Consider the following 64,625-nt stretch of genomic DNA (forward strand, 5'->3'; position numbering starts at 1 on the left):
GTAGTAGCAAAGTTTGGACAGCGCTGAGGATGGGGAGTTACATTAGTGCATCACTGCTCAACCAGTAACTTTTTGCCTCAGCGGATCCTAAGCTTGCTCTTCTCAGGGGATCTTACTGTAAAATTGCTGTGTTTGTCTGGATAATAATGGGTGATTTTCTCATTTTATACTGAGGTTCCATTTGTTACAATGTGAAGTAAATAACCTAACAACCAAACATGAAATAACTGTGCACTTTGACATTTCAGGATGCTGCTATTTCGACAGTGAGTATTCACATGGTTTTGTTTATGTTTTCTACATATTTTGCAATGGCAATATAGATTAAGATCTTTTAGATCAGGAGCACTTTCTGCCCTGCTATACATTCAGCAAGCAAGATGCAATACTCGCAAGTGCCCTGGATAAGCTGAGGCACCCCGTTATTTAATGCAAGAGAACTGTGGCCATTTTGGTTGATGTCATATTTAACGATTTTGCAGCACGATATCCCCTTTTAAAAAGTGCTTGGGGGGTGAGAATATCACACTACACCCCCAAATTCACATTTATGGGCACTGTGCCCCCCCAAATAACTTTTCTGTTTGGAGAGGAACCAAGGCGCAAGATCACACAAGTTCATGACAAACAAACTGACCTTTGTACTCTTGTGATAAAAAAACCAGGAAGATGGCATCCAGAAAGATTGTGTCCTAGATTTTGGCTTCAACATGTTGGAGGATATGGGGTCCTGGCTATCCCAAGATGAAAGAGATATAGTAGTAGATCTCTGAATGAGCTGAGGATGTTGGTACAACACTGCCTGAGCTAGATCCTAAGCTTGCACATGACAGTGGATCTTACTGTAAAATTGCTGTGTTTGTCTTGATAATAATGGGCAATTTTCCTGTTTTATATTGAGGTTCCATTTGTTGCTATGTGAAAGAAAAAAACAAGCAAGCAAGCTAGCTAGCAAGCAAACACTTTGTGCACTTTGACATTTCACGTCCTTTCTACTGTGCCAATGGTTTGTTTATATTTTGCTAATTATTTTTTGCATTGGCAAGATAGATTGAGAATCTCTTAGATGAGGAGTCCCCAAACACTCAAGCCTTGTTTGCACCTCATCAGACTTTAAAATCAATATGTATATTTAATACAGACAGGCAGCGGACTGACTGAATGAAGCGTGCTGACCACTGGTGATCCAGAATAAAAACAACCTTTGCCAAACTTTCTGAAATAAATGTTTTTCTTTACTTTCTTCTTTTTTAAGCAAAGGAAGTAACAATTTGCTTCTGCATTTTTAGCTGACTGCTGGAATCGGTGGAGCTCATGTAAGTATTTCTATTTAAGTGACAGCACAGATGGTAATGTATCTGAGCATTCAAACCATCTAAGTTTGTTGATATTGGCTGGCTTTTTGGAAGTGCAGAAAACCAGATGGGTAAACTGAAACCAAAGTTCCCTAGCTGGTGGCATGGTCTGTATAGCAGCAAAACTTGTTTGTGCAAGTGGAGCGGTGTCTCAAGCAATTCACTTGATATTCATCATGTGGGATATTTATCTTTCACGGAAATGGCTACAGCAAGTAACTTCCTACATTCATTCATCTCTATATAATTTAGTGGGGAGTGTAGCAAATCCCCTAATATTTTCACATGTAAGGTAAAGGTAAAGGTACCCCTGCCCGAACAGGCCAGTCTTGATAGACTCTAAGGTTATGCGCTCATCTCACTCTAAAGGCCGGGAGCCAGCGCTGTCCGCAGACACTTCCGGGTCATGTGGCCAGCATGACGAAGCTGCTCCGGCGAACCGGCACCAGAGCAGCACACGGAAACGCCGTTTACCTTCCCACTAGTAAGCGGTCCCTATTTATCTACTTGCACCCGGGGGTGCTTTCGAACTGCTAGGTTGGCAGGCGCTGGGACCGAGCAGTGGGAGCGCACCCCGCCGCAGGGATTCGAACCGCCGACCATGCGATCGGCAAGTCCTAGGCGCTGAGGTTTAACCCACAGCGCCACCCGCATCCCATAAATTTTCACATGTACCTGATAGCTAAGTGGCTTCTCTTGTCCTTCAAGGCATACTTTCTGTCTACTCACTAGTATGTATGCCGCTACGTCTGAAGCTACAGTTGTTTCCAGGTGACCTATTCATTGAACATCCCCCCCTGATTTGCTTGCAGAATGTTACAAAGTTCTCGTCTGTTGGTTGAGCAGTTATTCTCTTTTGTTTGTGGAGAGCTGGGGTTCAAGCGACTTCAGCAACAATATATTTAAAGCACTATCATACCAGTTTGAACAGTCATGAGAGCAATAGTTTCCAAAGTTCCCTGGGAAGAGAGGTTGATTGTTACAGCACTCTTGGAATTGTAGCTCTGTGAGGGAAATGGGGGTCTCCTAACAACTCTCAGCACCCTTAACATACGACAACGTTTCTTTGGGAAAAGCAGGGGTGCCCAAACTTTTTTCAAAGAGGGCCAGATTTGATGAACTGAACATGCGTTAGGGCTGCCCAAAGTTGTTGAGCTTTTTAAAGGATTTAACCCCAAAGCTGTTGAGTTTGTTTTCGGATTGAAGTTGCTGAGCTTTTTTTTAGGATTTTGCCTCAGGACATCTACTGCCACGGGGCCAAATTACACCCTCAGAACTGACTTGGACATGCCTGGTTTAAAGTGTTGTAATACTTCTAGACAGTGTATTGTACCAATTTAAACAGTCAAGGATTCTGGGAGCTGTAGGTTTGTTTTTTTTAAGGTGCTGAGAGTTGCAAGGAGACCCATATTCCCATCACAGAGCTGCAACTGGCAGAGTGGTTTAACAGTCAATCCCTCTTCCCAGGGAACTGTGGGAATTGTAGTTCTGTTAAGTGTATGTTGATTGGAAGTGTATTTGTTGCAGAAGAGCCCAATTTCACCTTTTCGCACATCTTGAATTTGATGGCATGCAATTGGATCACAGCTGCAAACCTGCAATAGTCTAGAAGCCCCTATGAAAAAGACAACATACATAGACATAACTTATGCCTTCTCTTATTTCACTAAGGTTAAACGGAAGAGAAGATCTGTAAGTATGAGGATTCTCAACTTAAGGCTGCTCTGTTCCTTCAGCAAAGTCATGTGGTAGAAGTAGGGATGGAGGAGAAATGTGTTCTGCTTGCATTTTAAAGCAAACTGATCTGATTTGCCAATCCTAGATTTATATGTGGATGACAGCACAGATGCCCCTCGGATTATGTTATTTTGTTGTGGTATAGTTTTGCAACAAAAATGGATATTTTATGGGGAAATGTATACAAAAATATTTAAGGGGGAATCTCAGTGAAAAGCAAATATTACATATAACAGGCACACACATGTGTACAGTTTAAATGTGATTGGTGCGTGTGTGTGTGTGTGTGTGTGTGTGTGTGTGTGTGTGTCTTTAATTCTACAAAAATGAGACAGAATTGTCTTGTGACAGAATGGATGAAAATCTGGCATTGAATCTAAAAAACCCGATACATCAGTTGCTAGTACTAGTGGCAAGCTCCTACCTACATGGAGGCAAGGTGATGGATTTTGTAAAGAAATATTTTTCCCATGTGAAATATTCTCTTGCCTGTAGAAAAAACTGGCCCATCAGTGGAGGACTTGTAGTCCTTATGATCTGGCTGAAAGTGTGCCTCAACTTGAGCCCAGTGTATCACAAAGCACCTACAAAAAAGCAAACATTAAGTCATGCTATTCTTTGATTCTTTAAAAACGACTGTATTAGTTAGGTAATTAAAGTATACGTAACAACAGGGTGCGGAATGTCCTTCCCATCTGCCAATCTTGACCCATTTTAAAAATTTCCTTCTTGGAATGTTCTTCTCCTCTCCTGAGTCATTTCCCCTGTGTTTTGTGTTTGATTAGATTGCAAGGCTGAAGTTGGATTCTTTAAAAATGACTGTATTAGTTAGGTAATTAAAGTATACGTAACAACAGGGTGCGGAATGTCCTTCCCATCTGCCAATCTTGACCCATTTTAAAAATTTCCTTCTTGGAATGTTCTTCTCCTCTCCTGAGTCATTTCCCCTGTGTTTTGTGTTTGATTAGATTGCAAGGCTGAAGTTGGATCGTGCCTCTTTAAATTCCTAGGGTGCTGATTATAACAATAGGTGCTGTAAGAGATATTATTCCAGCCTTTAGCAGACTGTTCCACATCCCATAATGCATTCTTCTGGTAGCCTCTCTTTCCTTTCAATGAAATACCTGTTTGGCATTCATTTAGTGAGTTGACTTCACTAGTGCACTAAGAAAGCAGACAAATAACTTGTGTCTTTTGCTTCTTTTATAAACAACAGTCTACCTGAGTAAAGATCTGTAAGTATTTCTGTGTACATAATCTACATATGGTTAATCTGTGCCATTAGCAAAATCATGCAGTAGAGTCATGGGGGGACCGAATTACTTCAGGGGACAGGATTACCTTTTCTGGGCGCCTCCCCTGTGTGAAATACATTCTTGTTTGTAGAGAAGCTATCATATCTGCTGACTAGAAAACTTACTCCACTCTGATAATAAGCTGGAGAGTTAAAGCTGCTCTTCCTGTGATACCAGTCAGGGGCTGGAACCCTGAGAAACGATGCAATTGCACAGAGCAGCAGACAGACGAGGAACAGCCCTAATTCATTTCCCTCTGAATATGTGCCTACTCTATTAAGGCAGGGATGGGAAACCTGTGCCCCACCAGATATTGCTGGATTGCAGTTCTGATCCTTCTTGATCCCTGTCCACGTTGGTTGAGGTTGATAGGAGTTGGTGTGGAGCGACCTTTGCAGGGCCACAGGTCCCCAATCCCTGTGTTAGAGGAAGTTGGCAATCCTGCATAGGTTTACTTGGGAGGAAGTCCCAAGAAGCTCAAGAGAACGTGCTCCCAGGTATGTTTGAATATGCAAGGGTAAAGCCATGTTTTATTTACTATAAAAGTGACTTTTGATATCTCATGAAATGGCATAGCAGGTCAAACCGTACACTTGAGATAGTTGATACTTTAGAAACTCATAAAATTAAGATGACTGTAGTCATAGTTGTGGAAGTGGACCCCGGGCAAAATTCAACCATTTCCGTCTAGTTTGATGGGAGAATTAAGCATGTGCCTTGTATTCAATGAGACCTAAATGTGCTTACCTTCAGCTCAATGCCACCTGGTGCAGGATTGGGAAACCTGTTGCCACCAAGATATTGTTGGATGGTAGCTCCCATCTTTCTTGACCATTAGCCTTGCTGGCAAAGCTGATGGAGATTGGGGTTTAAGAACATTGGCAGGTTCCATGCCCTGTGGAGTAAGGTCTTGGGGAATGTTTGGGTTGATTTATATTATTTACTGTCAGAAGCGAGATAGAAGCAAACCACACTGTGCATACTGGAGTTGACTTTTGATTGGCAAAAACCCAATAGGCACAGACCTGGAGGACTGTCATTCCTAATGATCACAGCAACTCATCTCCAGTACATCTTGCCCCCCCCCCCCATGAAGCAGTTGCTGATACTGAAGGCCCCTGCCCCCCACAGCTGCCTAAGTTCCCTCCTCTCCAGGGTTTTCGCCCAAGCAATCTGAGACTGTGCCTGCATGCCTGTCTTTGCTCCTCCCACTTCATGTCTCTACTGGTTCTGGGAGATGAATGGGGAGGAATCACAGCAAGAATGTGAGACCCCCATGCCTCTTCACCCGTCTTAATCATCTCTGCCTTTTGACCTATCTCCTCCCACCTTTCTTCGGCTTCTGCCTCTGATTTTGAACTGCTCTTTCCAAATGCTCTCCCAACTCACTGTTATTCCTTCAGCTTCAGAAACTGCATTTTCCTATTCTTCTCCCTCTGACCACACATCATTGTCCCACCACCACCCTCTGGGCTCTGAGCCCTCTTCCTTCAAGGGTTCCCCAGCAGGTTCTTACCACTATTCTTCTGCATCCAACCAATACATGACATTACTTTCTTCTTTCCAGTTGTATAATGGACTGGAACTACCTACGTTTCTGGGCCAGACTGATGAAGACTTCTTGCTCCTGCGCCTTCCACTCCAAAGCCAATCAAGTGAAGCCAGAAATCACTAATCATTCTAGTGCAATTTAGATAAATTCTGTAACTGATTTTCTCGCCTTTGAAATAGAGGGCTGTTATGAGGTAGAAAGATCACAGGACTCCACCTGTTCAGGAATCGGAGCACACAATGACTTCATCCCACCGTTTAATACTGCAACACTGGATTGAATAATGATGCTGCCTGAAGTGATTGTTGTATCATTGATTTGCACCACGATGGTGATAAGGGTCAGGATAATTTTTTCAGAGCAGTAAAAAAATTGGATAATTAAAGGATGCATGTTGCTCACTGAGACAAAATGACAGAAGGAACATTTGATCCAACCTAACCATCGGCTGCTAAATAGGATACCTGATCACAGGTGCCCCATTCAGTTTTTGTTGGGCCCTGAGTATTTCCTTTCTTCTTTTGGATAACATGCAACATGTAACATGGACAGATGCCCACAGAAGGCATATATGATACATGCAGGATCTCAGTTTGAAGTGGTGGTGTTCAGAATTCCAGTCATTCCATTCCCCTTCTTCAGCCTTTATCCCACCCCTGATTTAAAGGCCAGAATGGGTATTGAGCATTCTCAGTCATCAAGTTGATGTTTCTAGATCTCCCCAAGAACGCCCCCTCCAAGCTCCCCAATACCTCCCTCTGATACCTGGGTGGTGCTTGGCTACAAGGGCAATGACACTTATACACTGAGGACTGGAAACAGAGCCAAGAGTGATGGTCCCTTCTGTGTCTTGAGAACTTTAGACATTAATGAAGTTGCTAGCGTCAAATCTGAAACCGAAAATCGTGAGAAATGAGGGGGAGAAAGAATGTAATGTGACACATAGAACAACAACGAAAGGCCAGCCCTCCTATTGGATAGGTGGCTGCCTCGGGTGGCAGATTCAGTGTGCCACTAGAGGGCAGCATGTTGTCAGCTATCATATACAGGGGTGGCTGCCCACTAGTGGCACACTGAATCTGTGGTCTATTTCAAAAGCAAACCCACTATCACTAAAACTCTGTGACTGTCCTTGGTTTGTCAACTAAGTGTCCCATTGGATCAGACCAGATCCGTCAAGTCCAGCATCCTGTTCTCACAGTGGCCAATCAGATGCTTATGTGCAGGATATGACCAGGCACACCCTAATGTTTTAAAAGAACAGAAATCAAGGAAAGCCGAGAGAGAGAGAGAGAGAGAGAGAGAGAGAGAGAGAATAAAGAGGCTGAAATAGATCTGCAGCTTCTACCTGAATCTTTCTCTGGAAGCAATGAAGGAGTAACTGGCTCCAGCAGCAGCAACATGAAGGAGGGACTCACCTGTAAGCAGAAGCTGCAGATCCATACCAGCCTTTTCTCCTGCTTGTCTCCTTCAGCCTCTGCTCACCACCTTTGGTGGAGAGAGATCTGTGGGAGTGAGAGACTGTTTTTGTGGCACACAAGCAAGGAAGAGAATGCTCTGCCTCTGATTGCATTGGCACGGGTCTTATTCCCTGCAGGAAAAAATCTCTCTTGGCTTCTAGGCTACTTTTGTCATGGTTGTTTTGCTAGTTTCCATCCCCTTTTTACTTCTACCCTGGGTACACACTCTAATGAAATGTGCTGCACACACCTATGGTTCTTGGTGCATTCGTGGTGATTTAGTTTGCTCCCAGTGCTACCACATTATTGCAGGCCCCAGGGACTATAGGGCAGCAAAAGTGGAACAAGAATGAACTGGAATATTTGTGGCATACAGGCTCCATCCTTTGTGTTATGCATTCATGATGATTTGTGGCTGAGATGCTATTGAGGTGGCCATTGTCAATCCCACTTTCAGAGCTGTCTGATCCTGCACATGTTTGGAACATGCTGCTCACTTCCAATCAGTGCATATCCCATACCTCTCTGCTAAAACCCTGCAACTTAAAAATAAATAAATAAACAAATACCTGGATACAAATATACCAGAAATGTTTTGGTTTACATCCAGTTCTGAATTCTGCATGTCTCACCTGCAACGGGCTGAGTTGCAAGGCAGCATGCCCCATGCAACTTTCTTGCATACAGAAGAACCCAGCGTCAACCCGTTGCATTTCCAGGTAGAGCTGTGCAAGACCCCTGTCTGAAATTCTGGAGAGAAGCTACCAGTCAATGTCAACAATTGTGAGCTAAATAGGGCCAGTGGAGTGACTCAGTATAAAGTAGTTTCCTGTGTGCCATGACTATTCTATCCTGAAGAGAATCAAACTGTGGCTTACCTAAATCAGGAGACACATTTTTATATGATATTATTACATTTCCATTATTCTGCACACAAATCTTACTTGCAAACCACATGTAAAATATTATTATTATTATTATTATTATTATTATTATTATTATTATTCCCGTCCTATATTATTACACCCGCTCTATACCCATAGATCTCAGGGCAGTCCATAACATAAAATCACAATATTAAAAACACAAAATACATAATAAATATAGGAACAAAGATTACCCAATAATCTCCACTTGCACAAAACATTTAAAAGGGCATCGGATGTCAATCAGCCAAAGGCATGATTAAAAGGAAGTTTTTTACCTGGTGCATAAAAGTATATAACATACCCCGCAAGTGTCCCCATTTGCCAGGGACAGTCCTAGAATCACAGAACCCATCCCAGTTTCTGATTTGATTGTCTCACTTTTCTTTAAAAGGTAAAGGTAAAGGGACCCCTGACCATTAGGTCCAGTCGCGGACGACTCTGAGGTTTTGGTGCTCATCTCGCTTTAGTGGCCGAGGGAGTTGCTGTTAGTCCACAGACAGCTTCCGGGTCATGTGGCCAGCATGACTAATCCGCTTCTAGTGAACCAGAGCAGTGCACGGAAATGCCGTTTACCTTCCTGCTGGAGCAGTACCTATTTATCTACTTGCACTTTGACGTGCTTTCGAACTGCTAGGTTGGCAGGAGCTGGGACCGAGCAACGGGAGCTCACCCCATCGCAGAGATTCGAACCGCCAACCTTCACTGGATTAATGTTGGAGGGTATGGTATAATGAAGGTGCCAGCTGAACCTCGCTGGGGAGAACATTCCACAAATGGGGGAAAGGCCCATTCTCATGTTGCCACCCTCTTGTGGAGGAGCCACATGATGAAGGGCCTCAGAGGATGGTCTCAGGGTCCAGGTAGGTTCATATGGAGAGGCCCAGTGCAGTCTGATCAGGATTGGTGAAATAAGCTTAAACCATCTTGCCCCAGTGAGCAACCTGACCACTGAATTCTGCGCCAGCTGAAGTTTCCAAATCATTAGAGAGTGCATAGTACTCCCCACAAATCTTTCGGCAAACTTATAGCAAATCACCTAAATCGGTTTGCAGAGCTTATAGCAGCGATTATTCAGTCAGAATAAAAATTTCCAGTGCTTCAGTCTCCTGAGGAGGTGAAATGCCATTTCCAGTTGCAATGACCTCTCTGGAGGGAATTCTTTTAACTCATGGGACTTGCTATGACAAAGACCAATTCCAAGTGAATCCCTTTTAATATCTATACAATATATCAAATAATTGATTTCTGGGCATATTCCTAGACTGTATTGACCCTTCATAAGAGCAGCTTAAATGAAGCTGCCAGCCAAACCTCCCTGGGGAGAGCAGTCCACAAATGGGGAGCAACCACAGAAAAGTCCCATCCTGTCCCCAGGATACTTTGGTGGAAGATTCAGGGATCTCACTATTGGTGTCCACCTCTTCCCATCCATGACCCAGCTGCCAAGTGACCAAAACCAATGAACCAAATGATTCAGTTCCCACTGTGAGTCACTCCTACTTGGCACTACAGTATGAATTAGGCTCCAAAGGTCATGCCCACCACACAAAGAAGCTACGGTAGTCAGCTAAGTTCACACTGTTTACTTGACATTAGCTTGACAAGGGATTGCCCTGTCACAACAGGCTTAGGAACCTTAAAGAAGATTTGTACAGTTCTTGCCCATGGTCTCATTTCCCTTAGGCACTTCAGAAATTCTTAAGGGATAGTTAATCAAGGGGCCCTATTTACAACTGCTTACCCTGCTTCTTGCCTGCTTATTTCTAGTTTCCTGACACAGCACAGTTGTCTGCAGTTTTACCTCCACAAGCCTTTCCATCTCTGCAAGAGAATCCTCAATTGTACTACGAAGAGGGGATGTTGTGTGTATGGACCATGCACTTACCTCATTGCAAATACCTGGAAAAAGGTCAAGCTGAGCAACTTGGCTTAGCTGATGATTAATACTTGCTTGCTGGATAATAATGCATTATTGTTTGCCACCCCGTTGGTCCCTGTCTTTGAGATCTACAACACCTTTCTATTTGATGGTGATTTCTGATAAGTTATGCTTTCCTCATTCCTAAAGAGATTGGTCCTCTTGACAATGGAGCTTTTACACTGAGCAGCCTGGGCTGCAATTTCTGGAAAGAGCCAAGCCATAAATAGAGCAGCTGAAGGTACCCAGGCCTCACACCAGAGAGTTTACAGACTTCCAAGGAGAAGCCAAGATGACTCCCCAGATTGTGGTTACTATTCTTCTCCTCTTTCTCCTTTGCCCACAGGAAAGCATTGCGGTAAGGTGACTTCTGCTTTGAAAGGAGACATGCAACACCTTTCTGCCACAATGATCTTTCTCTTCAAGTACCCTAGAGAATGTGCTTCCTTCAGCAGTACCTGAGGGTTGTTATAGGAGAATCCTACTACAATATCAGAAATGTCCAGGTGGAGACAGCAGTGCCCAGTGATTCATATATTGTTGTTTTGCTCTTTGTACAGGGATTCATGCAAATGGTGAAATAACTCCACCATTAATGTCTCCGCCAGGGCATTTAGCAACTATTATGTGAATTTTCTCTTTGAAGATCAATACAAGGCAGAGACAGTAAAAACTTCAAAATTCTTAGTATGTATGTATGGTTTTTATGCACAATGGTTGAAAACCACTCTGATTTTTTTTAAAGCAATATATGAATGTTGTTTCCAAAATATTAATCAAATAAATAAACTGCCTTTAAAATAAGGGACACAACAATATCCTGAGTTTTAAATTGCAGTGGAGTTTGGTAATTTGCTTAGTAGTATTCTTATGTTTATACACGTATTGCAGTGACTGGTGTTTTGATTTATTTTGGTAATTTTACCTACTTAGTTGTTTGTACATGTTTGTATTTCCACCTCATATTGCAAAGGCCAGTGGCTGATGCAAATATCTATCCTTCTATCTCTCTTCAGTGTATTGTATATTCATTGCATACACATCAAGCCTTCTGCAAATAGAACATGAACACTGATTCTGATTCGTCTTCAGAGAATGACTTCTTGCTTTCTGTTTTAGGCAGGTGGCGTTGCTAGATTCCAGACTACAGTGGTAAGTATTTCATATTATATTTCTGTGGAAAGCTCTTCCTCCATTTTCTGGATACAGTTGTATACAGTTTTGTCTAGGTTTTGCACCAAAACAGCCTTGGACACCTTAACAGATCCATACTGGGAGAAGGACAGTGACCTTGCTAATTCTTCTAGACCTTTCAGGGGCTATGTGTAGTATTTGACCTTCTGAGGCAAGGAAGAAGGGCTACCCCTATGCTATCTATATAATCAGTTATCAGTAATCAATATATTCATATATGCTCACACATAATCAGGGTTTACAGTATTTTATAATCCATTTTGAATCAAAGGGAAGCTGTGCCTTAGCTAACTGCAAACTGCTTGAAACAGCAAAGTTAGGAGCCGACCTTTCCCCTACAAACATCCGTGTACCCTGGACAAGGGGAAGACGTGAATCAGAGATACTGGTACAAAATCCCCTCAGATACAGGCTAAATTAATCCACAGAACAGGAAGAGCAAAACCACAAAATCTCCAAAACTCCCTGTCCTGTCATAACTAGGGGAGAGGTTAGACAGAGCGTCACTGCAAGCAACGGAAAGCAGAACTAGAACTCCGTGCTTGACCAGTGCTTGACCAGGAGCTGGTAGCGTGGCAAGAAGCTTGCTTATTGGCTAATTTTCACTGACAATATCGTGAGTCCCTCATGGTTGTCTCATGATCTATGATTTGCTGTGATCTGCTCAGGTATAAAGACGTCTGGATTTCTGTCAATCGGGGTCCCAGTTCCTTTTGGAAGAGATTCCAAACCGGGTCCTTATTGCCTGGCAATAAACCTCACCTTCTTATTCTCCATTGCTGTGTCTGCCTGATCCTTATTTAACACCAAGCGAATACCTGCTTACGTTCACGTGCTTCACTTCTGCACCAGCTATCTGGGATATGGGGTATTATGATCTAGTGTTTCTGCTCATACCTGGGTGTCTGTTTCCAGAAAGCCATGCAGGAAAACTACTGGTTGGTCCTGAAGTATTTTGGCTACCGGAGGCTTTCATCCTGTCTCTCATGTTGACTAACATCTACATGAAACCACTGAACTAGATAATCCAGAGGTTTGGTGAGAGGTAGTATCAGTAGGCTGGTGACACCCAGCTCTGATTCTCCTTTTCATTAGCTTCAGATGAGGCAGTGGAAGTGCTATTGATGAAGCTTGGGCTCAGTGATGGACTGGATGAGGGATTAGTAAATGAAGCTCAATCCCAGCAAGATGAAGTTAATGTTTATGGGTGGTTCATTTGCGCAGAGACATGGCGGTGGGGAGCTTGGCATGGCACAGCTGCAGCAGTGGGTGCAGGACTGTCTTATGCATATGCGGGGCCGGGGTGCAAAGATCCGCCCTGTGCGCGCCCCCCCCCAGGTTGCTCAATCCCAGGAGCGCAGGAGGCCAGAGCCAGCCGGCCACCTCAGAGTCTCGCTGGCTTGGTCACCCCCAAACTCACAGCACAGAGCTGCCCGCAGCAGAAGAGCCTGCCACAGCGCTCCGACCGATGGGTGGGCTCTTCCCCGGACTCAACTCTCGGGCCCCAGACTCTCAGCCTGGCACCCCTGAGAGCCCCGCGCCCAGGTGCCCCGCACCCCTCGTGCCTATGGGTAAGACGGCCCTGAGTGGGTGCAGCTCCCTTTTGCCTTCCCCCTCCACCTCTCTGTAACCAGAAGTGACATGCAGCATAAGGAAGCCAGGTGAGCAACAACACTCTGCCTGTGCCACCCTTTTTGCCACTACGGATGCCATTGTCTACTGGATGCTAGGCAGCAATGGCAGGAGAGAGCTTTGGCCTAATGAGTAGAGACTGTTGAACTGCAGCTGCCATCATTCTCCGACCATTGGCCTTGCTGGCTGGGGGGCTGATGGGAATTGAAGAGCACCAGGCTTAGGAAAGCAGGACTCTCACACCCTCCAACATTCCCCTTATGGAAATTGGGATGCACGTCTTTGGGTGCTGTGCTTTCACGGGAGCTAGCTGACTTGTGCAAGAGTGCAGAACCAAGGCAAGTGCCAGTACTGGCTGTAAGCTCCATGAGCTTGGAGGGGGGAAATGGGATTCCAGGGAAATTCCAGGATCGAATCAGAAGCCAGGATGGCTTCTGTAATTCTTGGAATGCCCTGGGGATATTGGGACACTTGAAAGGTATGGATTATTCCTATGTTCTTAGGCTATATGAACTGCATGGTTTGATTTGCAAATGTATGGGCTTAGTGTCCAGTGCCAGACTTTGCATACCAATGTGAAGAAAGCAAGATTTGCAGCAGATAGATTCAAAATAATAATAATGGTGATAATTATGATGTTGTTGATGATGATGATAGGCTAACAAATTGCTTTTAACTTTAGGCTACTGGCAGTGGGTGTGGCCTTGTGAATGTGAGTATTGTTGATCATTTGGATGTTGACTGATTGATCTTGCTTTGTAGATCTAACCTTTTCCTGGTCACTGGAGATCAAGTTCTCTACTTTTTAAATAACGCCCCCCAACAGCCCTTAGAAGCTCCATCCTTGAGACCCATAGGTCATTTGAAATGAAAATAGCATGCTTCTTAAATGTGCTTTTTATTTATTTCATTTATTAATTGCTTCCCATGAGGCATTTCAATGTTATTTACAATATAAAAACATATACAAACCAATTACACACGCACTCACAAAACAGCTGCATATATTAATTATTTTATTTTAAAAAATACATAAATGTAAAAACAGGTTAAAACAACAGATTTTTTTTTTTGTTAACTTTGCTGCATTAAATATACATTCTCTAGTTGACCTCATTTGTAATGCTCTGAAATCTTTAAGATAATATTTCAGTTTCCTATTAATGTTGCCTTGAACTTTATATCTGGCTTTCTTTGGCAATGTTTTATTCTGGATTGTTTTATTTGATGTTTTAATATGTTGCAAACCACTTTGAGATTTTCCCCCCTTTAAAATATCAAGCAGTATAGAAATGACATGAATTATAGCAATAATGATAATAGGCATTCTAGTCCCATTGAAGTTTCTAGAGGAACAAAGTATAAGGCCTATTCATTCTCATACACTTTTAAAGAGCTTTGGGTGCAAACCCTTGGCTTCTCCAGGTCAGTGTGGACAATGCTGAGCTAGATGGACCAATGGTGTGGTCAAATATATTTTGGTACATTTTGAGAGCCATTGTTGGAATCTTTTTTAACTGCAAAAGTAATGGATAACTACATTCCATTCTGCACAAGTGTGGATCAGGTTACTGTCTCATCAGAATGAGGGGTAGACAGCTTTGTCTCCTTCCGTGCATGTTTCCCATGTCTTCGTTCACATATCTGTTCCATCCAGGATTTTTGGTATGAAAAATCACTTTTAATTATTTATTTTGTCACAAGCTGTGCATTTCAGGATATGTGCTATCCCAGGGCAAACGTTTCCAAACACACTGGGCAGCATTCAACTAGGTTTTACTCAAAGTAGACTCATTGAGATTAATGTACCCAAGTTAATAATGTTCAATCATTTCATCGTGTCTGCTGTGAGCAAAACTTAGTGAAATGCTACCCATTTTATCCTAAGCCTTTATGAACTTTGAATTATTATTATTTTGAAGCTGAGAATAGTATTGCCAAATTTGGAGAAGTGGAAAATCCAAAATATAGTTATATTCTGATCAGAGTATTAGTCCAGGAGGTGAGTATCAATTTTGGTTCACTTTTAAAAGTCGACCAAGTGAAATTCTCCTGCATAACTGAATGGAATATGCAGATTCTGAATTCCTTAAGTCCCTCCTCCAGAAAAATGCAAACATAAAAACCCCCGTAGCATAGATCTTAGTGTCAAAACCATGGCTTGTATCCAAAGTAATGCTAAGTCTCTGGTTCCATTTGGATTCTGCACAATGCAACTCCCCCCGCCCCTACCTAATTGGTTCGGGTTGGCTGGCTTAAACAGAACAGATTAGGGAAGGGTATGGAGGGAACACAGCAAGAGAAGAGGGGGGAAAGTTCCACTGTGCAAGTATAAATCCTTGTGCTGACAGAACAGGAGCATTGGATACCCCCGACAATACAGTCTTTCCTGACAATTCCGCCGCCCCCCCCCCAACTGCTATGAAGAGAGTGTTCATGGAGAGAACATTTAATTTGATATGATGAGGAAAAATTTGTTTTTTTGCTTTCTGTTTTAGATTATTGGTGTAGTGGCACCTCCCAGAGTGAGTATACCCTATTACTTTTGTGTAGAGAGTTTCTTTTTATTTACATTAGACTGTTGTTGTTGTTTAGTTGTTTAGTCGTGTCCGACTCTTCGTGACCCCATCGACCAGAGCACGCCAGGCACTCCTGTCTTCCACTGCCTCCCTCAGTTTGGTCAGACTCATGTTTGTAGCTTCGAGAACACTGTCCAACCATCTCGTCCTCTGTCGTCCCCTTCTCCTTGTGCCCTCCATCTTTCCCAAGGCAGTCTTCTCTTCTCATGAGGTGGCCAAAGTTTTGGAGCCTCAGCTTCAGGATCTGTCCTTCCAGTGAGCACTCAGGGCTGATTTCCTTAAGAATGGATGCATTTGATTTTCTTGCAGTCCATGGGATTCTCAAGAGTCTCCTCCAGCACCATAATTCAAAAGCATCAATTCTTTGGCAATCAGCCTTCATTATGGTCCAGCTCTCACTTCCATACATCACTACTGGGAAAATCATAGCTTTAACTATATGGACCTTTGTTGGCAAGATGCTGTCTAGGTTTGTCATTGCTTTTCTCCCAATTATTTACATTAGACTAGGGTTTATATAATGCAAAGCAGGCATGCAAGTGAATGCTTGGCATCTTGTTGATGAAAATTCTAGACATGTCCCGCTTGGGATCTACAAACCACCAAATCTTGAATGGAAACACTGGTTCTGGTGGAATTAAATGAGTTTTGCTGAAAAGTAACAGGGTGTTTGTTTGCTTGCTTGCTTGCTTGCTTGCTTGCGTGTCTCCAAATGCAACACCAATTAGTGGGGAATTTGTGGCCTTCCAGATGTTGATGGGCTTTCAGTCCCATTATCCCTGAGCATGAGCCATGCTGGTTGCAGCTACTGGGAATTGTCCAACAACATCTGACGTAGAACAGGTTCCTCATTGGAACTGCTTATGTTGGACTCTGACTTCCATAATCCCGACTATTGGCCTTGCTCATTGGGGATGATGGGACAATGACTGGGACAGGAATTTAGGCAGCAGGGCCTCAAAACTTAGAGAGCTGCTGCAAACAGTACTGGGTTATCTGTCTTGGTGATCAGAATGTATACTATAAAACAAGTTCATAGGCGGCGCGGGAAATGAACTTCCACAAGCTAATATTGGCAACTAGCTAAGTCATACAGTTAGTTCTACTTACTGTATAGAAGGAGCCTTTGTTTGACTTGGTTCCCTCAGATTCCCTCAGATTTTGATTCCCTCAGATTTCCTCATGCTAATGCTCTTTGTATGTTACTCTCTTTTTCAAGAACTACTATTTCTAAAAATGCATTGCCTCTTGATGAAAGTTCAGATGCACTGTTCACCTTCATAAAAAATATAGGAAATGAAGAAAATTCATGAGAAGTAATCCAATAGGTCGATAGTTCAGCTGGGAGTAGACTGTCCTACAACTTTGCCAGTGGGTATTGCCAATGATTTTGCATGACCAACTTCACCCCTCTATGCTGGATATGGGGGTCCCTTTAGTTTATTATGTGACAAGAAAATATACAAAAAAGAAATTCCGGTACACTTTGACATTTTGAGGTGGTGGCCTCCCTGCCCCTTCTCCTTTTCCAGTGTGTGCTCTTAATCATCTTGCATGGTGTCCATTCATGCTGTGAATCCATTTATTGTGTGAGGTAAAAGTATAGAAAAGCAAAATATAATTGTGCCTTTCTTCATTTCAGGGAAGAGGACTTCCTACCTCTCCTCCTTTCCCAGTGAGTATTCCTAACCATTTCCCATTGTTCCCATTTATTTTTGGAATCTTTTTATCATGTGAAGCAGAGCTATATAAAAGCAAAATATAATTGTGAACTCTACATTACAGGGGTGGGAGCTCTCCTGCTAATCTGCCTGTGTGTATTGAAATAATTATTCTGACTGAGCAATCACTTAATTTTAAATTGTTGTAACCCAGCTTGGGACCTTAGGGCAAGGGTTGGATAATAAATTTAAACAGTGGAAACACAAACACACACACACACACACACACACACACAATGCATCACCAGTAGATGTGCTTTTTCTGTTTGCATTTTAAATTTCTGAATCAGAAGTTCCTGGTCATGGTTTTCCACACGTAATAATGGCTAAATCATTCTTTCCTGCAGTATTTTTTATATTAATTTTTCTCTTTCTTTCTTTCTTTCTTTCTTTCTTTCTTTCTTTTGCATTACACCGGAGGCACCAGACTCATGAGGCCTCAGAACAATTTCTACAGCCTTGTGAGGCTTCAGACTTCACCTCTGAGGCCCCTCAAGGCCTCTGAAGTGACTTCCGGTGCTTCCTGAGGCACCAGAAGTCACATTGGAGACCCTGCAATGTGGGTGCCAAGCACCCACAACATTTTTATGGTTGCTCAGGCCCCCATGGCCCCCTATAGTTGGCATCGGTGCTAGAGGGCTGAGTTCTGAATCAAGAAGGTCCCTGGTATGAACTAGGGATGAACAAAGGCAGCTACGGTCTTTCCATTTTGACATGTCTTCATCACAATGAGTGCTGTTTCTATTCCACAGCAGTTTGGTCTCTGCAAAATGCTACATTATTAGTATCTCCGCCTACTATTTAACAGATTTCAGGAATCAGTGTTATAGTTATTTCCACTCCTTCCATTTTACTGCAAAGAAAACACAATTTAAATGGGTGGGTAGGGGACTCAGGAATTATTTATCTTTGTGGACTGAAAAAACCAACCACAGTGGTACTCTGCTTGCCATTGTATTAACTGGTCATGTTGCTTTGCTTTTTCACCTGAAGGGACTTCGAAAAAAGAGATCTCCTGTAAGTATATGATCTTTTTCATTGGTTTCTGCATTTTCATTTTCTTTGCAATATACGCAATGCCAGAGAAGCTGTTGTACTCCAAATCCCATCAGCCCCACCAGAATGGTCAATGGTCTGGGATGATGGGAGTTGTACTCCAACACCACCTGGAGCGCAACTGATTCCTCATCCCTACAGTAGGGATTTGACCCATCAGTCGAAGACCAAGGATTTAAGGTCACAGAGATATAGTCCACTAAATTTCATTCACCTACAGTCGGCTGTGTTCTGTCAGAAGCAGGAATAGAATCAATACAGGAATCTGTCATTGTATCTTTCTATTTGTCGACTGGTCTGTTCATATCCTCTTCTTCTTGTCACCTAAAACTGTTGGAAAGTATTCATATGATTTTCTGATTGCTATAAGACATTCACGTCCAACTTCTAAGAGACTATGATCTACTTCCAATATAATAAAAAAACTGGCATTGATCTACCCATTGTATTTGCCCAAAGTTGTTGAGCTTTTTAAAGGGGACAGTGCCAAAAAAATTGTTGTTCTTTTATCTGGGGACCAGTCCCCAGAGTTGTTTAGCCTTTTTTATTTTTATTTTTTCATGACCCATTGGACATGCCTGTTATAAGACTTTAATCCTAGACACACTGCCCCAATGAACACATGGCCAATCTTAATTCTAATTTTAAAAAATGAATATGCTTTTATTTGATCATTTGCAATGTCAACATGCATATTAGTGCATGGCCACCACAACTGGCAGCGTCCTGAAATTAAGCATTTTTCACTCTTCAGATTTATTCGTCCAGAGCTCTGACTTATTTCTCATCCTTGGATACTCTTTGCTAAATCACTGCAGGAGATCTTGGGGTGCTCCCCAGGCCCTGATGGTGAAGGTGGATCTGTTAGATTACAAATCACCTGAAGGAGTCTCCCAGTACTGTTGTCCACAGACACAACAGAGGCGGTGAAGAAAGTCCTCTTCACCGTCACCGTTGTCATTTGATAGGCTCAACGTTGAACTCTAACCTGTGTTTGGACTGGTTCAGAATGAGCTTTTCACCACCGGCGCTTTGGCGCAAAACTCTTCTTTTGGACAACCCTTTAGAAATGAGAGCAGAGGAAAAGCACACGTCTGAATTTCTGGTCTTATGCTGAGTTCTCTGTGGAATAGTGCTCCTGTCTCTGATATTTATTCTGTTTCACACTTGGGAACATCACAAAGAGCCCTCAGAGAAGGTTTGAGGGCGAGGTCGCACTAGGTGCTGCACTGCAGGGGGCAGCAAAACAATGCTGTAGAAAGGAATATGAGACACAGGGATGCCGCCAGATTTTAGCGTCACACATGGTGCTGCTTAAATTTGGGAGCCCAAAGTCTGCCACTGTTTCTGAGGTCAGCCAATGGCATCCTCCCAAACCATTTCAAGGTACACCAAAGCATTGGCAAGCTGCCCTTTTCCAGAATTGGCATGGGACTTCTGTCAAAGCTTAGTCATTCCCATTCCTATGGCCTTAAAACTGCAAAACTATGAGCTAACCAAAGAAAACTGGCAATCAGTCATGAAAGACCTGCAGATCCCATAGGCTTATAAGTCTACATTTCATCTTATGACATAAAACATTCTCATATAAGATCAGCTCCTAGAAGCATGTAGTAAATCTCATAGAAAATTAACCCATTAAAGGATACAGTAAAGGATGTAGTTAATGCATTCGGACAGAGCAGTTGACGGATCAAGTGAAAAGCTTTCAAGAATTGTACCAAAAAGAAGGGAGGGCACGTCTGGGAAAAAGAATTCTGGTTCAAAAAATTATTAGGGCCTTAAACAAACTATTCCGCATACCATAATGCATTCATCTGGTATCTGGAGAGCCTCTCTTTCCTTTCAATGAAATTATTGTTTTCTAGTCATTTAGTGACCTGTTGTGACTTACTTAGTGCAGCTAGACTGGTGACTGGGAGCAGCCGCCGAGACCACATAACACCGGTCTTGAAAGACCTACATTGGCTCCCAGTATGTTTCCAAGCACAATTCAAAGTGTTGACCTTTAAAGCCCAAAACGGCCTCAGCCAAGTATACCTGAAGGAATGTCTCCAGCCCCATCATTCTACCCGGACACTGAGGTCCAGCGCCGAGGGCCTTCTGGCGGTTCCCTCACTGCAAGAAGCCAAGTTACAGGGAACCAGACAGAGGGCCTTCTCAGTAGTGGCGCCCTCCCTGTGGAACGCCCTCCCACCAGATGTCAAAGAGAACAACAACTACCAGACTTTTAGAAGACATCTGAAGGCAGCCCTGTTTAGCGAAGCTTTTAATGTTTGATTACGTTATTTTAATATTTTGTTCCCCAGAGTGGCTGGGGAAGCCCAGCCAGATGGGCGGGGTATAAATAATAAATTATTATTATTATTATTATTATTATTATTATTATTATTAGGAGACAGAGAAATAACTTGTGTCTTTTGCTTCTTTTTCTTTTTCAACCATAATCTACCTGAACAGTAAAGACCTGTAAGTATTTATATGTACATAATCTACATACGGTTAATCTGTGTTATTATGTTGTGAACTGCCCTGAGATCTACAGATGAAGGGTGGCGTACAAATTGAATAAATATTAATAAAATCAGCGTTATTATTCAGCTGGTGCACGCCGGAGCATGGTTCTGGCACCTATCTGGTGGGAGCCATTGTGAATCGGCACTCCCCCTGTCCACTTTTTGCTTTTACATACTTCTGAGGAGCCCAAATGAACATTTCAAGTCAGACTGGAAGCTTTTTAAGATCTATAAATCCACCTACCTGCTAGCTGCTCCCAGCCACAATTGGTCAAGCTGTGGGGAGGGACCAATTTGTATTTCTTTTTTAAAAAAATCTGTCTCTTGTGTAGAAGCAGTCCAGTCAGACTCCTACCACTGCATGTGCACACATTTGCGTGAGGCCCTTCCTAGCTGCGCTAGCCATCTGCCCAAACCTTAGAGAACCAGGGAGCTGGGGGGTGCATTTATCTGACCTGTACCATAACCAGGAGTGACCCCCAAACCACATGTGGAGACAGCTTGCCATAGTTTTTAGTACCTCCACAGGTGGTGAACGTGGCTGTTGTCAAACCAGCATCTGTTCAGGGCTGCCTCAAGTTGCTCAGCGACTTACTGTAACAATTTCGTGGTGAGTTCTGGCACCTATTATTCTTGAAAAAAGTACTGAATAGAATCATAAAAGGTAAAGGTACCCCTGACATTAGGTCTAGTCATGGACGACTCTGGGGTTGTGGCTCTCATCTCGCTTTACTGGCCAATGGAGCTGGCGTTTGTCTGCAGACAGCTTCCGGGTCACGTGGTCAGCATGACTAAGCTGCTTCTGGATTGTTGGACTTTATTAACAGACAGGTGGATTGTTGGACTTTATGAACAAACAGGACCAAACACCATCATCCCACCACCACTCTCTGGGCTCTGAGCATTTCCCCCTTTGTGGTACTTCAGCTGGTTCCTCCCAGCATCCCTCCATGTCTAACCAGTCCATGACACTTACTTTCTTATTTCCAGTTGTACTATGGACTGAACATACCTACACTCCTGGACCAGATTGATGAAGACTTCTTGCTCCTTCATGTTCCACGTTGCCACTCCAAATCCAGTCAAGTGAAACCAGACAATCACTAATCATACAAGTAAATTCTGCAGCTGATTTTACTGCCTTTGTAATAGATGGTTGAGGGCACTAAAAACTGTCCCACTACCCACCTGGAGGATGGCACCAACTTTGCAAAAATAAAAGAAAATTACAAACACATGGTTTGCTTGATTTTTTAACATTCCAACTAAGGAATCATAAAATTCATTATTGCTGAAACAAGATCCACTCACATGACACACATGTCACTAGCGTTAGGATTAGGGCTTTTTCCCCCAGCTGGAACTCGCTAGAACTCAGTTCCAGCACGTCACAGATGGGTGCCATTGCCATTCTAAGAGAATGAGGGAGGTGTTCATGGTGAGTTCCAGCACCTCTTTTTCTAGAAAAATAGCACGGGTTAGGATCATTGTTCCAGAGCACTGAAGAAATAGGAAAAGTTTGGATAAATGAAGGATGCCTGTTGCTCATTGAGATAAAATGACAGAAGGAACATTCCATCCATTCTGCCCAGATGTTCTCCAGTGCAGTAAGTAACAAAGAGTGTGAGATCTGAGGGTGCCAATACAGGGGGAAACTGGGAGGAATATTTAACTGGGAGGAATATTTAATTTGGAATGGAAGCAATGCAAGGGAGCCCAAGCAGGAAGTGCACATAAACAGTAATTATAGGAATAGGTGGATGAACTAGTAGACAGAAGGAAATCCAGGAGATGTGTAGAGCTTGTGAAAGAGGCAGGACCACCCTTTGGATAGTGTGGTCAACTTCCTTGGTGTGAAAGCAGCTTTGTTTTCCAAAAATAACAATGGAAAGTTTTATATATGCCCACTCAGCCAAAGCTGCATACCACACACCAGAGAAAACCAACACAAAAAGGCCACACTTGTTTCTTAGCAATAGATGGGGTGACTAGGGCATGAGCTAAATTAGGGTTGCCATTGTCCTCTTTTTCCAGGGCAAATTGCATTTATTTGCTTTGAAATGCCGTCATAGCATCCTCTTTTTTTGCTCTTCAAAATATGGTGACCGTAGCTCAATAGCCTATAAAATACAAGGTGAGATGCCAGGAGTCCATCAAACAGTTGCTTGGTGCTCCTGCCCCCCTGTGTCCAGAAAACAGGCTGTGAAATGTTGCCAAAACAATTTCATCTGTAATCCTTCCTTGGCTCTTTATATACTGTAGTGGGGAATTTGGGGAACAAATATTGCATATAAGCCGCAGTGGCGGAGCTTCATGCTCTGGCACCGGGGGGAGCAGAGAACAGGCGGGGCGGGGCACCCAGCGTGGGCGGGAGGGGGGGCAGCCACGATGGCATCCCACTGGGTTCGTGCTGCCGGGGGTGGTGCGCTCCCCCCGCACTCCTCTTCCTCCACCAGTGATAAGCCATTATATAGCAGTTTTCCTACTGCATTTTGTATACACCACCTGCTCATCGACCTTCTAAGATAAATGTTTCTTTCCTTTTCTTAAGTTAGATTAAATACCGTATGTGTCATACCCACTCTATATATGAATTTGGAGGGTGGTCATCCGACTGACCAAAGAAGTTGAGATTTTGACAGTCCCATGGGACCAAATGGCCGTTAAGCCACTTCTTCTTAAATATGTATCATTGATGACCATACTGTGCGCGTCTGTGCAAAACTGACCACTCCCCCCAACACCTGGAAGAATGTGCTAACATAACTGGCACTGAGTGAAAGCTCCCAGAAGGCTAAGCATTAAAACATACAACCCCATGCAACATCAGAATATATGAGACAGGGCATCTGTTTATCAGCTCCATCTGGTACACAGGCTGAGACCTGCCCACGGACTGTCTCGCCAGAGTGGTGCATGCTCTGGTTATTTCCCGCTTGGACTACTGCAATGTGCTCTATGTGGGGCTACCTTTGAAGGATACCTTGAAACTACAACTAATCCAGAATGAGGCAACTAGACTGGTGACTGGGAGAGGCCGCCGAGACCACATAACACCAATCTTGAAAGACTTACACTGGCTCCCAGTACATTTCTGAGCACAATTCAAAGTGTTGGTGCTGACCTTTAAAGCCCTAAACGGCCTTGGTCCAGCAAATCTGAAGGAGCGTCTCCACCCCCTTCGTTCTACCCAGACAGCAAGGTCCAGCGCTGAGGGCCTTCTGGCGGTTCCTTCGCTGTGAGAAGCCAAGTTACAGGGAACTAGGCAGAGGGCCTTCTCAGTAGTGGCGCCCTCAGCATGCTCAGTCCTCAAGAGGATGTTTTTGGATCGCCACAAGCACACAATCAGGTGTCGTGGCTGACCAGTCTTACCAACCCACAACACAGGTGGTCGGTCTCCAGGTCTCACTGGAGGACACGATTTAACATTATTCTTTCGCAAGACCCTGAGGAAATGGAGTCTCTGATGGGCCTTTCTGACCACCTGAGTTATGTTTATTTTCCAAGTTAGGTCCTCACTAAGGTAAACTCCCAGGAATTTAAAGGAGGAGAATATCTACATCATTCTTAGTGATCAATGTATAAATTATTGGTTGATGAATTGGTTTAAAGTAAGAAGAAGAAGAAGGGGGGGGATACAGTCTCTGCAATAAATTTTTTCACACACACAAAATCACCAAGCCCCAATGACAGTCTTTGGTTTGTCAAATAAGGATATTAAGAGTCCTGCTGAATCAGGCCACAGACCCATCTAGTTCAGCACCCTGTTCTCACAGTGGCCAGCCTGATGCTTATGTGCAGGGTGTGTACTGGGTGTGCCTGGGCACATCATAATGTTTTAAAAGATGAGGCATCAAGGGAAGCGGGGGGGGGGGAGCAGAATAAATATGTTGAAATGGATCTGCAGCTTCTACCTGCATCTTTCTCTGGAAGCACCAGTGGAGTGGCTGGCTCTCAGCAGGGGAGACCTCCTAGGCAGTAGCAGCAGAAGCAGTCCTTATGAGGCCTGTCAGGTGCCACCCTGGGCCAGGTGGAGAGAGGCAGGAACGGGGCCCTCAGCAGGGGAGTCCTGCTAAGTTCCCAATCTATGCAGCTGTTCCCAAGTCCATGTTCTATGATGCAGCAATGGGGGGGGCACTTCCCCTCCACCACTTTATGCACCTCGCCCCAACAGAAGCGGTTTAGTCATGCTCTGTCCCAGGTCCTGCCAACCTAGCAGTTTGAAATCACACCAGTGCAAGTAGATAAACAGGTAGTGCTGCAACGGGAAGGTAAACAATTCTTCTGTGTGATCTGGCTTCCGCCACGGTGTTCCATTGTGCCAGAAGCAGTTTAGTCATGCTGGCCACATGACCCAGAAAGCTGTCTGTGGACAAATACTGGCTCCCTTGGCCTGAAAGTAAGTCCAGCACCGCAATGGGGGAATGTGAGACAAGCTGGCTCCCTTGGCCTGAAAGTGAGACAAGCGCCACAATGGGGGAAAGTGAGACAAGTGCAGCAATGGGGGGGGGCACTTCCCCTCCACCTGTTTATGCACCTCGCCCCAACAGGTTGCACACACACAGCTAGAGACTATGCCTGAGTGGAAACTTCCTCTGCTCATCCCTCTTCATTGCCTCCTGCTTCTGGAAGACAACAGTGCAGAAGAGGATGGCCCTTCACTGGCCTGACCTGCCTTTCCTACCTCTTCTTCTGACCCAACCTGCGCGCCACCCTCCAGCTCTGAAGCTTCCCCTGCCTCTGGCTCATGCCTCCTGGCCGGTACTGTAACCCACTAATGACTGACCTCTCTCAAGTGAGACCCCCCCTTCCCTCAGTGAACACTTGTCAGCATCCTGCCAGTCTCTGACACACAGTGACCGGCCTCCCCTGCTGTGCTGTGTGAATTGGGCCACATCCAAAAGGAATGAGGGTGGCGCTGTGGTCTAAACCACTGAGCCTCTTGGGCTCAGAAGATTGGCAGTTCGAATCCCCACAATGGGATGATCTCCCGCTGCTGTGTCCCAGCTCCTGCCAACCTAACAGTTTGAAATCACACCAGTGTGAGTAGATAAACAGGTACCGCTGCGGCGGGAAGGTAAACAGTGTTTCCGTGTGCTCTGGCTTCCATCACAGTGTTCCATTGTGCCAGAAGCATTTTAGTCATGCTGGCCACATGACCCAGAAAGCTGTCTGTAGGCAAATACTGGCTCCCTTGGCCTGAAAGTGAGACAAGCGCCACAACCCCATAGTCACCTTTTATTGCATTCAACTGTCCAGGGGTCCCTTACCTGAATATTTAAAACAGTTTGATGCCGCTATAAAAAGTCATTGTTTTCCCCAAAGAATCCTGTGGGCTATGGTTTGTTAAGGGTGCTAAGAGTCATCAGGAGACCCTTACTCGCATCTTAGAGCTACATTTTCCAGAGTTTCCTGGGAAGGGGGATTGACTGCTAAGCCACTCTGAGAATTGTTGCTTTCTCAGAGGAATTAGTGTTCCATAATGACTGCCAGCACCCTTTAAGAAACTACTGTCCCCAGTGGTGGAAGTTGAGGGTTCTTACCATTGGTGTCCACCACTTCCCATTCATGACCCACCTGCCAAGCGACCCATGAACCCAATGATGCAGTTCCCCTGTTAATTACTCCTACTTGGCACTACAGTATGAATTAGGCTGAAAAGATCAGCCCCACCACTCAGAGAAGCTATGGGAATCAGCTAAATTCACACTGCTTACTGGGTGGGATGGCTGATTGCTACATCATGCGCTTGACAAGGGATTGTCCTGTCACAACAGGCTGAGGATTCAGTTCCCACTGTTAACTACTTCTACTTGGCACTACAATATGAATTAGGCCCCCAAAATCACTCCCTGTCACTCATAGCAGAGGAGGAAAAATCCTATTCTTCCTCAGCTATGGCAAAGTTCCCATTGTGTACTGAGTGGGAGAGCAGATTACCACCTTATGAGTGTGACTCTCTACAGGAGAGAACAGGCTTAGGAACCTGAGAGAGGATTTGTACAGTTCCTGCACATGTTCTCATTTCTCTTACGTAGTTCATAAGTTTTTAAGGGATAGTTAATCAAGCAGACCTAATTACAGTCAAATACCCTGCTTCTTGCCTGCTTGGTTCCAGTTTCTGACGCAGCACAGTTGTCTGCAATTTCTCTACAATGCTTTCCAACTCTGCAAGAGAATCCTCGATTATACTACGAAGGGGGGATGTTGTATGTATCGACCATGCACTTACCTCACTGCACATACCTGGAAAAAGTCAAGTTGAGCAATCTGGTTCAATTGATGATTAATAATTGGTTGTTGATAAACGATACATTCATGTTGGACACCCTGTTGGTCCCTGACACTGAGATCGGCAACTGCTTTCCATTTGATGGTGGTTTCTGATAAGTTATGCTTTCCTCATTGACGAAAAGGGATTGTTCTTCCTGACAATGGAGCCATTACACTGAGCAGCCTGGGCTGCAATTTCTGGAAAGAGCCATGCCATAAATAGAGCAGCTGAAGGTACCCAGGCCTCACACCAGAGAGTTTACAGACTTCCAAGGAGAAGCCAAGATGACTCCCCAGATTGTGGTTACCGTTCTACTCCTCTTTCTCCTTTGCCCTCAGGAAAGCACTGCAGTAAGTAGATTTCTGCTTTCTAAGGAACCATGTAACACTTTTCTGCCACAATGATCTTTCTTTTCAAAATAATAAGTAGCACCTTAGAGACCAACTAAGTTAGTTATTGATATGAGCTTTCGTGTGCATGTGTTGGTCTCTAAGGTGCTACTGGAAGGTATTTTTTTATTTTGTTTCGACTACAGCAGACTAACCAGGCTACCTACCTGTAACTTTCTCTTCAAGTGCATGAGAGGATGTGCTTCCTTCAGCAGTACCTGAGGGCTGTTATAAAAGAATCCTATTACAATATCGGAAATGTCCATGTGGAGACAGCAGTGCCCAAACAGTGATTCATATATACGGTTGTTTTGCTCTTTGTACAGGGATTCACGCAAATTGTTGAATCACTCCACTATCATCGTCTCTGCCAGGGCATTCAGCAAACTATTATGTGACTTTTCTCTTTGAAGATCAATACAACGTAGAGACAGCAAAAACTTCAAAATTCTTAGTGGTTTTTATTGTATGGTTTTTAGGTACAATTGTTGAAAGCCACTCTGATTTATTAAAAAAGAAAAAGATATAGCAATATATGAATGCTGTTTCCAAAAAAGAAAAAGAAAAAAGAATCAAATAAATAAATTGCCTTTAAAATATGGGGCTCAACAATATGCTAAGTTTTAACTTGCAATTGGCTTTGGCAATTTTCTCTGCTTAGTAATGTTCTCATGTTTATACACAGTTTGCAGTAACTGGTGACCAGCAGTGACTGGTGCTTTAATTTAGTTTGGAAAGATTACCTGCTTAGTTTTTTTATACATGTTTGTATTTTAAACTCAAATTGCAAAGACCAGTGGCTGATGCAAATATCTCTCTCTCTCTCTTCAGTGTTTAGATGAGCATTGCAGTTCATGACATTGTGATGGAGCTTCCATCTTTAGACAAAGAAAGAGAAGCTAATACAAATGCTTATGACTGGTGTGAATTAGATTAAGGCTTACCAAAAAGCAAGGTAGTATGAGGAGAAGATTATAAAATCAAGATTAGAGAGATTTCTGCCCTCCTATTAAATAAGAGCAAGTCAGTCTCTCTCTCTGTTTAGGATCCTGTGTTAGGTAGATAAGTATTGTAAATGCTCTGTGCACTGAGAGATTCATTTCAATTCCCCAATGCAATTTCAGAATGCTGTGAATATCCTTAATTTTTTTCATTCTCATCCACATTTTTGCCTTTGCAGGAACAGGATTCTAAGAATGCAACAAATTTGTGACATTTATGTGATAAACAAGGGATGGTTGCACTGCACAAACTATTAGTACCATTGCCTACCATTTAACATTGTTTATGAATCAATGACATAATTATTTCCACACCTTCCATTTCCCTGCTAATAAATGGACTTCCAGGGAGGGAGTATGGACTCAAGAATTACATATCTTTGTGGACTGAAAAAAACCAACCATAGCGGTCTTCTGCTTGCCATTGTATTAACTTGTCGTGTTGCTTTGCTTTTTCATCTGAAGGGACTTCGGAAAAAGAGATTAGTAAGTATATGATCTTTTTCATGGGTTTCTGCATTTTTGTTTTCTCTGCAATGTACATAATGCCAGAAATGCTGTTGGTCTCCAGATCTGCCAGCATGGCCAATGACCAGGGATGATGGGAGTTGTAATCCAACACCATTGATTCCCCATCCCTACAATAGTGGACCTTCACCCATCAGTCAAAGTATTTAAGGTCTCAGGGATGTGGTCCACTAAATTTCATTCACCCACATAATCCTTTTCACTTGGCTGTGTTCTGTCAGAAGCTAGGATAGAATCGATTCAGGAATCTGTATCTTTTTATTTGTTAGCTGGTCTGTCTGATATTCTCTTTTTCTGTTCTCCTAAAACTGTTGGAAAGTATTCATATGATCTTCTGATTGCTATAAAACTGTAATCCTATACACAAAGTCCCAGTGAACACATTGCCAATCTTAATTCTAATTTTAAAAAATCAATATGCTTTTATTTGATCATTTGCAATGTCAACGTACATATTAGTGTATGACCACCACAACTGGCAGCATCCTGAAATTAAGTATTTTTCACTCTTCAAAGTTAGTGGTCTAGACCTCTGACTTATTTCTCTTCCCTGCCTCCCAGATTGTCCTTTGCTCCCCACTAGAGATAGATAGATGTACAGATTTTGGCTACCCTGAGTTTTCCAATTTAGCAACCTTAAAATATTTCTACTCACTTAGCGCTCTGAGGTATTGGGTTGGGGGTTGAGGGCTCCTCATGAAAAATTATCAGCCTGAATATTTATAAATCAACACTTTTTGTTCACTTTTGACTAATGCAAACCCTTTTGCAAGGATTTTCCATCAAAATAATATATTGTTGTATGTTGTTTTGAGTAATATATGCATTTTTATCCTCACTTTACCCTCAATATATGTATATTTGTAGACATTTTTGACTGGAGAACTGTACTGTAAAATTCAGGCCAAGAGCAAAATTGAAAGGATAGCTGTGTGAAGCTTTTTGGATTGCTTCAAGAAGTGCAAATTAAGCCTTGTCGTACCACAAATATGCATGCCAACCAAAGGCATTGTCAAACCCTTCCAGATCTAGGACATCAGTGTTCTCAAGAAGTAACCAATCCTTCATCCAGCAGAAGGCCGCAGCTTCATAATATAATCTCGGGTCCGGCAGGGCAAACCCCCCTCTTTCTTTCGAATCAGTTAGTATTTTAAACTTTATCCGGGGCTTTTTGCCCTGCCAAACAAACTTGGATATATCCTTCTGCCACTTTCCAAAACATTCCACTCTGTCCACAATCTGTAGGGTTTGAAACAGAAATAACATTTTCGGCAATACATTCATTTTTATAGCTGCAATTCTACCCAACAAGGAAAGTTTCAGTCTTGACCAAATTTCCAAATCTTTTTTGATTTCCTTTTTTTTTTTTTTAAATAAATTTTTATTAATTTTCCAAACACAAAATAAAAAAAAACAAACAATACACAATACACCAACATACAAACATATAAACATGTATAATTTCATAGCCATTTTTTCATAAACCTTACTTTCCGGACTTCCCCATACCTCCCCTTTTCTGCATCCTTGTTTTATATTTCTTCAGCAACTCCTCACAACTAATTATTCAATTCAATTTCTTTTAAGTTCTTCTAATATTGTTAATTACAGCTGCAATTCTCTGTTTCCCAACCCCTTGACATTTTAACATTCCTGAATTTTACAACAAGTTCTAAGATAAACTTTGAATTTCTTCCAATCTTCTTCCACTGTCTCTTTCCCCTGGTCACGGATTCTGCCAGTCAACTCCGCCAGTCCCATGTAGTCGATCACCTTCGTCTGCCATTCTTCCAGTGTGGGTAGTTGTTGTGTCTTCCAATACTTTGCTAGAAGAATCCTTGCTGCTGTGGTCGCATACATAAAAAACGTCCTGTCCTTCCTTCTCACCAATTGGCCGACGATGCCCAGGAGAAAAGCCTCAGGTTTTTTAGGGAAGGTCCATTTAAGAACCTTCTTAATTTCATTATAGATCATTTCCCAAAAAGCTTTTATCCTCGGGCAGGTCCACCAAAGGTGATAAAAAGTACCTTCAGTCTCGTTACATTTCCAACATTTGTTATTGGGCAAATGATAAATTTTTGCAAGCTTGACTGGGGTCATGTACCACCTATACATCATTTTCATAATGTTTTCTCTTAAGGCATTACATGCCGTAAATTTAGTACCGGTGGTCCACAGCTGTTCCCAGTCAGCAAACATAATGTTATGACCAATATCTTGTGCCCATTTTATCATAGCTGATTTCACCGTTTCATCCTGTGTGTTCCATTTCAACAGCAAATTATACATTCTCGACAGATTCTTAGTATTGGGTTCTAACAGTTCTGTTTCTAATTTTGACCTCTCCATCTGGAAACCTATTTTCCTGTCCTGTTTAAATGTCTCGTTTATCTGAAGGTAATGCAACCAATCTCGCACTTTGGACTTTAATTTCTCATAACTCTGTAATTTAATTTTTTCCCCATCTTGTTCTAAAATTTCACAATATTTTGGCCATTTAGACTCCATATTAAGTTTTTTCACCTCTTTAGCTTCCATTGGTGACAACCACCTGGGAGTTTTACTTTCCAATAAATCTTTATACCGCATCCAAACATTATATAATGCTTTCCTAACAATATGGTTTTTGAAACCTTTATGCAGTTTTACCTTGTCATACCATATATATGCATGCCAGCCAAATCTATTGTCAAACCCTTCTAGATCCAAAATGTCTGTATTCTCAAGAAGTAGCCAATGTTTCAACCAGCAGAAAGCCGCCGATTCATAGTAAAGTCTTACGTCCGGCAGGGCAAACCCCCCTCTATCTTTTGCATCAGTTAGAATCTTAAATTTTATTCTGGGCTTTTTGCCCTGCCAGACAAATTTAGATATATTTTTCTGCCACTTCTTGAAACAGTCCATCTTGTCCAAAATCTGCAATGTCTGGAATAAAAACAACATTCTAGGCAATACATTCATCTTGATAACAGCAATTCGACCTAACAAAGAGAGTTTCAACCTTGACCATATTTCTAGATCTTTCTTTACCTCTGTCCAACATTTGTCATAATTGTCCTTAAATAAATTCACATTCTTAGATGTTAAGTTTACCCCCAGGTACTTTACTTTTTTCGTTATCACTAAACCTGTTTCATTCTGAAACTTCTCTTTTTCAGCCAATGTTAAATTTTTGTCCAACACTTTCGTTTTCTGTTTGTTCAGTTTAAATCCTGCTACTTGACCAAATATCTCAATTAGTTCTAATACTCTTTTAGTACTAGTATCTGGCTGTTGCAAGGTCAGTACTAGGTCATCTGCAAATGCCCTTAGCTTGTAATGTCTAGCTCCGACTTGTACTCCTTTAACCAACTGGTCTCCTCTAATCATGTTTAACAAGACCTCCAGGACTAATATAAAAAGTAAAGGGGATATTGGGCACCCCTGTCGTGTACCTTTTTCTATAGATATTTCTTCCGTAACCACATTGTTTACAATTAACTTTGCTTTTTGTTTAGAATATATTGCACCTATACCGTTTTCAAACCCTTGACCTACCCCCATCCCTTGGAGATTCTTCTTCATAAAGCTCCAACCAATATTATCAAAGGCTTTCTCCGCGTCCACAAAAATTAAAACAGCCTTCCTATTAATGTCCACTTCTAACAGTTCCAAAATGTCTATAATGTTCCTCACATTGTCCGACATATGTCTCCCTGGAAGAAAGCCAGTTTGGTCCTTATGAATCTCCCCTACCAACACTCTCTTCAGTCTTTTTGCCATAATGTCTGCAAAAATTTTATAATCCACATTGAGTAATGATATAGGGCGGTAGTTTTTAACCTGGTTCTTTTCAGTCTCAGTTTTCGGTATAAGTGAAATAAAGGCTTCTTTCCACGACTCCGGTGCCTTTTTCCCCTCCAAAATTTCATTACATACTTCCTTCAGTGGTTGTACTAACCATTCCTTCAAAGCTTTATAATATCTGGCGGTCAAACCATCTGGTCCTGGAGATTTTCCCAATTGCATCTTCTGAATGGCACCCTCTATTTCTTGTCCTGTTATTTTCTCATTCAAAATCCTTCTGCTTTGCTCTGAAATTTTTGGTAATCCATGTTTCTTAACAAATTCTTCTATTTCCTGTTCGTTAACTGGCCCTTGTGCATATAATTTCCTGAAGTAACTTTGAAAACAATTACTTATCTCGTTTGGTTTGTGGATAATCTTTCCATCCACTTCTAAACTTGTCACAGTGTTCAGTTTTTGCCTCTTTTTCAATTGCCATGACAGAAATTTCCCACATTTATCTGCTGATTCAAATGTCTTTTGTCTCATTTGCTTTATTTTCCATTCTATCTCTTGATTCATCAATTCCATATATTGCACCTGATAGTGCTTTATTTCTCTCAGAATCTCATGGGACTTTGGTTTAGACCTCAATTTCTTTTCACCTTCTTTTATTTTTTCCAGAATTTTTTCTTTCCTTTCATTTTGCTTTTTCCTCTTTATGGAGTTCTGTTGTATTAGGAAACCTCGCATCACGGCCTTACTTGCGTCCCAGATTATTCTTTTTTCCACTTCTGTTCTCAAATTTATCTCAAAGTAATCTTTCAGTGTTTTTTGGGCCTTCTTATAAATCTCTTCATCTCTAAATAGGGTGTCATTCATTCTCCATCTAAAGGATCCAGTTGATGTTAGTTTCATCTCCATCTTTACAGCATTATGGTCGGAGCAAGTCTTTGAGCAGATTTCTACCTTTTTAATCCTTGACGCCATACTGCTAGTTACCCAAATTTGGTCAATTCTTGACCATGTCATTTTTGCTTCAGAGAAAAAAGTTCCCTCTCTCTCAAGAGGGTTCCTTGTTCTCCAAATGTCAATCAAGTCCATAGTTTCAGTCATTTCAAAAAAAGTCTTTGGTAGTCTCCCTTCCTTGGAAATTACTTGTCTCTGTGCTTTATCCATATTTGTGGAAACTACACCATTCATGTCTCCCATCATTACTACTCTATAGTCTAGATAGTCCATTAAAGTCTCATGCAACTTCTTGAAGAATTCCGCCTTCCCGTCATTTGGTGCATAAATTCCGACTATCAAGATTTTTTCTCCTTGAACTTGTATTTCAGTTGCCAGGTATCTTCCTTGTTCGTCTTTAAATATCATCTTTGGAGCCAATTTTTCTTTTGCATAAATCACCACGCCTCTTTTCTTAACTTTATCTGATGAAATAAATTCTTGTCCAAGTCTCTTGTTTACCAATAATTTCCTATGTGTCCTGGTCACATGGGTCTCTTGTAGACATATTAGGTCTAATTGTTCTCTTTTCAAAATATGAAAAACTTGGCGTCTTTTTCGGGGAAGGTTCAAACCATTACAATTCCAGCTAAGAAGTTGCAGAGACATTTTGTTATTAAGTACCTGTTCCTCCGACTGCTCCTAACTTTTGTTCGTCTTCAGATGGTGGTATGAGTCCAAATGACAAGTTTGCAATGTCTGTCACTCCTTTTTCTTGTATTGTTGTTTCTACTGTTCCTTTCTGCAAGTCCTCCTGATATCTCTCCAAAAACTGTTCTTTATCTTGAACTGTTCTTATTTTGACCTTCCTTCCTTTGAAGTTAAAAGACAATCATTGTGGAAACTCCCACCTGAAGGGTATGATGTTTTTCTTCAGCAGGTAGACCAAATCTTTATAGAAGGCTCTCACCTCCAAAATATATTTAGGGATATCTTTAAAAATTTGTACTTGACTATTTTCAATCTCCAATGCCTTTTGGTAATGCAAGTTCAATATTTTATCTCTTTCTCCTTTGGATCTCAATGTGATCAAACAATCCCTTGGCTTCTTACCTTGCCTCCTGCCCAGCCGGAAAGCTGTTGTTATTTCAAGTTCTTCTTCCTGCAGCTCCTCTTGCCAAAATTCCGTAAAGTTCTGTGTAAGGAAGTCCACAAGGCTGTCTCCCTCACTCTCGGGAACCAATCTCAATTTCAAATTTCTCTCTTTTCTCTGTAATTCCAGCAAAGATAGGGCTGCATCATGTTCATTCACTTTTTTTGTAATCGGCACAAGCTCCTCCCTTGTCTCCTCTGCAGTATTTTTTGCACTTTCAGCAATCTTTCGTGTTTCAGAGCTTTCTTGAATTAATTTATTAATAGATTCTGTATTAGATGTTACACTTGCAGTATTCAAGTCCAATCTTGCTGTCAGTTCTGTCAATTTTTTTGAATTTTCCGTAGATAGCTTTGTCAGTGCTTCTAAAGATTGGTTTATTTTGAGCAGTGCCTGTGTCATTGAATCCATAGATGCTGTTGCCACTTTTTCCTGTGCAGCTGGTGGTATGCCGGGTATTGAGCCCCTTTTCTTTTGTGTCTGTTTTGCTTTGGATCTAGTTGTTATCTCTTCTGCTGGACCACTCATATCCTCAAGGTCGTTCTCACAGGAAAGACTTGCAAGTGGAAAATCCCACTGTTTCTTTTTCACTGTAACAGTTTCTCTTTATACCCTCTAGAGGGAGCATTTAATTGTATCCAAGTGAAAAGAGAAAGAACAAGGAAACATAGAGCAATCAACAAAAAATCCAAGAGTCCACAGTAAAAGTTTCTGTCGCACTTTTTCAGTATAGTCACAAGTTCAACAAAGTAATTCCATTAAAGTCCCGTAACTTTGTCTCAGACAAAACCCCAACTTTGTATCCAGTCTAAACTGACAGTTCACTTTCCCGGTGCCTTACTCAGGCAGTCCGTCCTGGGGATTTGGCAGTGGAAGATGTTTTTTTCCTCAGTTAATTTCAGGCAGATTAACAGTGTCCAGTTTTCTTCCCCCCTCCTCCTGCTTACTGGGGGGAAGTTTAAGTCAAATGTCAGGTTTGACAGCTCAAAAATAATTTTCTTTCAAATGCAGCTTTACTCTTTTGTTGCTTTAATTGCCATGCAGATCGGGGAGGCAGACTTCCTTAATTTATGCCTTTCCCGTTTTCAGCCAAATTTCAGGATTTAAATTTAAATGTCCCGTTCAGTCCCTCCGTCTTACTCACGGGGTTTACAGTCGAATTTCTGGTTCAGGAAGGAATCGGCGCTCTCCATTCATGGCGACGCGGCTTCACTCCACGGGCTGGGTTGCGACTCTCAGCACCGCGCTCACCCCCGATGCCGCTCCGTAGCCTTTAAAAAGGCTCTTTCACAGTACCGGGGGGCGCAAAAGGTGCCCACCGAGTCTCCTTGTTCACAGGCTTCAGCGCCTGTGATTTTAGGGGTCCCCCGCTCGCCGTAGCGGGTCAGACCCAAACTCGCGGAGCAGTCCTCCTCCGGAGCTCGAAGCGAGGACCGCCATTAAACGCTGACGCCGACCGGAAGTCCAAATCTTTTTTGATTTCCGACCAACATTTTTCATAATTGTCTTTAAATAAATTCAAATTTTTAGCAGACAAGTGAACCCCTAGGTATTTCACTTTTTTTACCACACTTAATTCTGTCTCTTTCTGAAACCCATCTGTTTCTGAAGATGTCAAGTTTTTTCCCAAAACCTTGGTTTTTTGCTTATTCAACTTAAATCCCACCACCCGACCAAACTCATGAATCAATTCTAAAACTCTTTTTGTACTAGATTCTGGCTCCTGTAATGTTAAAACCAAATCATCTGCAAAAGCTTTCAGTTTATATTGTTTCACTCCGACCTGTATTCCTTGTACCAACCGGTCCTCCCTAATCATGTTCAAAAGCACCTCCAGGACTGAAATAAATAAAAGAGGGGATAGGGGGCACCCCTGTCATGTTCCTTTTTCAATTTTCAACTCTTCTGTCACCACATTGTTCACTATCAATTTAGCTTTTTGCTCTGAATAAATTGCTTCTATGCCATTTTCAAACCCCCGTCCCACTCCCATCCCTTCCAAATTTTTCTTCATAAACTTCCAAGAGATATTGTCAAAAGCCTTCTCCGCGTCAATGAAAATTAACACTGCCTTAGTGTTAATATTAGTTTGTAAAAGTTCCAAAATGTCAATAATGTTCCTGGTGTTATCAAACAAATGTCTGCCTGGGAGAAAGCCTGCCTGGTCCTTGTGAATTATTTCATTTAACACTTTTTTAAATCTACTTGCCAAAATATCTGCAAAAAATTTGTAATCCACATTTAAGAGTGAGATGGGACGGTAGTTCTTAAGTTGAGTCTTTTCAGTTTCCAGTTTAGGTATCAATGTGATGAAAGCTTCTTTCCACGTTTCCGGTGCCCTCTTCCCCTCCATAATCTGATTACAAACCTCCATTAGTGGTTGTATCAAATAGTCTTTTAATATCTTATAGTACTTGGAGGTAAGTCCATCTGGGCCTGGAGATTTGCCAAGTTGCATATTCTGAATGGCATCCTCAATTTCCTGTTGTGTTATTCTGTGATTCAAGATTGCTGTCTTTTCCTGAGATAGTTTGGGGAGTCCATTAGTTTTTAAAAATTGGTCTATCTCAGTCACTTCCTGAGGCCCTTGCGTATAAAGTTTTTTGAAGTATCTCTGGAAGCACTTTCTAATTTCCTCTGGTTTCTGGATGTTTCTCCCTTCCACCTCTAGATTGGTAACAAAGTTCAATTTTTGTCTTTTTTTCAACTGCCATGCTAGCAGTTTCCCACACTTATTCGCTGATTCAAATGATCTTTGTTTCATTTGTTTAATTTTCCATTCCACTTCTTGATTTATCAATTTCGCATACTGTGCTTGATGAAACTTAATTTCTCTTAAGATCTCTTTAGATTTTGGTTTTAGTCTCAGTTTTTTCTCACCGTCTCTTATCTTCTCTAATATCTTATCCTTTTTTTCCATTCCAGAGTTTTTTCTTAATTGTGTTCTGTTGTATCAGAAACCCTCTCATTACTGCCTTGCTTGCGTCCCAGATTGTTCTCTTTTCCACCGAAGTGTTCAGGTTAATTTCAAAATAGTCTTTTAAAGTTTTTTGGGCCTTCTTTACAATCTCCTGATCTCTTAGTAGGGTGTCATTCATTTTCCATCTGAAGGAACCGGTTGGAGTAAGTCTCAATTCCACTTTCAGAGCGTTATGGTCGGAGCAGGTTTTTGGGCAGATTTCCACTTTTCTAGTCTTAGGAGCCAGCCCTCTAGTTGTCCATATTTGGTCGATTCGTGTCCATGACAGGTGGGCCTCAGAGAAGAATGTTCCTTCTTTACCTAAGGGGTTCTTTGTCCTCCAAATGTCAATCAAATCCATACTGTCAGTTAGTTCAAAGAAAGTCTTAGGTAGTCTGCCATCCTTAGTTAAATTTTGGTTCTGTGACTTATCCATGTAGGTAGAGACCACCCCATTCATATCTCCCATCATAATGATGTTGGTATAGTCCAGATAGTCCAGCATTATCTCATGCAACTTCTTATAAAATTCCGATTTCCCCTCATTTGGTGCATAAATTCCTAATATCAAAAATTTTTCTCCTTGTATTTGTATTTCAATTGCCAAAATTCTTCCTTGTTCATCTTTAAATAAAAATTTCGGTGACAGGTTCTCCTTTGCATAAATCACTACTCCTCTCTTCTTGACTTTGTCTGATGAGATAAATTCTTGGCCTAGTCTTTTGTTGATTAAAACTTTCCTGTGGAGCCTAGTCACGTGTGTTTCCTGCAAACAAATAATGTCCAATTGTTCTTTTTTCAATATATGAAAGATCCTTCCTCTTTTTTCCGGGGAATTCCCGCCATTTATATTCCAACTAAGGAGCTGCAGAGACATCCTGGTTTAATCTATAAGTCCTATAGGGATGTGTCTTCCTTTTCGTCCGGGGCTGGCACAGGTGTTGATTCAGGCTGAGGTAGTGGCCAAGCCCCTGCTATTCCCTTCTGTAGGTCCTCTCCGTAATCGTGTAAAAACTTTTGCTGGTCCTCTGGTGTTCTAATTTTAACCTTCTTTCCTTTAAGGTTAAAAGATAGTCCTTGGGGAAACTCCCACCTATAGGGAATTGAGTTGTTTCTCAGTAATCTCGCTAGATCTGTATATGTAGCTCTTAAGTCCAAAAGTTGTTTCGGAATATCTCTGTAGATTTCTGCCTTCTTGTCCTGAATCACCAGTGGTTTTTTAAAGTGTAGGCCTAGGATTTTGTCTCTTTCTTGCCTGGATCTCAAAATGATCAGGCAATCTCTAGATCTGTCTTTTCTCACCAATCTTCCCAATCTGAAGGCGGTGACAATTTTAAAGTCCTTATCTTCTTCTATACCCCAGAACTTTGATAGTTCTAATGTCAGATAGCCAATCAAATCTTCTCCTTCAAGTTCTGGAATTGCTCTTAATCTAAGATTATTTTCCCGATTTTTCAATTCCACCATAGACAGATAGGCCTGCTGTTCATTAATCTGCCTGCATAGTGGCCTTACTTCCTTTTGTACTTCCTCAGCCTTCTTGTTAGCTTGTTCGGCTTTTTGGTTCGCTTGCTCAGCCAATTTGCGATTTTCTAAAGTTGTTGTTTGAAGATTCCCAATTACTTGTGTATTTTGGGAAACCTGCTCAGTCAGTTTATTAATAGCAGTTGTAACTTGATCAAATTTTGTATTTAAAGCTGCCAACTGTTCCAAAATTTGTTTAGAAATTGCGTCAGACCCTCCTGAAGCCATATCCTCTGAAGTTGGCTCTTGGGCTGGCTGAGCAGTTTCTCTTTCTTGCAATGTCAAAACAGTAGGGACAGATGATCTACGTGGCTGAACAGTTAATGTTGTCTGTAACAATTGTTGTACGGTTTGTTTTGCTTTCGACTTGGCAGCCCTTGTTTTCCCTGTGCCACTCATTCCACCGCTGTCTATGTGTCAAGGTCAAATTGTAGATCCCATGGGAAAGACAGTCCAGAATGTAAACAACCACCTAATAGATAGTCCAAATAAAAAACAGTTCCCAGAGACTTATTAATCCCAAATCCACTAGAGGGAGCTTCCCTGTAGCTCAAGAAAAGAAAGGAACTTTTTCCGCCATTAATCCAGCAATCCAAAAAAAAAAAAAAGAAGAAGTTGCAGGGGAACCTTCTTTGTCCCTTTAAAGTTGCAAAGTTTCCCCCAAGTAAAACAAAGTTTCAATAAAGATGCAGGTAACAGTTTCTTACTTGTATCCACCAGCGCTCAAAGTAACTGCTCCACCTGATACAGTTTCCGCAGTTTGACAGTTCTTTAGTAACCCGGCAGCCCAGCGATTCAGATTTTAAACTTTTATAATCCACTCAGTAGAGGGGGGTTTCAGTTCAAATCCAGTCAATTTCTTTGCCCTTCTAGATAGCCAATTCGAGCTTTGCACGAAGAAAAGAACCTCTTTTTAAGCTCCCTTTCAAAGCGCTTCACGCTTGGCAGAGCCTTTGCTTTGATCTTTAAGCAGAGTCGGGAGACGGACTTCCTGTTTCTCGTCTCCCGTTTTCAGCCGAATTTTAATATTTTAGTCCCAACCAGATTCTTATGGTCCTTACTCACGAGTATGAAGTTTGGAGCCTGATGTTTCAGAAAGAAAGGACAGCGCTCATCAGCAGCAGCCGCGCGGCTTCACTTCCGCGGAAAGAGCGATGAACTCACAGCACCGCTCCCCCTTCCACGTTCCGGGGCTCCTTACGGGGTCCCTTCAACGTTTCTGGGGTCGCTCCTGGTGCCCGCCGAGTCCCACGGCCACGGGCTCACTCTACCCGTGGTTTTTCTAGATGGGTCGTCGCTGTGCCGCAGCGCACGACCCTTTTCCGCGGAGCCCCTCTTCAGCAGCTGTTTCCAGAGGAGCCCCTCTTCCATTGCTGTTTCGCGCCGCCTCCGGGTTTGACAATGCCTTTGGTTGGCATGCATATTTGTGGTACGACAAGGCAAAGGTTCATAAAATGTTCAAAAATCATATTGTCAGAAAATCAATATTTATGGTCTGGACAAAATACAAGGACTTATTAGAAGGTAAGACTCCGAGGTGGCTATCACCAGCAGAGGCCAAGGCCTGGAAAAAACCCAATATGGAGGTTGGTTGGCCGAAATATGGGGAAATTATAGAAAAAGTTGGAGAAACTTGGAGGCTGCAGAGTTATGAAAAATTAAAGAATAAGGTGCAAAATTGGTTTCACTATGCTCAAATTCAAGAGGTTTTTAAGCTGGACAAAAAAACAGGTTTCCAGGTGGAAAAATCGAAACTAGAGACAGAATTGTTGGAACCAAAGACCAAGGTACTTTCGAGAATGTATAACTTGCTGCTTAAATGGAACACTCAGGATGAGACAGTCAAATCAGCAATGATAAAATGGGCTCAGGACATTGGGTACAACATTATGTTTGAAGACTGGGAAAGGTTATGGACCACTGGCATGAAATTCACGGCATGTAATGCCTTGAAAGAGAATATTATGAAAATGATATACAGGTGGTACATGACCCCAGTCAAGCTTGCTAAGATATATCATTTGTCTGATAAGAAATGTTGGAAATGTAAGGAGGCTGAAGGGACATTCTTTCACCTCTGGTGGACTTGCCCAAAAGTGAAGGTCTTCTGGGAAATGATCTATAATGAGTTAAAAAAGGTGTTTAAGTACACCTTTCCCAAGAAACCAGAAGCCTTCCTCTTGGGCATTGTCGGCCAGAAGGTGTTAAAGAAAGACAGAACTTTTTTAATGTATGCAACGACAGCAGCAAGAATACTTATTGCAAAACACTGGAAGACACAAGATTTACCCACACTGGAAGAGTGGCAGACGCAATTGATGGATTATATGGAATTGGCTGAAATGACCGGCAGAATCCGAGATTTGGGAGAAGAAATAATGGAGGAGGATTGGAAAAAGTTCAAGGACTATTTACAAAAATATTATAAGCTATATGAATGTTAAGAATTTGCATGATTTGGAAAATCTAGCTTCAGCAACAAGATTCGGTGATATGGGAAATTAAGTTATAATCATGAAGGGACTAAGGTTTAAAATGACATTACATTTATATTAAGGCAAAAGTAAATTGACAATAAGTATTTTAAACCTAAAACATAACTATTTGAAAGTACAAAGGAATGCATGAAACAAGGTAATAATTTGTTGGTATTTTTATTATAAAGAATGCAGGGTGAGGGGGACGTGGGGAAGTCCGGTTGGTGATGAAAAAAGGTCTTGGAAAGATGGATTTCTTTCTTTTTTTCTTTTTTCTTATTACTGTTATCTCTTTCATATATCTGACTTCATTTCTGTATCTGAGAAAAGCAATAAAAAATATTTTTTTAAAAAAAAAGAAGAAGTGCAAATTAAGAACTTTCTCATGATGATGCAAACAATAGGGAATTTCTCCTTCATCCCTGGTCCTGACTTTTTTTGTGGTCTTCATCTTTTGATGAAATGTGCTGAGAACCTTGATGATATGGATAATTACAGTAAATAGCTGTAAATAGCTGTTCAGTCTGTGCCCTTGTTAGCATATATTATGTGATGTAAAAATGAGAGCAAGAATTAACTGCAAATCTGTACTTTCTAGGTCGTTGCTGGCAAACTAGTGAGTATTGCTGATAGTATTTCATTAGCAATATTACAGACAACATGGGAATAGCTAGTACTGGGGATATTAGCTTCAATGATACATAGGAAACGGCAATGGTGTCAGGAGCTGGAGTCAAGCATAGGTCAGCAATTTAAAAAAACAACAGCACGGTGTCGGTGAAGTTAACTCTTTTTAAATTGTTATTTAACTGATTTTCCAAATTAGTACAAATCAAAACAAATTATTATAATTTAATACATTTTTTTTAAAAGAACCAGGTTTCCCGCTTCCGTTGCAAACATATGTGCATCTCTTTCTGCTGTTGCCACTTCATTTTTTCATAAAATCCACTTAGAATGTTCGCTAGATGTAAACCGTTCTTGCAGCTGCCCATTCTGTTTCCCTTACAGACAGCTCCATCTTATTTCTTATAAATATAAACTCCTTTTTTACGTGTGTAGAGACCTTCGAATCAGTTGGTCTCAGACCTGTTGTGGTGGGATATTCTTTCACACTTTGCTCCTTTGTCTGTTCCCTGCAGCATTACAAGGTCCCAGATAGTATTCTCTGCCATTGTAATTCCACTCGGGTGTATTTCCTTAACACAAAGTTTTTTTGCGAATTATCCACTTCTTGCCAGATTTAATCCGCTTCAATGCCCCCCCCTTCTTACTCCAGGTCTGGTCCACAAGTCATTTTAATTGCAGCCCAATTAAAACAGTGTAGTCAAGCCATTTTCAATTCTTTGTTAAATATAAATCAAAAGTCCCCACCCCCATTTCCTCGGTAACAAACAGAGCAAGGCAGTCATGATGTACACACGCTTCTTCATTTTGGAGGAAGAGGACAGGCAAAAGAAACTATTTAAAGATAATATAAGCAGAGCCCCCCCCTCCAAATTCCTTCAATTGCTTTTGTAAGGTTTATCAAGCTTCAGAAAGTAAATCATTCCAGTTACCTTCAAAGAGCTAATTCCAGTCCTTTTGGCAGCTGATTGATTGCAGCCCATTATCCTATGTCGCATCAGAAGCTCCTCTTGATTACCGTCAATATTCTGAATTGTTGAGGAACCCTCCATAAATCAAGCCACTGATGGAGACTGGTCCATGGCAAGGGCACATTCCCAAGTCGCGCCCATTCTGCCTGTCGATTTTGGCAGGAACTGGCTTGAGCGGCACCGTGGGATAAACAGAACTCCCCAGAACTCTCTGAAGAGCATTGCCAGGAATTTTACCTCCTAAATCCTGGCTTTCTCTTGCTTGAACCTCTCCACACCCTGGAGTCCAAAGGAAAGCTGGGGCCATGATCTGTAGGCGTGGCTGGAAACCGTGAAGTTAACTCTTCATTCAAAGAAGCCAAAACAGCGCAATGCCTTGTGATCCCAGCAACTGTTCCCAGTAGGTTTTGCCTCAATGAGGTAGTTGGGAGGCTGCAACACTCCAGGGACTTTCCCAAGCCATCTCAAACTTTGTCATCACACAACCAAGCTCTGCTTTGCTCTTTTCATTTCTCTGTGTGCTCTAGGAGACGGGGGGGGGGGGGAGCTGGTCACAGTAGCAGGGAGACTCCCTTGATTCTTCAGCAGCCTGTCTCCATTCTGCCTCTTGGTCACCTGCCTCTCCAGCCTATGCTTCAGCCTCAGATTCTGAGCTGCTCTCTGCCACAGCCTCTTCCTGCTCAGTAAACCCTGTTACCTCTTCTGCTTCCGGCACCTCCTCCTCCTCCTCCCAGTCTGCGCCTTCTTCTCCCTCTGACCACTCATTGTTGTCCCACCACCAATACCTTGGCTCTGAGCCTTCTTTCCCTGGGGGTTCCCTTTGAAGTTCCCTAGCTGGTGCCTGTCACCATGACTGGTGGCGCTACAGAAACTGCTAAAGGGCAGAAACTACAAGAAGGAACAGCTGGAGGGAATGACTCATGGGTTCAGTGGTCTCTGCCCTAACGCACAGAGTATAAGAAAGAAGCAAGACAAATTTGAGACCCTAATACAGGATGGCAAATATGCTCTAGTAGACACGACTGAGGCCTGGTGGGATGAGACTCATGACTGAAATGTAGAAATTTAGGGTATAACCTATTCAATACAAGAGCCGAGTTTGTGTATCCACAATATATCAAGACTTCAGCAATATTTAGTTGGAGAACTCCTCTAGCCCTCCAAACCAACCTCCACCATCCCTGGCAGGTGGTGGAGAATGTATATTTGCTATAACATATAACACAAGTGCAACAGATGTATGTTGATACTTTGGAAACTCAGGTATTACTCAAGGCCTTAGAGTGGAATGAAATGAGGGTGAGGAATGCGGTCTGTTGGATTCCCAGGTTCCCTACTCTGTATTGCTCTCTGTCCCTCTTGCTGAGTAATACTGGTTTGCTGAAACCTCTTCTCCAATTTGCTGACTTTTATCTTCTGCCTTACTCATGGAGAATTAGGAGAAAAATTCAGCACAACTAGTGAGTAAACTAGTGAGTAAGACTGTTATCTGAAATTCACATATATGGTATAAAGCTTCATTGACTTAAATAGGATGTACTTCTGAGCAGATAGTGTTAGGATTGCACTTGGATTCTGTCCTTGGAGTCATCTCACATAGCACAATTTCCATTCCACTGCAGTTTGTCTTCCACCAAAAATGACAGTATTCGCCTCACCATTGTAAAAATACAATCACAGCGCTGAAATAATTTCTTCCGTGTCATTTATTTGGACAGCTTCTCCTTGTGCTTAGATTTAAATCCTTTAAAAAATATTAGATTTTTTAATTATAATAGAAACGTAAGGTTTAAAAAGGTTTAAAAATTAAAAAATAAGGTTACCATAAAGCATATAATGTGACAGCAGATACACTATGCAAGAAACTATTTAAAATTATTTTGCAAAGCAGCTCTATGCAAGCCCCTGTGAAAGCAGCCCCTCTTAGGAATGAATTCTATACACTGTTTGCTGGTGTAAAACCAGCTACTGTAAGTTAACCCAGATCAAATTACTTGCTGTTGCTACTGCTGGAAGACCCTTTCTCAGGGTTTCTGCTGGCTAAAGGTCTGCCAAGCTCAGCTCAATAGACTAGGTCCCTGCTGAGCTATAATGGGGAAGATACAATATTGTATCTCCAGCTAAGCTAAGGATGTGAAAATATGTTGGCATAGCATCGCTAAGCTGGGGACTGCATGTCTTAACCAAAACCTCCAGAAGCTAACCCAACTCATCCTGGTGTATCTTGCTGTTGGATTAGTCCTAAATTACTGTTAATAACAAGCAATTTTCAACTTTTATACTGAGGATCAATTTGTTTACTATCCAAGGTAAGAAACCAATAAGTAACTGTGCACTTTGACATTTCAGAGTGTAAATGTTCCTGTTGGTGTGCCGGTGAGTATTCACATGATTTCGTTCATGTATTTCCCAATATGTGTAACTGATTGTTTTGTACTGGCAAAATACATCTTCGGTCCCAAACCCTGCAAGTGTCCCGGAAAAACTGGGAGAACTCATTTTTTATTGTGAGAGAACTGGGACTTTTTGGGTTTCCCTGCTCTTTTGCAAATTCTCAGTGCAACCCCCCCCCCCCCCAAATCATACCTTTTCAGGTCTGTGATATAATGAGGTGCCTCAAAATGTGTGGCTTGGGCACCATGTGTGGAAAAAAACTTTTTTTTTGGGGGGGTGACAATGGCCTGAAGTAACATGAGATACAGAAACCAAAATGTCCACTGATGACATTGAGAAAAATGGCGCCCCATATTTTGGCTTCAAGGTGTTGGAGGAACTGGGGTCCTGAATGTCCTGAGATAAGGAGATATGGTAGGACAGTGTTTCTCCTGCTGAGCTGGGGATGGGGAGTTATGTTGGCACAGCAATGCTCAGCCGGGGAGCAATCTTAACCCCAAATCATGTGACCTGTCAAGCGATGCATCACGTAATGCGTCACATGATGCTGCCGGTGTGCGTCAAGTGGGGGAGAAATGGATGGAGGTCAATCTCCACACTTGCTGGTCCCAACCGCAGTCTGGGCAATGGATATTGAACACCTACTTTATAGTATATGAAGTAAGAAACCCATAAATAATTGTGTGCTTTGATATATTAGGATGTCATCCCTTCCAGTGGTGTGCTGGTGAGTATTCACGTGATTTCATTTATATATATCCCAATGAGTATAACTGGTTATTTTGTACAAGCAAAAATGCATATTCTGCCTTGCTTTGTATTCACCCAGTAGGGTCCTGTATGCTTCAAGTGTCCCACAAAAACAGGGAAATCCAGTTTTCTATTTAGAGGGAACTGTGGCCATTTTGGTTGCTGTGATATCATGGAATTTAATAGTGCAATTTCCTCCTGAATAAGGTCTTTTTGCAGGGCCACAAGGCTAGGTGTCGCCCCCAAAATGTGTGGTGTTTTGGTGCCATAACCGAGGAAATAACTTTTTGGGAAGCGAGGAATCCATGGCGTGAAACTGCAATTGATCACGACCACAAAAATGGCTGCCATAGTCTCCCAATAAAAACAGGCAGATGGAGTCTTGAAAGATAGTGTCCTGGATTTTGGCTCCAGGTTTGGAGGTTATGGGGTCTTGGCTGTCCCAGGATGAGGGAGATAGGGTAGCAAAGCTTTTGCTGAGCTGAGGATGGGGAGTTACATTAGCACAGCAGCACTGCTCAGCCATGAACTTTCTGGCTCAGTTGGAGATCTGCTGGATCCAAACCATTCTCATATTGGTGGATCTTACTATAAGATTGCTCTCTGGGTCTGGCTAATAATGGGCAATAGATATTGAGCATCCATTTTTAGTACGTGAAGTAAAACACCCAGAAATAATTGTGTACTTTGATATATTAGGGTGGAAGCATTGTCTTGGCCAGGCCTTGACCTTTCTGGCTCAGTTGGAGATCTCTTGGATCCTAACCTTTCACATGCCAATGGACCTTGCAGTAAGAGTGCTCTGGTTGTCTTGCTAACAGCGGGCAAATTCTCCCTATTTTATTGAGAATCCATTTGATACTATGTTTAGGAAAACAACAACAAGCAAACAAGAAATAACTGTGCATTTTGACATTTCAGCCTGGAGGCGTTCCTCCCCCTTTGCCGGTGAGTATTCTCATGATTTTGTCTATAACATTCCCAAAGAGTTTAACTAATTATTTTGTACTTGCAAAATTCATCTTCTACCCTGCCATATATTCAGCCAGCAGTGCCCTGGCTGAGCTGGGATGAGGGTGATATGGCAGCAGATCTCCAGCTCAGCTGAGGAAAAGCAGTTAATAGCACTGCTCAGCCATGAATTTCCTGGCTCGCTGGAGATCCACTGGATCTTAACCTTTCTCATCCCAGTGGACCTTACTGTAAGATGGCTTTTTTGGTTTTGGATAATAATGGGCAATGGATATTGAACACCTACTTTATAGCATATGAAGAAAGAAACCCATAAATAATTGTGTGCTTTGATATATTAGGGTCTCATCCCTTCCGGTGGTATGCCGGTGAGGATTCACGTGATTTCATTTATATATATCCCAATGAGTATAACTGGTTATTTTGTACAAGCAAAAATGTATATTCTGCCTTGCTTTGTATTCAGCCAGTAGGGCCTTGTATGCTTCAAGTGCCCCACAAAAATAGGGAAATCCAGTTTTCTATTTAGAGGGAACTGGGGTCATTTTGGTTGTTGTGATATCATGGAATTTAATAGTGCAATTTCCTCCTGAATAAGGTGCTTTTTGCAGGGCCACAGGGCTAGGTGTCGCCCCCAAAATGTGTGGTGTTTTGGTGCCATAACCGAGGAAATAACTTTTTGGGAAGCGAGGAATCCATGGCGTGAAACTGCAATTGATCACGACCACAAAAATGGCTGCCATAGTCTCCCAATAAAAACAGGCAGATGGAGTCTTGAAAGATAGTGTCCTGGATTTTGGCTCCAGGTTTGGAGGCTATGGGGTCTTGGCTGTCCCAGGATGAGGGAGATAGGGTAGCAAAGCTTTTGCTGAGCTGAGGATGGGGAGTTACATTAGCACAGCAGCACTGCTCAGCCATGAACTTTCTGGCTCAGTTGGAGATCTGCTGGATCCAAACCATTCTCATATTGGTGGATCTTACTATAAGATTGCTCTCTGGGTCTGGCTAATAATGGGCAATAGATATTGAGCATCCATTTTTAGTACGTGAAGTAAAACACCCAGAAATAATTGTGTACTTTGATATATTAGGGTGGAAGCATTGTCTTGGCCAGGCCATGACCTTTCTGGCTCAGTTGGAGGTCTGCTGGATCGTAACCTTTCACATGCCAATGGACCTTGCAGTAAGAGTGCTCTGGTTGTCTTGCTAACAGCGGGCAAATTCTCCCTATTTTATTGAGAATCCATTTGATACTATGTTTAGGAAAACAACAACAAGCAAACAAGAAATAACTGTGCACTTTGACATTTCAGCCTGGAGGCGTTCCTCCCCCTTTGCCGGTGAGTATTCTCATGATTTTGTCTATAACATTCCCAAAGAGTTTAACTAATTATTTTGTACTTGCAAAATTCATCTTCTACCCTGCCATATATTCAGCCAGTAGTGCCCTGGTTCAGCTGGGATGAGGGTGATATGGTAGCAGATCTCCAGCTGAGCTGAGAAAAAGGAGTTACAGCAAAATAGCACTGCTTAGCCATGAACTTCCTGGCTCAGCTGGGAGACCTTTCTCATCCCAGTGGACCTTACTGTAAGATTGCTCTGTTTGTCTTGCAAATCATGGACAATTCAGCCAGCAGTGCCCTGGCTGAGCTGGGATGAGGGTTATATGGCAGCAGATCTCCAGCTCAGCTGAGGAAAAGCAGTTAATAGCACTGCTCAGCCATGAATTTCCTGGCTCGCTGGAGATCCACTGGATCTTAACCTTTCTCATCCCAGTGGACCTTACTGTAAGATGGCTCGGTTGGAGATCTCCTGGAACTTAATCTTTCTCCTACTAGTGGATCTTTCCATTGGATTGCTAATAATGGTTGATAGATATAGAGTATTCATTTTATATTCTGCAGGTGTCCCAGAAAAACCGGGACACCTCGTTCTTTGGTGTGGGAGAACTGCAGCCATATAGGTTGCCCCGCTCCTCAGGGCATTCACAATGTGATCTGCCATCCCTGACTACGCACTCTTTTCAGGTCCGCGATCTTATATGGTGCTGCAAAGTATGTGTTTTGGGCACTGTGTCCCAAAAAGGACCTTTTAAGGGGGAGACCTCAGTGTGAAATAGCACAAACTCATAGAAACCAAAAGGGCTGCCGTGCCAATTTTGATTTCACCGTTAGGAAAACGACGAGCAGAAAGATAACACCCCCAATTTTGGCTTAAATGTGTTTGATTGTATGTTGTCCTGGCTGACCTGAGATGAGGAGATATGGAGTAAATCTCCACCTGACCTGAGGACTGGGAGTTAAGTTGGCACTTCATTGCTCAGCCATGAACTTTCAGGCTCAGCTAGTAATCTGCTTGACACTAACCTTCCTCATATCAGTGGATCTTACTATAAGAATGGTCTTGCTACTAATGGCAAGTTACATTAGCACAGCAGCACTGCTCAGCCACGAACTTTCTGGCTCAGTTGGAGATCTGCTGAATCCTAACCATACTCATATTGATGGATCTTACTATAAGATTGCTCTCTGGGTCTGGCTAATAATGGGCAATAGATATTGAGCATCCATTTTTAGTATATGAAGTAAGACACCCAGAAATAATTGTGTACTTTGATATATTAGAGTGGAAGCATTGTGTTGGCCAGACCATGACCTTTCTGGCTCAGTTGGAGATCTCCTGGATCCTAACCTTTCACATCCCAATGGACTTTGCAATCAGAGTGCTCTGGTTGTCTTGCTAACAGTGGGTGTATTCTCCCTATTTTATTGAGAATCCATTTGATACTATATTTAGTAAAAACAACAACAAGCAAACAAGAAATAACTGTGCACTTTGACATTTCAGCTTGGAAGCGTGGTGGTGAGTATTCTCATGATTTTGTTTATACAGTATCTTTCCCCAAGAGTTTAACTAATTATTTTGTTTTTGTTTTTTAAATAGTATTTATTAAGATTTTAAGTTTACAAAAAGGCAAAAGAAAACAGAGGGGGAAAAACCCCCCCGCCAGATTAAACAATAATAAAACAACGCATCACAATAAAAAACAATGAAATAAAAACACTTAAAAACAACATACAAAAAAAGAAAGAAAGACAAATCGAGCCTTCCCATAACTTATCTTTCATATGCTTGTTTCCCTGACCTCCTCACACCTCCCTTTTTTGTATTCTAAGTCAATTATCCATTTCAGCAAATCCTTTCCCTCTATTCAAAATTCTTATCCTGAAAATTTATCTTGATCTTACTATAAGTTTACTTTCCCTCTTTTCACCAATTAACAGTCTATTTTTCTTAAATCTTTGATACATTTTTGCTAAAATCACATAGATTCATTCCAACATCATTCTAACATTCATTAATTTTACAATGTTTATGTAAATAGTCTTTAAATTTCTTCCAATCTTCCTCCGCCGACTCTTCTCCCTGGTCTCGGATTCTGCCAGTCATTTCCGCCAGTTCCATATAGTCTATCAACTTCATCTGCCATTCTTCCAGAGTGGGTAGATCTTGTGTCTTCCAATACTTTGCAATAAGTATTCTTGCTGCTGTTGTGGCATACAAAAAGAAAGTTCTGTCCTTCTTTGGCACCAATTGGCCGACCATGCCCAGGAGAAAGGCCTCTGGTTTCTTCAGAAAGGTATATTTAAATACCTTTTTCATTTCATTATAGATCATCTCCCAGAAAGCCTTAATCCTTGGGCACGTCCACCAAAGGTGAAAGAATGTACCTTCCGTCTCTTTACATTTCCAGCATTTATTATCGGGCAAATGATAGATTTTCACAAGCTTGACTGGTGTCATGTACCACCTATATATCATTTTCATTATATTCTCTCTTAAGGCATTACACGCCGTGAACTTCATACCTGTGGTCCATAGCTGTTCCCAGTCAACCATCATAATGTTATGTCCAACATCTTGTGCCCATTTAATCATAACAGATTTCACCGTTTCATCCTGAGTGTTCCATTTCAACAGCAAATTATACATTCTTGACAAATTCTTAGTTTTGGGGTCTAACAGTTCTGTTTCCAATTTTGATTTTTCCACCTGGAAGCCAATTTTTTTATCCAAATTATATGCCTCCATTATCTGATAATAATTATCAGTTAACTAATTATTTTGTACTGGCAAAATGCATCTTCTGCCCTGCCATGTATTCAGCCAGCAGTGCCCTGGCTGAGCTGGGATGCGGGAGATATGGCAGGAGATCTCCAGCTGAGCTGGGGACAAGGAGTTACAGCAAAATAGCACTGCTTAGCCATGAACTTCCTGGCTCAGCTGGAGATCCAATGGATCTTAACCTTTCTCATCCCAGTGGACCTTACTGTAAGATTGCTCTGTTTGTCTTACTAATCATGGACAATTTCCTCCTTTTATATTGAGAATTCATTTCATAGAACATGAAATAAAAAACCAAGAAATAACTTCAGTTTGACATTTCAGGGTGTAAATGTTCTTCGTTCTGTGCCGGTGAATATTCACATGATTTTGTTTACATGAACTGTCTGTCCAAGTGCCTCAATTCCCATAGTATATTTCTGGACTGGAAAAAACAAACAGGATACATTATTACTATCTCCTCCTATTATTTGACATAATTTCGGAATCCATGCTATAGTTGTTTCCACATCTTTCATTTTACTGCAAAGAAAACACAATTTAAATGGGTTTGAGGGGGACTCAGGAATTACGTATCTTTGTGGACTGAAAAAACCAACCACAGGGGCCTTCTACTTGCCATTGTCATGTTGCTTTTTTTTTTCATTCATATATGAATATGAAATATATGGATGCAATAAATGTTGGATTTACCTTAATGCTTCCAGCATTTTCAGCTGTATACAATTATTTCCAATATATGCAATAAAAGTTTTCCAATCTTCTTTAAATGTATGTTCTTTTTGATCACATATTCTAGATGTTAAGTCTGCAATTTGTGCTTATTCTGTCAACTTAAGTTCCTATTCTTCTTTGGTTGGGACCTCGCTCATTTTCCATGTTTGGACTAACAAAAAATGGGCTACACTAGTAGCATACATAAATAGCCTTTTTGGACACCTGGAAATTTTAGTCTGAATTATCCCCAACAGAAAGGACTCTGGTTTTTTTTGGGAAAATACGTTTAAACATTTTCCCCCCAATTCATTATGGATCATTTCCTAAAACTCTTTTTTCCCTCCACTTCTTTGCATCTCCAGCACTTATCTGATTCAGTCTTACACATCTTAGCAAGCCTACTTGGATTTAAGTACCATCTGTGACGTTCCAATTTTAGTATATGTGCTGCCGAAGCGAGGTCTTTAAGCAGAGGCTTGACAACCATATGTCAGGAGTGCTCTGATGGTGTTTCCTGCTTGGCAGGGGGTTGGACTTGATGGCCTTTGTGGTCTCTTCCAACTCTTCTATGATTCTATGATTATTATCTCCGCCTATTATTTGACATAATTTAGGAATCAATGCTATAGTTATTTCTGCACCTTTCATTTTACTGCAAAGAAAACACAATTTAAATCAGTGGGGTTGGGGGGGAGGGGGCTCAGGAATTACGTATCTTTGTGGATTGGAAAAACCAACCATAGCGGCCTTCTGCTTGCCATTGTATTAACTTGTCATGTTGCTTTGCTTTTCCATCTGAAGGGACGTCGAAAAAAGAGATCCCCTGTAAGTATATGATCTTTTTCACAGGTTTCTGCATTTTCATTTTCATTGCAATATACACAATGCCAGAGATGCTCAGATCCCATCAGCCCTGCCAGCATGGCCAGTGGCCAGGGATGATGGGAGTTTTAATTCAACACCACCTGGAGAGCCACTGATTCCCCATCCCTATAGTAGTGGACCTTCACCCATCAGTCAAAAACAAAGTATTTAAGGCCACAGGGATATGGTCCACCAATTTTCATTCACCCACAAAGCCCTTTTCACTTGGCTGTGTTCTGTCAGAAGCTGGGATAAAATCAATTCAGAAATATGCCTTTGTATCTTTTTATTTGTTAGCTGGTCTGTCTGATATCCTCTCCTTCTGTTCTCCTAAAACTGTTGGATAGTATTCATAAGATCTTCTGAATGCTATAAGGTTGTGATGCTATACACAAAGCCCCAGAGAACAGAATGCCGATCTTAATTCTAACTGAAACAAAGAAATATGAGGATGCTTTTATCAGATCATTTGCAATGCCAGCGTACAGATTGGTGCATCTGCCGCCATGGGCAGCATGTTCTGCAACAACATCATGAAATTAACTAATTTTCACTCTTCAGAATTAGTTGACCTGGCTTATTTCTCATCCATGCCTCCCGGATTGTCCTTTGATCTTCACTTCTGCAGCATTCTGGGATGGGGGAACCGCTTGAAAATTCACCAGCATTTTAGCATGGATATCTATTGAATCAACACTTTTTTGTACACTTTTGACTAATGCAAACACTTTTGCAAAGAATTTCCACTAAAATAATACATTGCTGCACGTTGTTTTCTGAAGTATATGGCTTTTTCCCCACGCACACTTTTGTAGACTGTTTTGTTGGAGATTTGTATTAAGGGCCTCATGCAAAATTGAAAGGATAGCTGTTAAATGATTTTGCATTGGTTCAAGAAGTGCAGATTAGGAACTTTCTTGTTGCAATTCAAACAATATAGAATTTCTCCTCCATCCCTGGTCCTGAATTATTTTGTAGTCTTAACTATTGGCTTGCCCCACAGATCCTAATTCCATGCTCCTGGATCGCTACAGTCTGATGCCCACAGTCCAGTCCTCACATTTCCCCACTTCAGTGTCCCCCACTTCCCTGATGTATGACCTGTATTCCTGGTGTTGTCTTCCTCTCCTATTAGTTCAAATTGCTCCTCAAAATACACATTTTCTGTGGAGCCTTTGACGCAGTGACATGGCCTTAATCCTCCAATCAAACAGTCTTAAGAACATGCAAATGAACAGTATGCACCTATTTGCCCTACATCACCACTCCAGTTACCAACCCCTCTATCTTCCTCTGTTGCCTCCCCTGTTGTGAAATTTTATACTATAATCTCATTGGTTCAGAGACTTCCTTCTTCTTATGCTGAATTGTCCCGAGAACCACGATGATATGCATAATGACAGTTAATTGTAATGGTTGTTCAGTCTGTCCCCAACACCAGTGTATATTATGTGATGTAAAAAATAAGAACAAATACTAACGGCACAATTCTACCTTCCAGATTGTCCTTTTAAAAGGGGTGAGTATTGCTGATAATTTTGCATTATCAATATTATAGGTGACATGGGAACATCTGGTACTGTTAGCAATAGCTTCAGTGATGCATAGGAAACTGAGGAGGTGCTTCATAAACCTGCCAAAGGGCAGGAAACTACAAGAAGGAAGAGGCTAGAGGGAATGAATCATGGTTTCTGTTGTCTCTATCCAAATGTACAGAGTATGGTACGAATCTGAGCTCTTAATACAGGACGGCAAATTACTGAATCCCGGTGGGATGAGACTCATGAATAGACTTTAGAAATTGAGGGGTATAGCCTATACAAGAATTTGTGTTATATGCCATAATATACTATGTAATATACCGGACATATGGCAGCTTGGGATAAAACTAAAAAAATAGTCAACAACTTTCAGACACACACAAAAAGTTTGTGTCTGGATTTTCACCTTTTGGAATATAAATATGGGAACCCTTTAATATATCAATGGAAGAGCAGAATTTTGTTGGAGAACGCATCCAGCCCTCCAAGCCAATCTCCACCATCCATGGCTGGATGTATATTTGCTAGATGGTGTATGTTTTCCCTGTAAAAATGCTATAATGTACAGCACCAAGATAACAGAGTTACCTTTGGAAGCTCAAGTATTACTCAAGACCTTAGAATGGAATGATGGTGGAGGAAAAGCTGTCTGTTGGATTCTCGGGTTCCCTACTCTGTACTCTGTAGTGTGCTGTAACCTCTTCTCCAATTTCCTGACATTTTTCTTGCTTTGCAAAAGTGGCTTCTGCCTCACTGATGGAGAATGCTAAAACAAAGGAGAAAAATTCAGCACCACTAGTGAGTAAGGCTGTTATCTGAAATCCATTTTTATGGGAGAAAGCCCCCTTGAATTAAATGGGGCTCACTTCTGAGCAGGCTTGGTTAGGATTGCCCTTGGTTTCTGTCCTGTATTCATCTCATGTAGTATGGTTTCCATTCCACTGAAGTTTGTCTTCCACAAAAAATGACGGAATTGGTCTCAACATAGTAAACATACAATCACGGGGCCTAAAATATTTTCTTCAGTAGCATCTATTTGGAGAGCTTCTCCTTGTGTGTGGACTTAGACCCTCCTTCAAATATGAAACGATTTATTTTGTTACAATGACAACAAAATTCTCAAGAGGTGCTTTGTTTTTGTTTTTTGCAATGGAACCATAATCGAAAACAAATAATTAAAAAGTGGGATTACCATCTAGTGTTTAATGTGACTGGAGATACAACATGCCAGAAAACAATTAAAATTATTTTGAAATGCAACAGTAAACAAGCCCCTGTGAAAACAACCACTCTTAGGAAACAACTATATACACTGTTTGCTGGTGCAAAACAAGCGGCTGTAAGTTATGCCAGTGTAAAGTGCAGCAGATCCATACTCAATTCAGGATCAGGGTTACTACTGGCTGAGCCAGCTTACAGCCTGCAGAAGGAAATAAGCTATTAAAATAGTGTCTGAGTTACACTACCCTTTCTGTTAGCTTAACTTGTGCCAGGTTAAATAATTTAGCTGAACAGTCTTGGGATTCAGCCTAAACCCCTTTTGCTCCTGCTGCTGGAAGACCCTTTTTCTTTTTTCTTTTTTAAAAAATAATTTTTATTAACCGACCAATCAAATCAGATCAAATCACATCACATAAATTCCGAATTACAAAGCCGAATTTTAAATTTTTTGTTGGGGGGACCCATATTTCAATTTCCGGAGGGGATTCCAATCATCTTCTTGCTGCTGCGTTAATATCCACAAATCTGTCCAAATAATGTTCATAATTCTAACCAGTCCTCTCTTGCTGTTCTCACATCTCATCTTGTTCGTATATTTTTCTTTTTTTCCTTTATGATCTCTTCTGATAATCTCCTTAAGCAGGTAAACACCAGTTATAATCCTATGTGAATTTTCCGTTCGTCCAATCATCATGTCGAGATGGTTTCCATATATCATCACTTTCGTAAATAAAAGCTCTCTTTCCATCATCAGTCTCGCAAAACTGTTGCCTGGAAGACCCTTTTTCAGGGTTTATGCTGGCTGACGATTTGTGTGGACAGGCGGAGTCCCCAGATCCCGAGCGCCCCCCCCCATCATGTGGAATAACGACTCAAGACAACGTACTATGGGATTAAATTGGTCACAACTTTATTAAATTTCAAATGTGGGTAGACCTTGGCTCAGGCATTGGGCGTTCTCCCTCCCCAGTCCCCAGCCGGGGACCTAGAGAGCATCAGGGTTATCCAGCGTGTGGGGGGGGGGTGGGCCTACTCTGGAGAACATATGTTCATGCAGAGATAGCCGCCTCCGCCACTGGGGAGAGCAATGACGACCTTTCGGCGTACGGTCAAAGCCTCCCTTCAGAAACCCCTTTAACGGGAAACCCTGGTATCGCCGCTGCAAAGAGGAAGATAGACTAAAGGATCCCGCCCAAGGCCTGATACCGCCAAAGTTGTGACATTTTGCTACGGGAAAGGCAAAACCTGCCAATGCAGGGAAATTCCTTTCCGGCCCTTTAACAGCGACCTTAACGTAGCAGTTAACCTGCAAAACCTGTGAAGAAAAGTTAACCTGCAAAATAAGACATTAACTGAGGGTGGGTAGGGTGGGAGAAGCTCTGGAGCCAAGTGAGGATTCCCAGGTAAGATCCTCCCTCTATTGTGTGGGCAGGTAATCCCTCCCCTACTTGGCCTGGTCTCCTTGGCAACGCTTCCCCCAGGCGGGATTGGACAACTGACTGGGGTAGGCGGAGACCTCCAGGTATCCCACCTGAGGGAAGGCAAAGCCAAGCCTATGCTGATGGAGCCGCTCCAGATCCAGGAGTTGCGCGCATCCACGCAAAGGGCGCCCCCTGTTTTATGAGGGGAGCGGTCATTGTCAAACTCAGTTCAACAACTTGGGTCCCAGTTGAGACATAATGGGGAAGATACAATACTGCATTTCCAGCTAAGCCAAGAATGTTAAATTATGTTGGCATAGAATAATTTAGCATAATCAGATGGAGATCTGCTCATCCCAGTGGATCTTGCTGTAGGATTGGGCCCTTATTATTGGTAATAACATGCAATTTCCAGATTTTATACTGAGGATCTATTTGTTTATTGTGCAATGTAAGAAACCAATAAATAACTCTACACTTTGACATTTCAGCCTGGAGGCGGTATTCCTTCTTTGTCGGTGAGTATTCTCATGATTTTGTTTATATCTTTCCCAGAGAGTTTAAGAAATTATTTTGTGCTAGCAAAATACATCTTCTGCCCTGCCATGTATTCAGCCAGCAGTGCCCACTGGATCTTAACCCTTCTCATCCCAGTGGACTTTACTGTAAGATGGCTCTCTGGGTGTGGCTAATAATGGGCAATAGATACTGAGCACGCATTTTATATTACATGAAGTAAGAAACCCAGAAATAATTCCATTGCGCTCCAAGGCCCCGGGCCCACAGTTTCCTTAGATAATAAACACATGAACATGAGTAATTAGGTTTATGGGATAAAATAGGTCACAACTTTACTGGTTACAGATGTGAGCAGTTTGGCTTAGGCATTGGGGTGAAGCCAGGCTATATTTTGATTCCTGCCCTTCTGCAGGGATTCCAACTAAGGGTAAACCACCAGTAGGGGGAGCCCTATGACTTACATCAAATAAGGGCATCCCGAGGGGTCCCCCTTGGGCCCTGCCCCTCAGCTGGATCACCACAAGGTCCTGGATACCTGGCTGCAACACCACCCACCCGGGAAGGTGAGCGGACTACTTTGACATATTAGGGTGCAATCATTCGTGGTGGTGTGCCAGTGAGTATCCACATGATTTTGTTATATATTCCCCAATATACCGTATTTTTCGCCCTATAGGACGCACTTTTCCCCCTCCAAAAATGAAGGGGAAATGTGTGTGCGTCCTATGGGGTGAATGCAGGCTTTCGCTGAAGCCTGGAGAGCGAGAGGGGGGATCCCCCACCCCACGCCTGGGGGGGAAATAATTTTTCCCCCTTTATTTCTCCCCAAAAAACTAGGTGTGTCCTATGGGCCAGTGCGTCCTATAGGGCAAAAAATACGGTACTACTAAACGTTTTGTACTGGCAAAATACATCATTTTCTCTGCTTGTGCCAATTTGCAGTGTGACACAACCACCACCACCCAAAATGTGCTGTTTTCAGGTCTACATTCTAATGCGGAGCTCTCAAATGTGTTTTTGGAGCCATACTTGAAAAAAGAAGTTTTTTGGGGAGGGGGAACACAGCATGAAATAGTGCGAGATCGGAGAAACCAAAATGGCCGCTGTGCTGTCGCAATAAAAAATGTTGGTGTGTGGAAGAGTGTCATCCCAGATATTGCCTTCAAGGTTTTGGAACCTATGGGGTCCTGACTGTCCTAAGATGAGGAGATATGTCAGCAGTGCTCAGCCATGATCTTTCTGGCTCAGCTGGAGACCTGCTAGATCCTCACCTTTCACATCCCAGTGGACCTTGCAGTAAGAGTGCTCTGGTTGTCTTGCAAACAGTGGGCGAATTCTCCCTATTTTATTGAGACTCAGTTTGATACTACGTTTATTAAAAACAACAACGAGCAAACAAGAAATAACTGTGCACTTTAACATTTCAGCTTGGAAGCGTGGTGGTGAGTATTCTCATGATTTTGTCTATATCTTTCCCCAAGAGTTTAACTAATTATTTTGTATTGGCAAAATACATCTTCTGCCCTGCCATGTATTCAGCCAGCAGTGCCCTGGCTGAGCTGGGATGAGGGAGATATAGCAGCAGATCTCCAGATGAGCTGGGGACAATGAGTTACACTGAAAAACACTGCTCAGCCACAAACTTCCTGGCTTAGCTGGAGATCCGCTGGATCTTAATCTTTCACATCCCAGTGGACCTTGCAGTAAGATGGCTCTCTGGGTGTGGATAATAATGGGCAGTGGATATTGAGCACCTTCTTTATAATATATGAAGTAAAAAACCCCATAAATAATTGTGTACTTTGATATATTAGGGTGAAATCGCTTCCGCTGTTAGTGTGCCGGTGAGTATTCACATGATTTTGTTTATATATTTCCCAATGAGTGTAATTATTTTGATTTCTGCCCAGCCATGTGTGCAGCCAACAGGGTCCTAGCTGTCCCAGGATTCAGGAGATATAGTACCGCATTTTCGCTCTATAAGACGCACCAGACCATAAGGTGCACCTAGTTTTGGGAGGAGGAAAACAAGAAAAAACATATTCTGAATCTCAGAAGCCAGAATAGCAAGAGGGATCGCTGCACAGTGATCCCTCTTGCTATTCTGGCTTCTGGGATAGCTGCACAGCCTGTATTCGCTCCATAACACACACACGCATTTCCCCTTACTTTTTGGGAGGGAAAAAGTGAGTCGTATAGAGCAAAAAATACGGTAGTTTATCTCCGGCTGAGCTGGATATGGGGAGTTAAGCTGGCACAACACTGCTCAGCCATGAACTTTCTGGCTCAACTGGAGATCTGCTGGATCCTCACCTTTCACATCCCAGTGAACCTTGCAGTAAGATGGCGCTCTGGGTGTGGATAGTAATGGGCAATGGATATTGAACACCTTCTTTATAGTATATGAAGTAAAAAAACCCATAAATAATTGTGTACTTTGATATATTAGGGTCTCGCCCCTTCCGCTGTTAGTGTGCCGGTGAGTATTCACATGATTTTGTTTATATATTTCCCAATGAGTGTGACTAATTATTTTGATTTCTGCCCAGCCATGTGTGCAGCCAGCAGGGTCCTAGCTGTCCCAGGATTCAGGAGATATAGTACCGTATTTTTCGCTCTATAAGACGCACCAGACCATAAGACGCACCTACTTTTTGGAGGAGGAAAACAAGGAAAAACATATTCTGAATCTCAGAAGCCAGAACAGCAAGAGGGATCGCTGAGCAGTGATCCCTCTTGCTATTCTGGCTTCTGGGATAGCTGCACAGCCTGTATTCGCTCCATAAGATGCACACACATTTCCCCTTACTTTTTGGGAGGGAAAAAGTGAGTCTTATAGAGCAAAAAAATACGGTAGTTTATCGCCAGCTGAGCTTAATATGGGGAGTTAAGCTGGCACAACACTGCTCAGCCATGAACTTTCTGGCTCAACTGGAGATCCGCTGGATCCTATACTTTCTTATACCAGTGATTGCTCTATTTGAGTATACTGATAATGGGTGGTTTATGGGTGGACTGTATAGCATCTAGATCAAGGGAAGTAATAGTGCCACTGTATTCTGCTCTGGTCAGACCTCACCTGGAGTACTGTGTCCAGTTCTGGGCACCACAATTCAAGAAGGACACTGACAAACTGGAACGTGTCCAGAGGAGGGCAACCAAAATGGTCAAAGGCCTGGAAACGATGCCTTATGAGGAACGGCTAAGGGAGCTGGGCATGTTTAGCCTGGAGAAGAGGAGGTTAAGGGGTGATATGATAGCCATGTTCAAATATATAAAAGGATGTCACATAGAGGAGGGAGAAAGGTTGTTTTCTGCTGCTCCAGAGAAGCGGACACGGAACAATGGATCCAAACTACAAGAAAGAAGATTCCACCTAAACATTAGGAAGAACTTCTTGACAGTAAGAGCTGTTCGACAGTGGAATTTGCTGCCAAGGAGTGTGGTGGAGTCTCCTTCTTTGGAGGTCTTTAAGCAGAGGCTTGACAACCATATGTCAGGAGTGCTCTGATGGTGTTTCCTGCTTGGCAGGGGGTTGGACTCAGTGGCCCTTGTGGTCTCTTCCAACTCTATGATTCTATGATTCTATGATTCTATGATTCTATCCCTTTTATGCTGTGGATTAATTTGTTACTATGTGAAGTTAAAAAATAAGAATGAAAGAACTGTGGACTTTTGGCATTTCAGATTGGAAACATTTCTGTTGGTCTGCCCATGGGTATTCACATGGGATATTTTTAAAATTTTGCTAATTATTTGCTTTGGCATCATAGGTGACGAATCTCTTAGATCAAGTGTCCCCAAACACTCAAACATTATTTTAGAAGCTACTGACCCACCCTGCCCCTGGATTCTTTCCTTCCCTTCTGGATCAGATGGTCTGGGTGGCCTGGAGTGCTTTCCATCAACTCTGGCTGGTGGCCCAGGTTCGCCCCTATCTGGACAAGGGTAGCCTAGTTTCTGTTGTCTATGGTCTGGTAACCTTTATGCTGGATTACTGCAACACATAATATGTGGCGCTGCCTTTGAAGATGGTTCAGAGGTTTCAGCTGGTGCAGAATTTGGTGGCTGGGTTGCTAACTGAAGCAATTCAGTTTGAGCATATTATACTGATTACACTGGCTGCCAATTAGCTTCCAGGCCCAATTCAAATTGCTGATTTTGAGCTATAAAGGCATGAATGGCTCAGGACTGCAATACCTCAAGGACCGCCTTTCCCCATATAAACCATCCAGGAATCTGTGATCATCACCTGAGACCCGTTTTTGTGTGCCTCCTTCATGTGAGGTCCAGAGGGTGGCAACACAAGAGGCCTTTTCTGTAGTCGCTCCCCATTTGTGGAATGCTCTCCACAGGGAGGTTTGCCTGCCGTCTTCATTATACATCTTTAGGTGCCAGGCAAAAATGTGCCTCTTCAACCAGGCCTTTGGCTGATTCTACAGCCTTTTACATTTGTTTGTAGGAGTGGGGTATTGTTTTATCGTTTTTGTTTTATTTGTGCTTTTACCCTGTACCTCTTCCCTTGTGATAAAGGGCCATATATCAAACAAACAAACAAGAAATTAGTCAAAACTACACAGCCAACTGTCGCCCTGGGCTCTTCCAGGGATATAAATTTAATAAGTAATAACAATAATACAAAAAAATATATTTATTGGGGTAATTCACACTAAAATGCCAAAGGATTTTCATGGGCATTTCTTCTTCTTACAAAAATGCAGATTGCTGTAATGATGGGTGTTCTACCAAAAGCAATTGTTCTTTCAGATTCAGAGGCGACACACTTTGGAGTAAAGATGATGAGCTTTATTGATTATACAACAAGCATTAGACACAAAAACACACGCACAGCCTACATGAAGTTTTAGGGCAAATCACTAAGCGTTTAAGTACAAAACTCTTATCAAGGTTATTTATTTTGCATCGCTTGGAAAACCCTTTAGAAAAGACAGCAGGTAAAACCCCATCTTCTAGAACTATTGCAAAGCACACTTCTGCATCTCTGGCCTTAGGTGGAGTTCTCTGTGGAACAGCACTCCTGTATCCTATATGTATACTCTTTTACACTTGGGAATGTGGCAAACAGCCATGTTTCTGTCAGAGGTGGTTTTAGGGTGCAGTCGCACTGGGTGCTGAACAGAAGGGGACACCAAAACAAGGAGGGAGAGAGGCAGGGGTGCAGCCAAATTTTAGTCTTGCATAGGATGCCGCTGAAATTTGAGTTCACAGTTTCTTAGGTCCGCCAAGAGAAATACCAATGGCATCATCCCAAACCATTTCAAGGTATACCAAAGGATTCGTAAGCTGTCCTTTTCCAGTATCAGTGTAGGACTTCCATCACAGCTTAGTCATTCTCATTCCCATGGCTCTGAAACTGCTAAACAATGAGCTAACCAAAAAGAACTGGTTAGCTCTGCCCTGCTGGTCTCATGGACCCAAGGCTGTTTTGTAGCCTTGACATAAAAGCCTACATGCCATCTTATGACATGGAACATTCCCATATAAAATTAATTCCTTAAAAGATGTACTAAAAAAGGACCAAAATATTGCAATGGCTAACCAAGCAGATGCAGGTCCCTACACAGATGCCCAATAAGGCAACAAATAGATAATAGTTGGAGGCCATGTATCTCGTCACGATCACAATATTCTTCTATGTATTTCCAATACAATGTGGAGAACTGAATTTAAGACTGGAGAGATGAAAATGCTGAATAATTTTCTCAAGGATTGGGAAGGTGGGAGGAGATGAGAAACCAAAACCGATTCATTCCTACCCAGGAGTAAGCCCCAGTGAATTCATGTACATTTTTAGCTGGGGAACCTGTGGCCCTCATTCCTGGCCATTGACCATGTAACATGAGGCTGATGAAAGTTGGAGTTTGACAACTTCTCCAGGGCCATAGAATCTTTATCCTTGATGTATAGGATTGTACTTTGTTAATTTGGTGGCGCTAAGGGACATGGGTGGCGCTGTGGGTTAAACCACAGAGCCTAGGACTTGCCGATCAGAAGGTTGGTGGTTCGAATCCCCACAACGGGGTGAGCTCCTGTTGCTCAGTCCCTGCTCCTGCCAACCTAGCAGTTTGAAAGCATGTCAAGTGCAAGTAGATAAATAGGTACCGCTCCGGCAGGAAGGTAAACGGAGTTCCCATGCGCTGCTCCGGTTCGCCAGAAGTGGCTTGGTCATGCTGGCCACATGACCAGGAAGCTGTACGCTGGCTCCCTTGGCCAATAAAGCGAGATGAGCGCTGCAACCCCAGAGTTGGCCACGACTGGACCTAATGGTCAGGGGTCCCTTTACCCTTTAAAAGCTTTTAGCTTTAGATCAGGGACAGAGAACATATGGCCTTTCAGACGTTGTTAAACTCCAACTTCTATCAGCTCCACCCATCATAGCCAATGATCAGGGTTCCATAGCCCTTATGCAGCCTTACCACATTGGGGATGTTTATGTGACTAATTATTTACGTTCTTATTTCCAGGCGCCTTAATACTGAAGATCTCCGAAGATCTGAAGATATACTGAAGATCTCTGCCA

The 64,625-nt window shown here is 42.2% G+C and overlaps 1 long non-coding RNA gene across 1 annotated transcript; it reads left to right on the plus strand.

Annotated features, from left to right (window-relative positions):
• Nucleotides 1-11,293: 11,293 nt before the first annotated feature.
• LOC308484590 lies at nucleotides 11,294-17,327 on the plus strand. Its single transcript, XR_013990019.1, has 4 exons — nucleotides 11,294-11,398; nucleotides 13,755-13,784; nucleotides 15,571-15,597; nucleotides 17,294-17,327. It is a non-coding gene; the product is annotated as an uncharacterized lncRNA (long non-coding RNA).
• Nucleotides 17,328-64,625: the final 47,298 nt, after the last annotated feature.

The sequence above is a fragment of the Podarcis pityusensis genome (assembly GCF_964106645.2).
Source record: "Podarcis pityusensis genome assembly, chromosome: 8".
Taxonomy (NCBI): domain Eukaryota; kingdom Metazoa; phylum Chordata; class Lepidosauria; order Squamata; family Lacertidae; genus Podarcis; species Podarcis pityusensis.